This window comes from Pempheris klunzingeri, chromosome 14 (genome assembly GCF_042242105.1).
Source record: "Pempheris klunzingeri isolate RE-2024b chromosome 14, fPemKlu1.hap1, whole genome shotgun sequence".
NCBI classification, from domain to species: Eukaryota; Metazoa; Chordata; class Actinopteri; order Acropomatiformes; family Pempheridae; genus Pempheris; species Pempheris klunzingeri.
The window spans coordinates 17,314,216-17,369,184 of NC_092025.1; the positions used below are offsets into that span (position 1 = coordinate 17,314,216).

The following is a 54,969-nucleotide window of genomic DNA, read 5'->3' on the forward strand; positions in this document are numbered from 1 at the left end:
GTTATACAATAATTTATCCTGAGCTGCTCCATGTCCATGAAAGAAAAAAGAATCATACAGTAAAACAAGATTAATTTAGTCTTGGATGCAAAGTAATGTGTTCCCTTTCACACAATTTGCCATCAAAAGCCTTTTTTTTACATCTTTGCTTTTTTTTACATCTTAATTGACTTGTTTAATGAAATTAACAAAAGAGTTAAAGACACCCACATACAGTATGAAAGCAAGAAAACAGAAACAAACATGATTTATTGGCATTTAAGGACTATAAACTGAATCTGTCACCTTCAATGAAAGTTAAGTGACAGTTTGAATTAATAAAAATCAGATTATGTTGACACACACGCATCTGTTTAGACATTTGGTTGCCCAGAATATTTATGAAACACAATTTGCTTCGGTTACCTAATTGAATTTCAGTCAGAGGGAGCCTTTCCTCTCAGAACAAAACACAAACTAATGAAAAATTCAAATGTAAGAATTTTATGAGTTTGGCTTTGAGATATAATTTGCTACAGCAAAGGGAGCAGAGGGCTGGAGGCTTGTGCTAAAATAAGGAGAGAGAGAGCAACTTGTTAGCGGTCAGGCTTGGAATACAACGGTGATTTATTTAGTGCTAAAATTGAAAATCATATATGTGGCCAGTCTCAGAATGAGTAATAGCTGGCACACAAGACACATCACAACCTGGCTGTGTGAGTGTGTGCCTGAGCAACTCACATGATGAAGAGACTTCAACTCAAATAGCATAAGAAATAATCTGCCTCTTGTTTGTTGTGATTTTGACTTCATGACACAGAGAAAAGCAAGAATAACATCTGTTATTCATTAAATAATTAGCTACTGGTGCTGGAATGTGTGTTTCCTTACATGATTTGACATGTTTTGATGACAAGTTTGTTGTGTGTGTTGGTGGTTATTTGTCAAATTCATAGAAGCCACAATAGAAGCAAAAGTGAAGTCTGGAAAAAGAAACGGGGAACTGGAGCAGCATGGGTCAATCAGTGTGAGACATTTAGCCTCAGGGGGCTTTACAATCTGTACAGATTAAGACTCCCTTTATCCTTAGACCCTCAATTTGGATGAGAAAATACTTCCCAAATGCCATATATGTTGTGTGTAAAGAACAGACCAACAAAAATCAAAATATGCACAAATTATGAAGATAAAGCTACAGATGCATGTAGACTGTAAAACACGTGTAGAATATGGATCCAGGAGTAGTCACAGAGTGTGTTAGTGACAGAGGCAGACAGAAGTTGTGCAGAGGTAATCAGTCCATCTTCTTGCACTTTGTAATAGTTATAGAACAGGTACCCAAAAATGTATAAATTCAGGATAAATTCTCTCTAACTTCCTCAAAACCTCCAGATTATCATCCAGTAAGCCTTATATACCCTGTAATAACTGCACAGATACCCAGTAGTTTAAAATAACTACAGTGTAAGTTCTTTGTAAGGTCCTGAATAGTTACTCTCTTATTCCAACTTCATATCTTATTCCCCAGTACCTAAATATATGCATTAGTACGTATTGAACAGTATAGTACAAAAACTACACAGTAACTCCATAGTAATTACGCTGTACATTGCAGGACTGTCTTCTAAATTACTCTAAAGCTTTACCCAATAATTCTATGTGGCAGACTATGTGTCTGCCTCACTTCTAAACAATTTCACTGATTAATCTCTAAGATGGACAGTAGCTTTATATATATATATGCTCTCTCTCTCATGCTCTCGCCCTCTCACTCTCTTTCTAGCAGAACATCAGAACCTCCCAAGTGAGGGGAGACATTTCATAGTTTTGAACAGCTCCTTCACCACCTCGCTCCACATGTACGTTTATCCCAATCAAGTAAGTCGCACTTGAGCACAAAAAAGAGGGGAGAGGGAGAGAGGGAGAGAAAGAGAGAGAGAAAGAGAGAAACTGACAAAAAGACGCATCAACTGTCTATTTGATATCAAAGGACGCAGTTTTGTGTATCTCTGCCTGGAGAAAGCCTCTCAGGCGTGGAGAAAAAAGATGCATTGTAAGTCTGAATGTGTTTAGTGTGCATTTAGTTGGGAATTTGCAACATACCGCCAGCAACCAACCAAATATTGCAACACCTCCCCCTGCTGGATCTACTGCAGTGAGATTAGCAGATGAATAACAGAGGCTCTCCCTCTCTATCGCTCCTTATCTTATTCTTTTAATCTCTTGCTCTCTTACCCTCTTAAGCTTTCTGTCTCTTTCTCCTCACTATTCATTTTTCTTTCAAGGCTTTGACAGTTTGAGCATTTTAAACAACCTTGCAAGTAAATCTATCTATCTATCTATCCATCTATCACCCCCCCCCCCCCCCCCCCCCCCATCCCCCCTTCTCCCTGTTGTTGTTTACATGGTGGGCGGGTCAGAATGCCGGATGACACAATGTGAAACAATAAGCGGTGGATGTAGTGGGAAAATGCATTGCCTGAGGGTGGAACAAATGTCAACATTAACAAATTACATCAGCATTAGTTGTGAGTGTGTGTGTGTGCATGTGTGTATGTGTGGACACAAAAAAACAAGTGACTTCAATAAGTATTACTTAAAGAACACCAACCACATAATTATATACTAGATCAAATTATCATAAATATTAGATTTATTTGTCCTCAAGGTGACTGTATGTGTGTGTGCAGTATGCACAGCATGCACACACAGAGCACAGTGTATTATGGGTGCTTTCTTTCCAAAACATGACAGAGAAGGAACACAATCACATCCAGACCTGTTGTGTTTGAGAAGGAAATCTTCAGGGTTTTTTATGAGACAAAGCCTCAGGCACACCCTCATGTAATATGCAAATGTTGCCTAAAAACATCAGTAGTACATATGCATTTTATACGCCATGGCATGTTTTCTTCAATCTTTCCCTCTTATGACCCACCGTGTCTTGAAATCTCTGACTCTCTGGTTAACATCAAACAGAATTGCCCTGGAGAACTGATATAACCTGAAAAAACAAAAGAAAAAAAAAAAAGAAAAAGCAATGACATGGCACCATACTGCACAAGACCAAAGTCTTGTTGCTTCTTCTAAAGCCTGGTGCCTTGGCCAACACAGATACAGAACTGAGAATTGAATTACTGAAATATTCCACCTACACACTAAACTAAACTTAGCTAAAAAAAACAAAAAAAAAACAAGCTGAACTGCTAAAAGGAGATCTTCACCTCAATAGCTTAAACAAGTAAAGTAAAACACAGTAGTAATACAATATAATAACAATGTATTCAAGTGTATTCGAAATATGTGGATTCAGCTGTAATAAAATGAGGGCAAAGCTACATCAAGCATTTTCAAATGTATCATAAAATACAGCACAACACATGCATTTCCACTCACAACACTACACAGCTTTCAGTACAACCTTCACATGACTATGCAAATCGGACTGTGCAAGACTACTTAATACACGGCTGCAAGACCAGGTCAAACTGCACTGACTAACTGCCAACACGAATAAGCATTATTGCGTTAATGGTCAAAAAGAAAACAGGTAGTTGAGTCTCGAATAAGACAAGTCTCAAGTCTTCTGCTGTGCTGTGTACAGCTATAATAAACCCACTAATTATGGTTTTCATATTTAGACTTGTTCTGTTGCTGCTGACAAGCTGGAATTTTTTTTTACCCTGCACACATATTTGACTACACTTTGTATCAACTGCTAGTTTGTTTGTTTAGGAGCATACTGGAAGAGAGCACCATATGCTTTGATTTGCTTCTAGTCAGATCAGGATCCATTTGCCTTCCCCACCATTAGAATTTAACCTGCTAACAGTTGATGGATGCTTTAGCATCCCATGAATCCCTAGGGAGGTGATGTGAGATATGTGTCGATTCAGTGTACACAGTCCATAAAGGCTTGATTTATGGTTCAACTCACTATGTGCTTCCTACTATACACAGAGCAGCAGATGGAGAGCCAAATCATGCATCTAAAGATAAAAGGCTCTGAACAGGCCCAGGTTGGTGAAGAGGGATTCTGACATGACAACGGAAATGGAAGCAGAGAAGCATGCCCTCCCCAAATCTGGTTTTCTTGAGTCGATTCCCCTCATAATTTCATTGGAAAGCATGATGTATCTTAACTATACATCCAATTAATGTTTTACAATGTGCTTCATTGGTCAGACACCATGTTATCCTGTAAGTTCTTTATTGATTTAAGCTGTTGAGACTGAAAAAAGCACGGGCCTCGAGAGGAAATCCTATTTTGTACCTGTACAAGCCAATACATTTATTAAGGTTACAGTCGGCACTGTGTCATACTTTCAGGAATTCGTTTTGCAGTGTAATCCCCAGTGGAAAACAGGGCAAACCTCTCACTGAAAGTCTATGGTGCAATTATCTGGAATAAGAAAATGTGATAGGAAGGGGGAAAGAAAGGAACGAAGGAAAAATGTTACGCACTTGTGATTGAATTCAATACAACTTGTGCCCTTTGAGTGGCTATTTTTCCCCCCAGAATAGATGGTTTCAAAGGGGCATGTCATGGTAACAAGATATGATTGAATGGCAATGTGTGGCTGAGCAGAAGTGAGCTTCATAGCCTTTTCAACTGCAGAGCTTGTTAGCGATATGCATGGCAACTATTGGTTTTGACAAAGAACATCCAAAAGGCCTTGGAGAGAGTCGGAAAATTGGGAGGGATGGAGACTGATGGAGAGAAAGGAAAAGAAAGAAGAGGGGTAAAAGACTATTACAAGAGAAGAATGAACACAAGCGATCCCATCTGAATCCCTGAAGGGGGAAACGGTGCTCAGGTTGAACAGGGCACAAGACAAAGACGAACTATAACCAGGTGATGCTTGCGCCGACCGTGGTAAATGTGGGTTTACACTGTGATTTATAGGAGTGAAAAAGAGAAAAACACACCTCCAGGCAGGACACACACAAGCCCATGCACACACACACACACACATGCGCATGAAACACATATGAGGATAGCATGTACACATAGGCCCTCACACACAGAGACCACTCAACATAGATATAAAAATCACACCATGTAACTGGCCAAGGTGAGGTTATAAATCTATTATGTTTGTCAGCTTTATGCCTACCTATGGGCAAATGGGTGTTTTTGGCTCTCTGGCTGTGACAGGTGCAGTACTGTAGCTGCCTTGGGTCAATACTAAACATATTGGAGCTTACATTAATACGAGACAGCTGACAGCGCACACATTCTAATAATATCCTATAAAGAAAGTCATATCTGAACAAAAAAAAAAAAAAAACGTTCCACATAGCGGCGCACTGAACCACGCAAACATATTGTCCACGTTGAATCCAAGAGTATTCATGCTTTGACCTTCAAGAATTAGGCAGTGTTTACCGACTGTGAAGCCAACTAGCTTACTGCAGCAAAACTGAAGCCAGGGCCATTATTTGGAATAAAGGAATTCAAAACTGCAAATGGGGGGGTGGGGGGGATTCGTTCCGCATAAATCCAGTTGTATCACTACAAAGAGTGGATTGAATGCTGCAGATATGGTCACTGGATGTGCAAGCACCACCTTACTGCTGTACAGATGGAGACAGTTTACTGCAAATACAAGTTAAACATATACCTGTAATGAGTGAATCTATTTAGCCGGTGAAGCTCGAAAGATTCTGCATGACACCTTTATCAAATGTTATTATTAAAGCTCTATCATGCCATAAGAGCGCAACTAATTGTTTCTAGCTGTGGTCCAAAACCACCAAGGGGCTCCATATCCCACCACAATGTAGTATATCTGTGTCTCTTATTAACTGGTGGAGTTGAAGTGGTGTTTCTATAAGCAGTCAGAAAATTAGTTAATTCCACATGAAAGCCCTCACTTGCAATTTAATGGAACAGGATGCATTTGGTGATGTAAGCCAAATAAATTACCCCTCTGTTGTCTGGTATTAAATATAACCACGGATTGCAACAAGCTTAAGACCTCTCCTGATTCAGGATGCTTGGCTGGCAAGTGGAAAGCACACAAATGTAATCCAATGAGGGTAAAACAGCAACTTTTAATTACGTTACATAACCGCCATTATATAAGGCAACCCTACAGACAAATTGAATGTGTATCCCACGAAAGAGGGAAGCAATTTTATAGATGACAAAGCGGCTTTTGTCTTATTAAAGTCCAGCATACATATTTAGAGGTGGTGGAGGAGGATGTACTTTGTGATTTGGAGGAGACAGATGTGTTATTCCAACATCTAGAAAAAAGGACATAGGAGGACGGAAAGAGAGAGTTGAGGGAGGTCTATGGGGGAAGGAGAGATGAAAGGGAGAGAACAGTTAAATGGGCAAAGCTAGTCAGAGACCAGCACAGAATTTGATCAACAATTACGACATACTTTCATGTACCCTACAGCGGTATCATACTTACATCTACATCTCTATTCTCCAGCCTCTGCTCATTCCTGGGCTTTTTCTGTGTCCTTCTCTCAACTCATTGTCACCATTTTCACCTTTATGGACTATTTCTCCTCTTCGCTCCTCCCATATCGCAGCTGTTGGGCAGAAACGTTCGATGTCCTAAATTGTTACTTTTTAGGAAATGGAAAAAAAAAACCTCTGTTTTTAAAGTTGGTATTATGTCTTGATATGTGGTCAGATACTTAAACATGCCATGATATTATTAATATTTTACCCAAATCATGATAAAATGGAGAGTTTTTGTGGAGATAACATCTGAGACAGTAAGAGCATTGGATTACGTTATCATCAATTTACAGGTTACACAGTTTATATTGTAGCTGCTCATTTTTTCCCGTCGTTAAACACATTTAGCCAAAATCTCTTGTTGTAAAAGTTTAAGTGCCAACGTGAGCCGAAGAATGAGTGAGAGCTGCTTCTCAGCCAGAGTCTCACCGAGCCAAAGAACAGTGAGTTTTCCCCTGCGGGTTGCTTGGAGCTGATTTTAGCAATACTTCTGCCCCAGCAGAGGTCTCAGGGTTGTCAGTTATGTTTATAATCTTTATAATGACCATTTGGTTTTAGGCCGTGCGTTGCAGACACTTTTTAAATGTGTTTCATACAGCGCAACGATATCCTTAAACACTGTCAACTTCCTTCGTTGCGCAAACGAATTCATTTTCACAGCCTGCTCAGACCCCCAGATATTTACATTCCATTTTCCATTTTGCAAACCACAGTTATGGCTCCCGTTTGCTCATAAAACATCCCGACATTCCATTAATAGCGTAATATCGAGGATGTCCATGCGTAATATGCGCACCCAGCCCAATCTGTCTGCTCCAGTGTGTCTCCCTTCTTCAATGCAAACAGTGTGAGCAATGCAAACTGCTTAGTCCTTTTGGATTTTTCTTTTTTTTTTTTTTTACTTGCTATAGTGACTTCAGAAGTTCTAAATGAATTTGAAAACTTTTGGTAAACCACTGTTTAAGCCAAACTTCCAAACAATAAGCAACCTTGAATCCAAAGTAAAAAAAAAAAAAAAAGGAAGCCCATTATATTAACTAACTAAGATTTAGAGCAAGATATTCTTCAGTGACTTTCAAAAATCACAAAAACTTAATGAATAATTCTGTGGTACACTTGCTATAATTAGAGGTCTCACGCTCCTTTTCTCAAGTCCTTTTTCTCAGGTTGTACTTTATGAGTCTGTAGCTCAGAGGTGGAGCGGGTCAATCCATCAATGGGAGGACCAGACGTTCAATGCCCAACTCCTCAAGTCCACATATCAAAGCGTCCGTGGGTAACACGCTTAACGCTGACTTGCACGCATAGCTTCAGTTTGTGAATGTATGTTAGGAAATAGTCTCCTCCAAAGGGTGAATGTAATGTAGCTTTGAGTGATCGAACCAACTAGAACGGTGCTATTCAAGTACAGAACATTTACCATTGATAGACAATCTTTATGCAGTAGAGTTGACTCCTGTTGGCATGAAGAATAGAAATCATTCACCATTGGGCATACCATATTTGACATAGCGTGTCTGTATACCCCTTCATATAAATCATTTTAGTTCTATACATTTAACTAACCATTTCTCACAGTTTGTTATCACTCCGTTACGATAACTATGAGCTCACCTTTGTGATGGCTATCTTGCTTTTGTTTATATAATTGTGCCATTCAGCAGAAGTGTGCATTTGTTAGACCGACAAAAGTGAGAGACGTTGTCAGTCTGTGGTTCTGTAAGAACAAGAGGTCATGGCTGCTATGTCGGGTGGAGATATGAGGCTTTGACGACAGTTTGAATGTCCAATGGAATTAGATTTATTCACAATCTCTTTTTTTTTTAATACTTTTTGTTGGTAAAAAATGTAAAACCCAGACACAGATCTAAAGGGTGACCAGTGGCATTAATTTATGAAAAAAATGAAAATTATGATTATATGGAGACACAAGGTTTTCACCCAAAAATCAACAATATCTTTATAATCCTTTAGACACTCCTTAATTTACCCTTGGTTTTATTTTTTCCCCATTGCCCTCTATTCTGCCTTTCTTCTAAACCTCCTTTTCCTTATTCTTACATCGTTCTCTGCCTTTTGCTGCCTCTTGACCCTCACTCACCCTTGTTGATCACCCCCCCCCCTATCCCTTAATCTATCATCTAACATGGCCAAGGGCACTTTTTTCTTCTCCCATGCCTTTCCATCCAGCTCCCTACTTACTCTCTCATTTCATTTTAGTTACTTGTGCACTCTGTCTGCCGTGCCTCATTTCAATCTTGGCAGAAGTTGACTTCTCCTGGAGAGCAGAGCAACAAAACATCAACCGCAGTCATAATTGATGGGGTGGTTGAATGGGAAATCAATGGTTCAAAGGTCAGGCTGACCCTGAATGTCAACTTAGAAAAAATTAGAAAGAGCCACAAAAATAGAAACAAAACAACAAACAAAATACAAAATTGCGGAGATGAGGTATAAGCATCGCTCTATTCCTAGAAAATAAATTTGAATGTGAATGAAAGTGAACAAAGGAATACTCGTGTGTTCTAATGAGCTGCAGGAGGATGGACAATATGCTGATGATATCATGATGGCCTAGAGAATATGTTCCATTCTTATCCCTACCATCACCCAGTCTCTCCTCTGGACTGACGAGTCTTGCCTTTGGCTGCTTCCAACATCATTAGCTGATGCCCAGTGTTCTGCAGCATTCAAACAGGACTTAACGACTAGCTCATTTAGATAAACCTGTCACTGTGGTGGCTCTGCAAATGTCGTGTTATATGACTAACATTATCCTTATTGCAGAAGAACAGCTCGTGGGCTAAAGTCTGCATCTCTCCGCTTCCATGAGATCATCTGGCCAAGTTTAGCAAGTCATTTTCTGTGTTCTTTGCAACATTATGGCCGCAAATGGTAACATCCCCCGAGAGTAGTAGTATTTGCATCTAAGCACATCTGAGGTTAATACTGTTGTTATATGGGGCTGCTGTGTCTCTTGATAATTTGTGGAAATCTCATGCAGTGCGACAGAGCCCCTCAGGGAACCTGAGCTGTCGTCCAATTTGGTTGAAATGAACAACAGTTCTGGAGTTCATTTTGGGGTTGAACGCCATGGACGGAAAACACAGCACAGGAAGACAATTCAAAGATGTTTGATGGATGTGATGACTTCTCTTCAATGCTTCATTCTTCACTCTTGCAGTACCTCTCACGGTGTGTGGAACTGTTGCTTTTCCTTGGTGAGGAAGTTGGTTGTGTAGAAACACCAGTTAAAAGTTTTACATGGAATAGAGTCCGTGAGGGCAGTTTATTGTCACTGCAGAAATGCAGAAGTACATTTATTTGGTTAAAAAAAGCACAGAACATAAAGAAAGAATAATTATACATTTGTATGCTTCTTAAATATTCACTAAGCTATATTTCTGTATTAATCAAATGACTATGTGTAATGTTGAGGGAGTCACACATAGTGACAATCCCAAAGAGATCAACTCAGTGTTTTGCTTCTATGACCCATAGTTTTAGTGCTCTACTCATCAACCCAAAGTCCATCCTCAGCAGGCTGTTTACCGTGATAGGGATTTGGGATTTGGAAAAATCACTGCACACTACCTGCACATCACCCAACTGTTAACAGACAAAATAAGCAACAAGCTAGTAGTGAAGCATGTATTGTAGAACCTAATGAGCCAGATATTTTCCTTAATCGTTGGAGACTACAAGGAGGGTAGATATTAACTCAAAATTTCTGGCTGGACAGAAACACGAGTATCCATGAACTCTAATATTTGCCCTTTGCCACATCAACTTTACAAGGTGATAATTTGCAGATTTTGTTTTTAAAGCTTGTTTGGTTGGTGTTCAGGTTAAATATCACAGTGTAAAAAGTAACCCATTGCAAGTAAAAGTCCTGTATTCTAAGATGTTCTCATGTTAGAATAGAAGTATTATCAGCAAAGTGTACTTGATGTAGAAGAACCTGTAGCATAAAATGGAAAGACTTTTATATTTGCTCTAATTCCACGGAAGTACAGTACTTGAGTTCGTGTGCTTAATTATATTTGTCTCTTAATGTTACAGCACATAAAAGGACACACCAAAAAACTGCAATGGTTTCCTACTTGTTTCCTTCCTGCCTGTCTCATTGAGTCTCCATAAAATCACTGTCACTTTACTTGGCACATTGGCACATTACTGCCTAACATTTTCCTGTTATGGACAGGACATTTAAATTTGATCCTAGCTTCTATTCAGGAAGAGATTTTGACAATGGATGTAATTCACAATGGAAATAACAGCCAATAACAGCCAATCCAAAACTGACTCCATAAGCCCTGTTGAGGAAAATAAATTACTTTATTTTTTATAAAACAACCATCCTGGAGAGAAACATATTAGGGTGTTGGGAGTTTCTGTTGTACATAAACAGTTTGCAGCACATGTGCCGATGGAAAATATTGTTGAAAATAAAAACAATCCTGTCCTTAGGCACAAAACCTTTAGAACAGAAGCATTTACTTTCTGTGGGTGCAGAATGCAAAGTAATTATCTTTTGCTCCCATTCCGTTTTCATTGCCCTTTATGTATTCATTTATTCATTTCATTTGAAGAAGAAAAACAAATCACAGATCCTGATACCTGGCCAAGTAATCTATGGAGTCTCCCAAAGGATAATTGGGGAAAGACAGCAGGCGATGGAACAGGGTGAGATGCTGAAGCAAAGGGACAGAAAAATGAGCGAGCAAGGACAGAACTAATAGAAATCTCAGGAGATGTGAGTCGCTGTTGTGGAGGATTTAGAGCCTGGAGAAATTGGACGAAGGTACTTTGGATGTGTGTGAGAAAGACAGAGTCACTCCCTGTTCCCTTTTGGCTGATCTGGAGTCTCCATTATCCCCATCATGTAGAGAAGCTCCATCAGAAATAGAGGTTTATGTAAGAAATCTCACATTTATGGTTTAAGTTATAGGCTGAATGCAGTGCTATTTTTCCTCTCGGTATTTCTCAGTTGAGGAAGGTAACGTAATTGTTGGCCAATGTTTGAGAAATACCCTGCCCACAAGTTTTCCCTTTATGAGTGAATTCTCACTGAAAGGTGGTTCTGAAAAGTTTGAAGCTTGCTCCTTTGTCATTTACTTTAGTCACAATAGATGTCAGTGCCTACTGACAGACAAAGCAAAGTGATTCTGAGTTGGATTATTTTGTGATCACTGGTAAGCATTTTTCTGATTTGTCTTTTTTTTTGTGAAACTATTGCCATGTTTTGACAGAATCACAAGCTCTTATATATAAAGTAGGGCTTGACTGAATTTACATTAATTCCTACAAAAACAGAGTGTGACAGACTGAGTGTTCACTGTCCCTCTAAATGGAGATCCCGGGGAAACCAGGAGATGACGAGGAAAAGGACTGTGTTTTTTAAAAGGCAAAGGAAGAAGAGGTTTGTGCTTGTGACAATAGTCATCCACACAATGCTTTTGTGAATTTCAAATGCGTGTCTAAAAGCGCAGATCAACCGGAAATCAAAGTATCTGTGTTTCAGGCAGAAACAATTGCAGTACAATTCATCCTGTGCCGAAGACTGAGTGGGACATGTCCTCATGTCCCCTCCCCCCGAAATCTGTGCCTATGAGGGAAAAAGTGACAGACAGAGAGGGAGGAGGAGGAGGAGGAGAACCAGGCAGAGAGAGAGAGAGAGAGAGAGAGAGAGAGATAGAAAAAAAAAACTCTCTGTGCTCTTCTGCCAGAGAGAAGCAGCTTTATTACATAACAGTCTCAGGGTTTGGCAGCTCACATGCTTTTAAGGAAGAAGCACACGTTCCCCTGCACCTGAAATCTCATGGCAGGGTGGGAGAAGATTGGGATGAGGTGGAGGCTCGAGAGCAGAGGCGGCGAGAGAAGATGAAAAGCAATGAGGAACAAAATGCAGATGTCAGTTGACAGATCAACTGCCTTTTTTTTTGTGGCTAGAAGACAGACATCAGGCAATTACTATAAGTCACACTGATCACAGCTACTACCGCTGCTATAACGTCACTTTATATGTATATACGTGACATTATGGTGGTTAGAATATCAAAAGCAGAACTCCTTGCAGAGGCCTGGCAAATTAAAATCTCTGGAACTTCAAACTGGTTTCGGCCATTTAATTACGAAGGACAGCTCTATGTGTTTGTGTTTATGGATGTATGCAGGTAAGAGGTTATGCATGTATGCAGTTGTATTCTGACTCATCAGTTTACTCTCAGGTACTCATTTAGTTTCTGGTGGAATACAAGGCTTCAAGTCAGGGCTGAGGCTAATTTAGGTCCCTCTACGTATCTGTAAACCCCACTCCAGCTTGTTTTTAGAGTTAATCATTCCCAAACGGCAACACTTACTTGTTCAAATGCATGAATGCAATATTATCGACTTGCTCGTGTACAGTTAACAAAGTTCCTTTTTAACAAAGCCTGTTTATTTATCTGTATATATATATATATATATATATTTTATTTTATTTTTTTTCATTTTTATACAATAAAAAATTACACAATGGCATATTAAATACTGTGTGCTGTGTTAGTACACTAATGTGAAGCATTCTGAAAAGAGATGTTTTTGTCTTAGTCTTTGTCTGGTAATCCATAGCACAAGGACAGAGGTGTAGTCACGACTTTCATTTGTTTTCTTTTTATTTAAAGACTAATGCAGAGAATCAGATTCTACAGGGCCATATCATAACCAAAAGAAACAAAAGAAAACATTTACAGAAGGTTCACCATTTCATCTACATCCATCAGAACCCTTTGTCAATATCATTTAACTACCAACACATTCCTGTGTACTGTATGTGGGTATGCATGTTTGTGTGCGTTTTGAAAGTGTGTTTGTCAGCGTCCATTTACATACAGTCTCACTCTAATTTCTCTTACCCTAATCAACTTTTGTGCTTTAGAAAATTAGTTTTTTTTTACATTTCAGTGAAAATCAGAACATATTTTGCTTGATAAAAATACAAGAAAAAACTCCAGTAGGTATCTAGGAATAACCAAAGACTCAATGTTGAAAAGCAAGTGCTGCTGAGAACTGCAATGGACCTTGCATCAAACATAATGAAAGAAATGACAGATGTGCCTACAAATGTGATATTTACATGTATGCTCTGCATATGAGTGTGACGGTAAAAGTTGGAAGCTCATGATTGCACTGTGCCTCATATTTCACATTCTCTCTCTTGGAGCATTAAATGTAGCAAAACCAGTACTGGCTCAAAAATATTTGTTAATCTAGGTCTATGGCATTTGTTTGATCCTGCTTGGAGTACAAGATAGGGGCTTAGCAAAGATATTCCCAACAGAGACGCTTACAAAATTCGCTTTAACTCAAAGTCAAAACTCTCTGGCACTCCCTGTAATATCATTGAGCTTTGGAAACGCAAAGGATAAACAGAATGATCCATTTAGCAAAATTACATTTTCACCTGCCTCCATTTTTGTAATGACAAACAAGCTCAAGAAATGAACAGAAATATTATTAACAAGGTGATCTTGTTACAGTTTTGCTCCTGGTTTTTCAGTTCAATCACTTTATTGCATGTCTCTGGAGAAAAAGTGCAATCAACAGTGAAAGCCATTTTCCCTTCAACCACCAAATCCAAAGCGCAAACAAAAATGATAATCCACTGTTTTCTTTGATGTCACCCTGTATAGCCATGGTTGAAACAAAACAGAAAAAGCTAATGGGTGCGCAGCTGATATAAAAGCTAAGCTTTTTTTTTTGTTTCTTTTTTTTATAATAGCTTGTAAATCTGAAACACAATGGTCAGGGAGAGAAGGTCAATGATGTGGTTCAAAGCTGTCCTTGCATAGCACGAAGCTGACTACATAAATGTAATGTTATTGTTCTTCTAAATGTGCAAAATGCATAACAATAAGTTAATACAAACAATATTCATCATCATCTTAGCTAATATCTTCATTAATAGAATCAAATACTGTATGCATTATGTATTTTACATATGTATATATATTTTTTCTTCATGATAATAAACATACATACAATAGTTTAGAATTCAGATATCTTTATACAACTCTTTGCCCTGAACTTTGCAGTTCCTCGACCCTCTGCTTGTAGGTTAAGTGGCTGTTAACAGTAGACCGCTTGCATATGCTTGCAAAGATGTCTGCCATTAGAGGATAGGTTCAGTATTGGTTATAATGATAATGCAAATAATAACAATAGCAACAACCACCAATCTCCTCTCCATTTCCCTCTGGCGATAGTGTGATCTCTTCACCCCAGCGCACAAACACACAGGGAATTCTGCAGGGTTCTTACATGCCTTTTGGCCTGTTCAGTGCCCTGTAAAACATATTCAGAAAAGCACATCCAGAACCCATAATGCAATACAATGCACCCCCACTCTCAGGCAAGAAATGTGGAGACTTTATGAAACAAGGTTAGAGTGAGAGCCAAAGGCTTCAGAACGCAAGATGGACACAATGCAATGACTGTTACCTTTTGACGAAATCTAAATAGCTCCTAGACTTCCATGTACAGTATATATATATGTATATATAGATGAAACTACAAGTAGAGAGGGGTCAATATAAAGCTACAATGGATATTACCCCCAAACTGAGTGTCAGATTCAGGTCCTAAGAAAAGCCCTTGCTAAGTAATATTGCTACATCAACATAATTTAAAATGGACTGTTCTGAAACCTCAACGTGCCACATCAGAGAAGAAGCTTTTTTTTTTTTTTTTTTAAAGAATGTGTTTTTTATAAGTCGAAAGAAAAAAGAGCAAGCAATGTTTAAGACAAAAACGAAAGCATTCTTTTCACATTTGCGTTAGTTTCTGTTGGTTTTTCTCGGAAGAGGGATTGACATCATGCTACAAAAATATATTCATCTTCGCCACTATCATAGAACTACAAGACAAGTCCTCTGTGCGAAACACAGCGCCGGCTAAAGCAAGATTACAGTGCCACTTCAATTCAACGTCTCCTTTTCTCTCTTTGTCTCTTTCTGTCTCTGTCCCTGTCTCTCGCTGTTGCTCACCAACAAGCAGCAACAAATGAGTCCAAACGGGCATGTGATACTGAAGGCAGTGTAGCTGGTACTTTCTGAGTGTTATGTCTCAATTTTCAACTTAAAGGAGATGGGGACTATGGCAAACAGGGTCAGGGGACACAGTGGGATGGAAAATACGGACGCGCCATCAATCAACAAAGTAGCAGCCATCACGGCTTCAACTCTGAAAATGGAAAAGGCACTTCTCCCCTTTCTCAATGTGCCCCGCCTCTCTATAAGCAGTGCTAACTCTACTTTGCTATAAATGGCGTTTTGGCAAACAAGGCCCAACCATAAATCAACCAAAACAAACAAACAAACAAAAAAAAAAATGTAAATAATGAGTGTTTTAATTCTAAATGCAAAATGCACTCCAGGATTGATGATTTTTTACATTCTTACTCATAACTAGCCACTCTCAGTTTACACCATTGATGTTGTTGCTGTTGTTGCCGTCAGTGTTTACACAAACACACATTTTGAATAATATTTTACTTCAGTGTGAAAGCAGCTTTGAATGGAATGCTAACTTGGCGAGAAACAGTCACTTAAGCGTGAATTAGACCAGTATATACTCTTTTTGTGGAAAGTATCATAAACAGAAAACAAAAATAAATTAAATAAAAAGTTTACTCTTCCATGTATTTAATAAACATACCCTTTAGTTACACTTTGCAAAGCTTAAACATAATATTGACATCTCTAACACTTGATAATATTTACAACGCAGTGAAAGGAAATTAATATTTTCAATGCTGAGCACAGAGATGATTGAATTTTTGTTTTTTTAATCTCTAAATAAATGGTGTGTCCACTGAGACATGTTTTATTGCTATTGCAGAAACCCTAACATATTTTTTGAAGAATGACATAAATAATCTCATAAAACATCTACAGAGAATTGAAGATATTTTGACAGAGACTGAGCGTAGCATTTTGCTGTTGATGTCAAATAAACCAAGCTATCAGTCAATGTTGATCTGTATCTTGAATAAATAATTATAAATAATAAGATGCCCTGCCCATGCATATACACAAGTGCCTTTTACCGTGTCTGTGATTCCATGTTTGAATAAATTAGAAAAAAAATGAAAAAGAGAAAGAAAAAAACACAGAAACAAAAGCCCCTTAACAAGTTTGGGCTATGTGCAGTTGTAGAATAGCATTCTCTTGGCTATATGTATTTATAGTAGCATTTTCTTAGTAGCATCATCCGAGACCTGAACAACACCCTTTCAAAAGTCTGTATCATTATCATTCTTTTTTTCTCTATGTTGTTTTTTTCAAAATCTTCAAACTTTAGGTAAACATAGAAGCAATGCAACAACTGGGAATTCAAACCAGCATGGACACCATGTTTGTCTGAAAATAAACACCTGTTTTAGGAGGAACAAGAGAGAAAATGAAAAAAAAAAAAATAAATACAGTTAGAATTTAAAAGGAACGAAACATGGATTAGTGTGGATTCATCCCCTGCAGTTTGGGCTTCTTATTCAAGTAGGTCGCCCAGTAGACCAAGTTGAAGGTTCCAAATAGCAGAGGGAAGGCTATTCTGGCAATCCTGTCTATCTTGCTCACACTGTTAAAGGTCTTCTTGGCCTCTGGAGGCTTGGGCTTTGGCTCCTCCTTGGGCTCAGTTGGGGGCGGTGGGGCGCTTTTGGCAATAGTGGCCAATCCAGGGTCCCTGGCAATATTGGGGGCGAAGGCTGTAGCAGTAGCAGCTGGGTAAGCTGTAGTGTTGTTCTTCTTCAGGAGGGACTCCTTCTTCTTCTTTTGCTAGTTTTGTTTGTTGGGGAAAGCATTGGGAAAAGTGAGAGGGATATAGTTCAGATTCTTTGAAGATGCATTTTATGTCTTTTGCACAATTCCTGTGAAAAACATGAATGTTATTCCGAGGCCTGGTGAATATTTAGTAAAAATATGAATATATTATTATTATTTTATTTTATTTTATTTATTTATTAAAATAAAAAACAGCTGAGAGATGAGAGAAGAATTTGGGGCTGCTAACTGCAGCGTAGAGACAAGTGGAGCAGAAAGCACAAGACGGACACTAAACTATTAATGTTCATGTCATGTTACTGAAATTGCATTTTCTATGAGATGAGGTGGCAACAACAACTGAGTGTTCCCTGCCTGGCGAAGCTCCCTCAACAGTAAAGTGCTAACTGGATATATATATGTCCTACATGTGTGAATTTGCCCTCATTTTGAGTCTTGTTAGAGGTAAAGCACTGACACAGTAACTAAAGAAATGGGGTAATTAATGTACCACATGTCATGTACCACATCAAGCTTTTGTCTATTACCTCTATTTTTCTATGCAGCGTATAAATAATATAAGAAAAGGGCTTCAGATACCTTCTCTGGCACCACACTTTTTCCGTCCCAGGCGTAACCCCTCTTGGTGAAGTAGTTCACTGTGGCAAACTCAATGAGTGCTGAGAAGACAAAGGCATAGCAGACAGCAATGAACCAGTCCATGGCTGTGGCATAGGCCACTTTAGGGAGAGAGTTCCTGGCGCTGATACTGAGTGTGGTCATGGTCAGGACAGTGGTCACTCCTGTGGAGAGAGACACAAGGAGGATATGTGAAATCTGATCAAACCTCACATGATTGCACATTTGTGTACCATTAATAAACGAAAAGGAAATGTTTAGTGTGTTGATAGATTCTTCCAAATAAGAAGAATGTAATACAATAAAATAAGTTGCGGGCAATAACCACCTTCATTAATTTCTTAGACCCAAGTGTTTAGGCATGAATGTGACTGTTCATATAATCTAACATTGTGCAGGAACCAGTGAACTCTACATATTTGCTATATTTGGAGCAATCTAAAGATAACAGCATACAGGGACTTTTTTTTTTCTTAAATCAAACCCAGCAAGCAGTTCTTTAACATTAATCTACATGAGCAGCTGATACAGTCTTGCAGCTTGTGCTGTGAAGAGGCTTTGAAAAGTAGAAATTTACACAGATGCAGCTGGAAGATGCAGTTGGTCTCATAGATACTGCTGCTGACTAATAGCAGGCAAAATAGGCTTTCCCTCTAAATATGACCTGCGCACTGATGCACAAGCAGTTACAATAAAATGAAAAATGAAAAGGCATAAATTAATGCAGTTGATGCATATTTTTAACCAAAGTGACTCATATTAGGGAGTGCATATCAACCCTGGAAAAACCGAATCGCTAAGCTACGACATCAGCTACTGAACGCTGAGATGAGACACTGTACAGAGAGGGAGAGGGGAACTGGGTCAGAGCATATCTAACGATGCGGTGCTCATCACAGAACAGGCTACTGCAGATGTTTACACACCAAATAACATCAGCCCAAGCAGCAAACAATCCACCAATTCAGCCTCTGCTATCGTGAAGGGAGCTGAAGAACAGCTGGCTTGTACGGGAATGATAGAATATGCAGAGAGGACCCTCCCATACATGTGGTGGGAGATGTTTACGTAGAAACACACATGCACATGATGCTCAGCTGACACACTTCCGTGTTTAGATCCACAGATCATCCGTTTCCCCCAAAATCCCCATGCAAGCTTTATTTTAAACGTAAAAGTTAAAAGCTTAAACTTTAAAAGCTGCTAAATAATGTCCGTCCTTATCTCAGTATGACTCATTTCGTAGCTGGCTTTGCGATTTAAAGGCCATCACCTTTCAAAGTATTACGTACAAAACTACAAAGACAGTTACCTAAAAATGAGTCACGTCAAGGTTCATAATCACATATGTCAAAGAAAGGGGGCCTGCATTAGCAAGAAAGAAAGGTTGCCACGAAGTGACCTTATAATATTTGGTCCATAGCTTCAAATTACTGTTGAGATCCATCTTATTTGTCAAAAGAAAGAAAAGGTTTCACAGAGGTCGCTTTTTTTGATTACATTATATCGCTCAGCGTTACTTTTCTTGTGTCCACCAACTCAAAGCTGGAAAAACAGCCGGTACTGAGTTATTACATGCGTCCTGTAATGTTACCGTTTTCCCTCAGAATTATGAATAGTTCTTCTTCCTCAGCTCTGATGAAGTGCTAAGTGATGAATCACTGATTCCTCATCCTCCCACTCTCTTTTCACATGCTTTTGGCATTGCTGACTTGGTTCTGTGACATGAAGCATAAATGATAACTATTATGTTCTCATTAATCAGAGCCAAATAAATGATTGGTCATTAGCCCTAACTGAATGAGACACCTCTGATGGATTTACTGGATCTGCATAGTAGGTACATAGAGGGCGTAGTCATACATTTCAGTGTTCATTAGGATTCCAAAGGGAACAACAAATAAGTAGGTCGAAGTAATTTATTATAATGCATTTTGTTGTTGAAATTTGTTTTCTAAGCTTGTCATTGCATGTTCTTTTATCAAATGTCCCTGATAGATGATTTGTTTAATTACGTTGAAAAGGACATACAAGAATAATCAAAATCAACACCTGCCTCATCATCACACGTTGTATAATTGCACTTGGCTTGAGCACAACTTGCACAAATGCAAAAACAAATCATAGCTTCACATGAAAGTGGCAATTTTCAATTCCAATTTGATAACTCAGGCACCCTTACAAGTAATGTACACAGGCAGGGAGAAAATGAGGAATGTAGCCGCAGTTAAACACACTGAGATGTGAAGGATAAAAGGCATTTTTATGCCGCAGTAAGTGTATTAATACCGTTATGTGATGTTGTAAAATCCACACATGACCATGTTCTGCACTGCAGCCTCTGCTAAGTAGGACATTGAATGGTTTCCTGATATATTGACACTGGAATGCATGGCAGCAGGAGATATGAAAATATTAAGCGATGCTTAGTAACATATTATTACCAGATATTTCATACCGCTCCATCTCAATTTAGAATTATGCTCACATATAGAGCTAATTTGTATTAGCTAAATGACATTTTTGGGAATACATGCTGTATTTTCAAGAACATGTCACAAAACATTCACATTAAACTTAGCTGCAAATGTTCACAGCCCACATTTGCCATTTGCTTTCCCTCAAGGCGTTAAAAAGGCAACACGAAAAAACGCGCTCACACGAAAGCTAAACGAGATCTAATGCAGAAGAACTGTTCACATTTTGCTCCATTTGTTTTCCATATAGTTTCAGCTCGAGACAGATTAAGCATGATTAAGGTACAGTAAAGGTTATGTTAAGGGAACTATATACGCATGGTTAAGTCCAAAGCTTACTATTATTTATTTCACTGAGCTGTAACAACATCTTTCATTGGAACTAAATGCTGCCACCTTCATTTCTGCAGCCAGTTAGTTATATGCAACTATAACTTGTAGAATTAACACATACAGTGCATTATTCAAAGGTATAATTTGAGTGGAAGCACCAGATTTTATATTTTTATTTTATATTTGGGAACAGTGTCTTGAGATTCTCCAGTGGAGTGTAACTCTAACATCAAGGTGTCACTGCTTATGAGATGGCTGCCAGAACATTCTCCACTGGAGAACAGCCAGCGCAGAGTGATTTTGCCAGCAATCATGGGTGCTTATGGCCACAGCAGGTGCTGGAGCACAAAAGCACAGCAACTCAAATCCGCTGCGTCTATACTGAGATCTAGAGAGGTGAGATGGAGTGGAGGAAGCGTTCAAAGGGAACAACTAAATAACCCAGATACATATGTGGGAGGAGAATGAAGGCCTATCAGCATATTTTTTTTAGAGATATGTGGGGTACAGTAGAAGGAAGGGGATGTGGACAGGTAAGGGATGGTGGTTCAAAGCAACAGAGTGGTGCCAATCTGTCAGGTGTTTTCTTTGCCAGTAAATCACTTGATTTCATGGAGGCGTATGAAGGCAGAACCACTGGGTATTACACAAGTCCTCACAAAAGCGCCCCAATGCTTGGAATCATATATACTTTACTGTGTTTGACAAGCTCTGTTGTCATGGAAACAAGTCTTCCAACTCCTCCAACGTCTTAAAAGGAAAAAAAAAAAAAAGAAAAAGAAAAGAGAAAAAACATTTGGTGATAAAATTTGGAATGATGCAAGTGTTGGTTTGCTTTGTTGCTTGCACACACTGATGTTTTTAAGGGATGTGTGTGTGTGTGTGTGTGTGTTTACAATAGACTGCAAGTAAGTATTTATGTATGTAAAAGTGTGATAGCTATGCCTTTCCAGGAGCTATTCTCATTTGTGTCTGTTTAGCGATAGGCCTACTTGGTACTTAGGAATAATTTAGTACACTAGTAAGTTGATTCATTAGAACATGACTCCAGAGCTGGTTTTAAATGACTCCATTTGACATGTTGTAACTAATAGTCTTGAAACTTTGAAGGCTGTTAATGAACAAAGTCACCGATCTGGAAAGTTCTAACTGGATTAATAGTAGTGTAACTCAATTCTTGAGAGTTCCTTCCACTCAATTTAGTTTAGTGTGCACAAGCACTGACACTTGATTTATATGATACATATCTTCTAACAAGGTTTTTGCCTCTGTTTGCAGGCTCACTTTCAAATACACACACATACACACGTACTGGATGGTGGGGGTAAAAGAAAATGCCAAGATACAGAGAAAGACGGTGCGAGAAAGCAAATTTGGGGAAACTAAATTAGAGATTTAAGGTGATGAATGACAAGGTGAGACAGACTATTTCAAGGTGGGAAGGCTATCACTGCTTCCTCAGGCAAGGAAAAGTTTGATAAGACTACACACAGGCAAACATTCCAAGTGTGCATTTTTAGAGAATGTGGGGCAGATAATGTCCACATGGTTAATGGTTTTCTGACACACCAAGGTAAAGCTTTATAGAATTTTGATTTAATGTCTATCAAGGTAATCAGTCTGGCAGACTGCCTGTAAGAGGTGGCAGATTAGAAAAGAAATTGCTCCAGGTGTGGCTGAAAATGTGAACATGTGCTATTTTAGTATTTACCACAACTCTTCTTCTTCTTCTTATCATTATTATTATTAACATTATTATTGATAGCAATCTTTCTGACTGTGTGCTCTGTAGTTTTTACTTTCAGCACTTGATTGACAGCCCTTGAATGACAGGCTTCAACTAGTCTGACCAATCTCAAGCCAGTGAGTAAAATGTACTGCTCACCCATTGGATTACAGCCAAGCCACAGATCTCCAATCTCTGTGGGGGGAAAGTGAGCCTTCAGGAAAATGGATATGCTCTCTCTCTCTCTCTCTCTCTCTTTCTCATACCAGGCAGAAATGTGCCTCTGACAATGTTTTGACTGAGTAGGCAACCAATCAAACATGACAATCAAAATGTGGGACAAGGTCAATGGTACATTGTGAAGTGGGACACCAGCTCACTCTAAGAATATGTAGTCCTTTGTGTGTGACTTAAAGGCTGTATCCAGGCTGGGTGCTTAAGAAAGTCTCGCAGTAAAGTTGCAGTTAATGAAGTGTTTTACAAACCATTCATTGGCGTACACAACTGCACCTGAGCAAGGACAATGCAGACAATACTTGCAAAGATGCAACTACTGTTTGATGCTTTATCCTTGTAACAAAACCTATTAAAATACTCAGATCGTCAAAACAACTCTAGTTAACACTTTTTTTTTTTTTCCCTACAGCAAGAGTCTTGCATAATTTAAAATTCAGTCAATAAAAATTCAGTCCATCAATCAGTATACTATAACAAGTCTAAAATACTGTGCTTCTGCAAAGACTTTGTATGTAAACATTATTTATTACTTTTAGAAGGCACAGATCATTTTAGTCACAGTTGAGTATTTTTCCATTTAAAGGAACATGTAGATAATTGGCTGGATTTTATGCTAACAAACAAGTGAGGGGACCGTTGTTGTATAAATAGCAAAGACTGTTGATGAATGTACATGACTGTTGTGTAGGGAGATGTCAAACAAGTTTTTATATTCCCTCAGCCAGTCCCAGGAGTGTAGCTGTCTTTGTCGGATGTCTATCAGCATCACCATGCTGCAGCTACTCATTTATTCATACCTTATCAATAACTGAAGCCTCGGGGGGGCTTGACTCAGAAACACATTACCTTCACAGTCACTACGTCACCTCTGATTTACATAAAAGAAGAAATAAATTGACATGTTGATTGGCGGGTGAGTTAAATGAATGTGCCAGCACCACAGCTGTGGGAACTGTGCCGCGAATGCACACACACACACACACACACATAGTACATAGCAATACTGCCTACGATGTTATCAGCTAGTAATCATGAATTTATGAGCTCCCACAGGCACACAAACAGCATGTGCACATATAGAAAACAAACACTTGCATTGACACATACACACGCTTACTTGTGTACATACACAACCAAACTCCAAAACGTACAACCCACCCTCCCATACAAACACACAAACACACACACACACACACACACACACACACAAACTCACACATACATGGAGTTATTCCTTAATGAGCTGATACATTAAACAGCATCACGGGAGAACCAATAAATACCCAGCCAATCACTCTTAAAGAGCAAAGGAGGATGCGAGCTAATCCTCTGAGCACTGGTTTCCGTGACAGCTGAGAGAGAGAGAGAGAGAGAGAGAGAGAGAGCGAGAGAGAGAGAGCGAGCACCATATCAGTACCATCACTGGCTGTTTCCTTTTGGTTTTCATTTGGACAGCAAATAAATAAATTGCCAACAGTTTTCCACCACACCGAACTGGGTATAAACTAATCAGCCTCTTAATCGGCACAATGATAAATAAGATAACTCTACCCACTGCTGTGTTTTTAAATTGCCTATTCATCTACAGGGCAGGCTTCAGGGAAACGATTTAGTGCAGAGGCTGTGCTTCATAGACACAATGTAATTTAAACTGTTTTCAGTGCTGCATTTGTTCATATTAATGGAGTTTCTGTGTCAGCTTTGGACATCTGTGTCGGAAACATAATCCTGATCACATCTGTAGTGATAACACAAACACAATAGTATTACAGTAGTTGTTTGTTTATTCTTGGTATCGGTGCACCATTTGATACTCTGCGATTGTGCTCCGCAATGAAAGAAGAGAATGCAAGCAGTAAATAGGTGTCTATGTGAGAAATGACTAACGCTCATTTGTGCGGTTTAGTGATTACTCCCACAATAAATACTGCATGATGTTAAAAACACCATATTTTATGTCAGTGGGTGGGGGATTGTACTCCTAGAACCCTTCTCAGACATGGAATAAGAAGCATTGCTGGCTTCATCTACAGTGTCTGTCAAAATAGTTGCTTTTTGTCATTCAGACAAAGGTGTCTCGTACGCAAATGTCACGGTCTAAAAGTAGCTTTTATGTTAATGCGACAACATTCGGTTTGGAAGTGTGCTCGGTTGGAAATGTCATAAGGTCGGAACTATTAAGTTTGCCACCGTTTAGGTAAAAAATGAAATTATTTAGACATGTGACACGTTTTAACACTGAAATGAGATGTACATAATGAGATAGATAGATAGACTTTATTGTCTGCCCCAGACGGTGACAGAAATTCTCCTTTGACAAGGCTCTAACAATAAAAAGAACAACACATATCACACACAGGTGCATTTCTCCTTCAATATATCAAATGTTATTTATGTTTTCCTGTATTCTGATACTGTTCCTGTTTCACAGGAACACACATTTCACACATTTCCAACTGTACACAGAAAACACTACGAGCAGTGACACCATAGTAGACATGAACGTCTTTCTAATATGAACATTCAACACATTATTCCAGTGTTTACACTGAGTTTACACCGAATACTGCCAGGTAGCTTGTTATTTAGGTTGCATTTTGCAACATGATTCACCAAGGTAACAATGTACCGTATCCCAGCAACAAAAGAGCTTCTGTGTGAAGACAGCTCCGTGTACTCTTTCATCCTAATAGCACCAGACACATGTACAATGGTTTGATATACCACATAAATCCTTGACTTAGATGATAGCCAAAGGATTAAGATGGCAATGATTTTGATTGTCTTCTATGTCTTTTTAATGATTCATTTACAGCGATATTGACATTGTAACCTCTTTGAAGAACAGACTCATTCATCTGCTGTCTCAGTTGATGCATATTAATCACATGAATGACCTAGCCAGTATACTGGGACGATGTACTGCCCTGTGTCTTCATGACAGCATGCGCACACATTTGTGTGCACATGCTGCGTGCATGTAATCTCATGAAGCAGAACCAGCAACGATAGCATGAGGGACTCGCACATGCCCTATATAGTTGTTTGAATCTAATCTAGGCCATCCTCATTTCCCCTCAGCACGTGACATGCACCGCAGGTAGCTGGCTGTGGCACACACTCAGACACATGAACGCACCAAAACATTGCAGAAAGAGTAGGAAAAACCTGCAGGAGACTGCAGAGCAGCATGTGTAATGTTTCTATGAAAGCTCTTTAAGTGTTGGGCCAGGGGAGACACTGACATCCATGAGGAGAGAGAGAGAGAGAGAGAGACAGAGGGGGGGGGGGGGGGGGAAGGAAAAAGAAGAGGAAAGAGTATGGGGTGAGGTAACTCAAGGACATTCTGCTTGCTGCTGTGCTATGCTGCTACAGAGCATGCTGCAGACTAGCAAGAGCTTTCCTTTTGGGGCGGCATTATGTAAGACCTTAGTGTGACAGACAGACAGATACACACCAGAAACGCACACATACACAGACACAGACACATACAAACACTCATGTACACATGCACACACACACAAACACACACACACACACACACACACACACACACACACACACACACACACACACACACACTGACGAACACTTACATCACACTCAGGCAGGCACAAACACACACACACACACACACTTGTAGAAACATATTCAGAGCACGTAAATCTAAATTCACACTGAGCCTTGTGCTTGAAATTCTACTGCAGCCAGCCACAACTGATTAAAGCTCTTGTTCACCACATTGGTGCAGAGGCAGACTAGAATAGAAGTATCGTACAATGAAGTCTGGATTGAAGATGCAGTTGGTCAATCTGATTTTTTTTTAAACATTTAATATCCTTTTAAGGATTTTGGCGAACTTCACAGCTTGTTAGCGTTCATGTTCAGAATTAGATGAGAAAATTGATACCACTGTTAGGTTGCCAGGCAACCAGCAGAGAGACCAGGAAGTCAGTGCACCCGAGGAAATTCTCACAGTATTTTGACACTTTTCATTTCTGTTCGTGTTCTGACTAAATCCCTTCTCAGGCTTAAAACTATGATAGATATTAACCTCTGGTTGCAGCTCTCATCTAACTTTCATCAAAGAAACAAGCACACATTTCTCACAACGTTTAACTATTCTTTTAATGTTTTTCATCCATATCAGACAATATTTCTCCAGTGATGTCAAGTAAAGCCACCACACAACTGGCTTTGCTTTGATTGCCAATCAGTCATCAACAAAGTGTAGCACCATGTACCGTGAGGCAATTGATGGAGGACCCCGTGTTCAGCCTCCCCCATACCCTCACACTCACATCTTATCTTGTATTGTAAGTTAAGACGTGTCACTCTGTAGAATATCCTGACAGCAAAGACATTTTTTTTAACTAGGTGGAAAGAAATAAAGCTGCACTCCAGATTCATTGTCAGCTGTAGGGAAAAAGCTGTGTGTCTCACTTTTGCTCTATTTCGTCTAAAGCCACGTCTAATTTAATTTTAAGATTCAATCAGTTGGTATCAAAAATCAAAATACACTTATTTTTTTGACTGAAATGCCTGTCAAGCAATAAAGTCGATGCACTGTGTTGCACAGAAATCTACTGAGGTTGGCATGCTAACCAGTTAGCCTTAGCCTGTGCTATCTCTTTGTACCTAAGGAGCGAGAGTGAGTCACTGTTGGATGCAGTCTTTGCCCTCCTTTCAACATGAGAGGAAGAAGAGAAGTAGTCCTCAGTGAAACGTAAGACAACACAAAACGGACTGATAAACAGTCCATTTGCAGCGGCTGCAACTCCTTTATCCTTTGTTACATTTTTGTAGCAAAGGTCTAATCTGTTATTTTTTCAGTCTGGATTAAGAGTAGTAGACCTGAAGGCAATCACTGCCCACAACGTCCAGCTGGACCAAATGCCGTAGTGGATGGTGCGATCGCCCCAGAGGAGGGGGATAAGAGCTAAGTTAACCCAGCTCGGACCTAAGGCTGCTCTTGGTTAATGTCCGGTCGCGTTAACTTGGAGCGGATGAAATGGATCTCAAGATGGCCAAGCAGCAGGAAATCAAAGACCGTTTGCCCACATTTTCACAAAGACCTGACTTCATCTCAATGCCCCGGATCAAACTATTGTTCTATGTGTTGGGAGCATGAAGGGGCTTTAAATCTCATTTTGTGGGGCAGCCCTGTGTTGAAGTCAAGTAAATGAACCTTGAATGAGATGGGGCAATGAGTTAATCCCTACACGGTACATTTTTGAGGACATTGCAAGGTTTATTAGGGGAAGAGCAGGGTGGGAAGAGAAGGTGATATGCTGTGCCCTATTTTTTGGAGCAGGTGGCTAAAGCCTACAAATTGCATCTTTCGTAATGCAATGTATTACATTTTCTGTCAGTAGGCAAATATATTTGTGAGGTAAAATCCCTATACATAAAGTCGTATTGCGACATAAAAACATTAAGATGCTGCATTATGTATTTGTTCCATTCAGACTTTTTTTTTTTCTTTAATATTCTTTTAGCATCCCAGTTGGTTTAGTGCCTTGCTAAAGAGCGCTATAGTTTTCAGTGAGTGCCTGATGTCTCTGTCGTCATATTTTCCACATTGATTTTCAAAAAAACAGATTTGAAACCTTCTGGTGACGGGCTCATTTCTCAACCCACAGATGTTTAGAAAAGAGGAGAGCAGACGACTCACCAAAGACAGTCCTGGCAGGGACGGACTCTCTGTTGAGCCAGAAAGACACTTGGGAGAGGATGACTGTCATGATGCAGGGTAGATATGTCTGGATCACAAAGTAACCAATTTTCCTCTTCAGGTGGAAGTGGGTTGTCATCACAACATACTCTCCTATAGTCAGCAGACAAAAGACACAAAAGTCAGACAGAATGCACAAACAAAGGTAGTACTTTTTAAATACACACTCAGGACATCAATTGTACCTGTCCCTACAGTCAAGAGTGCTTTTTCCAAATGGTTTGTTGTGTTTTGGCCTTCAGTTTTATTGTAGCTGAGATTTATTGGCACAGTTATGGGTGTCATTTGTCACCAAACTCAATACCCAGGCATGATCCATTTCATCAGTGCATTCAGGCCCAGTCACGGGGAGAATGCCACGGGAACAGCACTGGGGTTTAATCTGCTTAGACCAATTCGTTAACTTGGAGGTTTTTTCAGAGACACAAATAAGTGGATCAAATTAAACAAAAAGAATCAATCACTCGAGTCAACCAATCAAGTTTGGCAGGTGTAGTCAGTTGGGAGCTTGTTGCTGATAAGGCAAAGCCTAACGTGAGGAGATAGGGCTGTCTTAAGCACTACTTTCTGCCTGCAGCTCACACCACTCCAAGCAGGTCACCCATTTTATGCTGTCACTAATTTTTGCCAGTATCAATGGAGAAGAGAGGAGGTGGAAAAAGATTTGATGGCCAGTAGGGAAATTATGAATCTGGGACATGACCTGTCAGAAGTAAAGTGACAATCTTGATGCCACTAAAGATGCAGATGAGCTGATGCAGAATTCACAGTTTCAGACCATTGTTTGTTTAGTGATATATATATATATATATATATATATATATATATATATATATATATATATTTTAAACTGACTAAATAACTCTTTATGCATTATCAACTCAAGGCAATGCAGTGTGAACATTAAATGTAGAAACATTAATTCAAAGTGCAAATTTCCCCTCAAAGCATTTAATTATTTCACAGTAAACCGTATAATTAAGCGCATCTTGAGACCTAACTTAAGCGTACCTGTGCTGGACTGCACAACACCAGAATCCACACTCTGCCCCATCAGATCGTACTGGTTTAATCTGGACCCATCCTCTGCCACCACCACAGACTGGGCAGCCCCTCTTGTCCACACATACACCACCTCTGCTCGAGTGTAGGCATCTGACAAGGAGGAACAGAGTGAAGAGTTATAAATTATTTTGCTGCTGGTCTTCCGTTGTCACGTGTTGTCTTGCAGGTTATATTTTTGGAGCTGTTAGGGATGCCAGGTGGAAAAAAAAAATCCAAATCCAAAATGAGGTCTCCCACTCACATCCTCTCGTTTTGTTTTACCTCATCTCACTTGGTCTCATCTTGTCTTCTCTCATCTTGTCTGGTCTGCTCTCATCTCAATTCTGCTTGTCTTGTCTCATTTGCTATTTAAGCATATTATCCTTTTCTTTCACCTTGTTAGAGTGTCTGCTAACCTCGTCTGCAGCATTTTATCTTTTCTTTTTTCTTTTTATAATCTAAGCTCACCCTGCCTATTTTCTTGCCTCTTGAATATTTTAGCATTTTAGCATGTGATGTGATGTCGAGTCACATCATGTCATGTCATGACACGTCATCCCTCAACTTATAGGAAAACAAACAAACAACATCCCAACAGGACAACATGACCTTAAAACAGCCAAGTCAGTCTTTTCTTCCCTCTGGCCACCCAACCTGTCAAAGCTGCAGTGTGGCTCGACCACTGCAGAGGAAAGGATGGCTCGACTGCAGACTGCAGCATAAGGAAGAGAGCTCATCACTGAAATATTTAGGGAGTGAGTTCAATTTAAAGGGGGTTGAAGCTTGGTCCTCTCACTCACGCTGTGCAGCTGTCTGAAGAATGGCACGGAGACAGTGTGATGCTCACTTCTCTATCTGTTTCACTTTTGCTGTATTTTTGCCTGCACCCACCCCTTACTTTTCTCCCCTCTAGTTTTTCTCTCATTCTCTATTCTCGTCTCCAACCTCCATCATTCTATCTCTTGTTATGTCTTCTCAAGGATGATGCAGGGTAGGGGTAGCTGACAGCGGTGAGCAGCTGGTGTGATGCTCTGGAAATATTACAGAGAGTGCTGCCTTGGATAAACACAGGTCTGTGCGCTGCACGCCTGCCAGGGTCTTGCAGGGTCTTGCAGGGCCTGGCAGGGTTGAATGGGGGGACCAGAAGGGCCTTGGCGGACAGTTCCTCTGGGAGAACAGCTGTTACCACACTGTCATCTCTTATCAGGGACGGGTGCCGGGGTCGTGCTTCCAGTTGGATGAGGTAGTGAGAGTGTGTCAGAGGGGCGTGTGTGTCTGTGTGGTGTGCTCATGTGTGTTTATGTGCACGTCTGTTAGGGTGTGTGTGAGTACAGAGGCCACTTACAGCTGCCAAACTTCAGTGGACAAGCATGGGCATCCATTGGGAAGTCTTCCAGGTGCATGGGACATTCTGCTCTTACTGTAAGCCTGGAGAGATTCATACAGACATGGATAGTGAGTTAGAAAAAAAAAAAAAAAAAGTACGGAAAATAGAGCATGTGGCAAAGCCAAGAAGAAAAAAGAATGATAGTGAAGAAATGGAATTGTGACAGTGCTGGTGGAGGTGTGAGAAAGACGACCGGCAGATTAAGGCACACGAATGACATTTCAGTACAGTCAGGCACCAGGAACATGTGGTGAGCTATTTTATTTCTAGTTTCTCAGCACCAAACGCTGTCAAACTGCAGATACTTTTCCCCAAACCAACAGAAACGCTCCACTTCCCTGAGCTGTGGGTTTCTATTTCCTGACAGCTTGGTGAAAAACAGCATGTCAGGCCACCCGTGACACACTAATCTCCCATCCATCCCTCATCTCGCTCATCTGTGACAGCAATATGGGCTCCGCCTCTGCCCCCTCCCCCCACTAGTAAACATGCTAAAACAAATGTTTTACGCTGCTTCCCTTGGACATTTCACATTAGCATCGCTCTGTGGTATGCATCAAGGTTTGCACCGTCTTTGAGGCTTTCATTTACCAGCCGTATGCCGAAGGCTGCCGAGGTGCCATGTGTGGCTCTAAACTCGGCTCAGTTGGTCATACACCTTATCTTCCTGCTCACAACTGTCAGGTTGCATCCTTACAGTGATAAATCATGACAGGGTAAAACTTTTATTTTTCCCGGTGAACACTGCAATGGAAAAATGACCAAATGTAATAAAATGTATGTGCTACACAGAACTTATTAATGGGCGACCATAATCTATAAAACAATACATAAATATTGTGTGTATTCACAGTGGAACATAGTCTCAGGACAAGATTGTTGATATTTAGCTAGTCGGCATATTTAGATCGTTATCATGTGTCAGATTTACGGTCCCTCTCGCTCCCACTGCCCCCTTTCTCTCCATTCCCCCCCCTCGAGTAGTGTTGTGTGGCTCCTTCCGAGTCACATTGTTTCCCAGTTATAGAGCCAGGGCCGTGTACAATCGCTGGATGTTTCTTCAGCGCACACAGAACAGGCAGCTAGCGGACCGTGAGGAAATATTCACTGAATCTGACAAAAAGTATACTGTATTAGAATTGCTTTTAATGGCTTAAAAGATAAACCTGCTAATTTTATACCAAATTATTTGACAACAAATTACCAAAAATCAAGGTCAAAACCAACTATGAATTACTATCAAAGCACTGTCTGTGTTGGTAATGCCTGACACCGTAGCTTAATCCTCTGCGCCACAGATCTCCATCATTGTCCAAAAACTATTAAACACACCAATAAACCGCACAGCTAGACTGGGACATATATTCCTTCACTGCCATGAACGTGGGCACTGTAATGTATTATGAGAATCCTATACACACCATTTGGGTGCTGTAAATACTTACTAGTGGACCAAATGTGTGTTTGCTGAAAGTGGTCTCCAGCAGATCCACTATTTACTTCAATTTGAGTAGCGTTTACTTAAAAGTAGCTGTTTGGGGAAATTACTGAGAAACTATTTGTGTTTCTAAATGGACTTAGGAATGGGAGCTACAGACAGCACAGGAGAGTGAGAAAGTATTTAGAGATTGGATTGGACTTGTTATAAAATATGGAACAAGGCCAGCCTCTTGAAATCACTGAAACCAGTCACTAGTCAGGTTTTAATGATTTCTTAATAGTTTGTTCATAAAGTTACATCAACCACCCTGCAATTCAGATGATATGAATACATTGTGCACTGATATTAAAATGTCATAAGGCCTCTACCGTTTCTCCGAGCTCAAAAACCTCTTTCTCTCTGGCTAGTTCTAAGCTTCTTGATTGCACCGGTGTTGTAAAACATGTCAGCCTACCTCATGGTATACAGCAGCGTGCCTTCCTCTGTAATTCGCAGAAGCTTGTTTGGCATGGTCATGTTGTGGGCCACCGACTTCTTGCCATTGTGGAAGAAGGTATCGGGGGTCCAGATCTTGCTGGCCATCAGGTTGTTGAGACGCAGCACAGCCATAGGGCCTTTAAACTTTAACCTTTCATCCTTCCAGCTCTGTCTGAAGAAGACATCAATGGTGTACTCCTGCAAACGGACGGCGAAAGGTAGAGAAAAACAGATGTCAACAAAGGAGACAAAACAGTAAAAAGTCGAAACTCCAACCTTGTAGCTGCTTTCTTTCTGTCTCTATCTAATAGAGCTGGCTTGGGGAAGAGGCTGAGTAATCCAGCCTTATTTACTTTTTTTTTTTTTTCTTTTTACCTTTTTTGTGTTCTCACTTTTTCCCTTTTCTCTTTCTCATGTCACTTCGATTTTCTTCTGGTAGTCTTGGCCTAGCCTTTCCCTGGTAACTGTCTCTTCACGTTATAGGCTTTGGCAAACATAAGGAGCATCTAGTAGATGATTTTCTGGCTGGTATCATTGAAAAGAATGCCTCCTTTGTTACAGTATAGTAATTGTTTTCTATTTCGCATAGTAATATTTATTGTTACTTTTCCATTTCTTTCATTTTATTATGTACATAATTATAGAGTCAGTTTAATGCACTTTATGCAGTTGGTATGTCTCACTTGGTATTTGGTTTTGCATTGTTAGGTAAGTGCCAAAAATGGTCATTGTTAGCATTTATCTTCAGGGAAACTTATTTTCTCAGTAATCTAAATTACACTGGACACAAAAAGGAAGCACTGGACACAAAATTAGGAGGACATTTCATTTTGAAGGCAGCTAATGACTATAGCTGAGAGCAGATTTTAATGGTTCCACATGAGTGCCCGGCAGAGTAAAGAGAGCCTGTAAAAATTACAGTTCAGGCTGTTTTTTGTTCTCTGTCCTCCCCCCCACCCCCTTTCCACTTGGCCCGCGTAAGATAATTAGTATGAACTGAAACAGAGCTTCAAGGTAATAGAGCAGGATAGGGAAAGGCTGGAGATGGAGAAACTGTTCAGCTTCCTTCTGGCCTTAACACAACAGCAAAATAGTCCTGGGCTGCATGTCAGCCAGTGCAATTAACTGGGATTATGTCAAATAGAGTACACATACTTCACGTGCATATAACAGGAATCTTTTTTTCTTTTTCTTTTACAAGTGATAAAGGAGAGGCAGTGAGACATTTGGAGGGAATTAATTGGTCTCCAGTATACAGGGCAAAGATCAGACGCTCATATTTGAACAGCTTGCAGCTTTCTTTGGGTAGCGTATTGAGGAACACTACAGAAATCAGGAAATTTCGTATTGCCACCCATTGTCACATAATCTCATCATACTGTAGATTTGATTTTTAAAAAATCTCAAAATGGGATGTTATACAGTTTGTCCTTCCAAATCACAGCAGCACACAACATAAAGTATGTTTGCTGCAATGTAATTGTTTTTCAGGAGTGAAAGATCATCACCTAAATCCGGTAGCGACAGCTATGATGTATCTGTCACAATAACACAAAACCGATGATTGTATTTATCTATTTATTAATTTAATTCATTTATTTAGTGATATTTAATTCCTTGAAGACTATCCAAGCGTTTCTTAGCTTTCAGTAAAGACAGATCAGCATAGGGGAGATCTCTGAGATATAAATACTCCTCCTACGAGCTAAACTAACAGAATATTTGGGGCTATTTTTAATACAGTCTGGGGTCAGAGCTCACAGCATATTTCCACATGCACATAAGTCACATTCAGTCACATGTCACATTTACAAGTAGGGGGTGGCATTTATGTAGAGAGAGATTACGAACCATGCACTTGAAAATACATTGCACACGTGTGACAGTTTTATTAACACATCAGCAGTTAATGGAATGAATCATCAAATTAATAATTATCTTACAGCTTGGAGAGCCCAGAGAGGTTAGAAGACGTGGGTGAGGGTGGAGGGACAGCGACGTGGGGAAACCACTGACATTTACAGAGGCGAAAAGACTCTTACCATGTCATGGTCCGAAACCGGCCCAATACTAGTCACGAAAATGTCAGTCTTGACTTCAGTTACACGCTCTGTTGAAGCAGGAAATTGCTAAAGTGAGTGACTATCAGTGGCATTCATTAGCCCCTAACTACCTGTTAATACAAGACCACCTGGCTATAGCCTATGATCCATTCAATCTATTCAGCATTATTTTTGACACACACACACACACACACACACATGCGCACACATTGAAAAACAAACACCACCATAAAAATGGCCATTTTGGATGTCGATAAACATTTCTGCTGGTATTGGTTTCAGTGTCAGCTCCATTACCCGGACAGTGGTTCAATCTCTTAATAAATTCGTGGATTGCTGTATTACTGAAAATATGCCACTCTGGTCCCATAATACTGATAGCCAAAATGGGTCCACTGGGGATTAAATTGGAGGGAGTGGCAGAGACGATGTGTGTGTGTGTGTGTGTGTGTGTGTGTGTGTGAGGGTTCGTTCCTTGTGATTCTGAAGCTGAAATATGACAGCATGATTTATGAATGATACCCATCATAATCCATAATTTCTTCCCCTCGGCTGCTGAACTTCTAGCAGGCCCACTTTTATTCGCTTGTCTGTTTGATGCCTGCTGCATCACACTATGTGATCCTCAGTGTCCTTCACACATCACTTCTCACATTATCTCTCCCTCTTTTCTCTTTTACCCTCTGTTTCTTTCTCTTTCTCTATTTCGTTCATTTTCTGTAGCTGGATTCGTCTCTCAGTCTTTCTGCCATTTTGTTTCTCTGTCTAACAATGGGCAGTTGACAATAGAGTGAAGGGAAGCCCACACGATAAACTGACGTTCACTGTGTTGTAATAGAAGTGGCTGGCTTTATGACAAGTCACAGTTTCACAAAAGCAGCAGGTGAAGAATGAGCGTTTTTTCAATTGTTACACATACAATCTGACACTGAAAGCAAACCCAACTCAATAAGATTTAGTCATATGGATATTTTAAGTGTAAAATAAGAGTGGAAAGTAAGCAATTCTTATAGATATCTTTAAAAAAAAAAAGAATTCATTCAAGAAAGCATTCAAAGAGCCATCATGTGGGACAAAATACATTCAACGACTTTGGTTTACTGACCTCCCAGTCCTGGCCTGAGGCGATTGTCATAGCCATCCAGAAGGCTGTCTAAGATCTTGGTGAACACTGTAGTGTTATCTTTCTGTTCATCTGTCATGCCATTCTGCCCAGAGCTGGCAAAGCAAAGAGGAAGATTTAAAGTCGTCACAGCTAGAGCGCAAAAAACTACAGTCAAAACTGCCAAAAAAGTAAGAACAAAGTCTGAATATGAATCATATATTAAAGACAAAAAAAAAAAAAAGATCTGCTCTGTAGTCAGCAATGTTGAAGTAGCACAAAATGCATTGTGAATGACACTGTGTGTGAAAAGTGGATAAGAAAACTGATGCATTTCACTGTCAAATTTACAATTCAGTCTGTGACCATGCAGTTTTAGATCATATTGATACAAGATTCAATGAGCAAGTGATTGTTCAAAGGTGGACAGGGAAGGAAAATAACCCGTGGGGCCAAACTCTCCTGTATTATCCTCGATATATAGTAATAAAGGCATGTTTGCAACTGTTAAGTTATTTTCATTAGTGGGATATAAAACCGGGGCGTGCAGAGCGCACATGTGCATGCGCGCACACAACCACATGTAGGCACAATCTCAGAGAAAGAAGGAGAGCGAGCGAGCGAGCGAGAGAGAGAGAGAATAGAGAAATCGTAATACATTATTTATACCTTAATATGGTCTTTTAGACCACAAAGGCCTTGCTGAATGTGCTCTTTGAACATGAAACAAAATGCTTAGAGCAATGCCGAAAAACAGTCACAATCAGTTTGCGGCATCTCCACGCATAAATATTTCAACACACTCATAATCAGGAATACAGCCCCTAATTACACTGTATCATACTGGAAAGATGCGACAGGAATGGTTAGAGAGTATGTGTCTGCATGTGTGTGTATGCACATCTGAATCAATGCATGTATGTACTGTAGGCTCAGGGTGTGTGCACATATGCAAGCTTGTGTCCACATTCACGCACATGTTTGCATGTGTGTTAGTGCTGATTATAATCAGATGGTCTCTAACAATGTATTGTATGCCGCTGAGCAATCATCCTCTCCCTCTTTTTATGCCAATAGCGTTTAGTTTGATTGCATGCTAAATAAACAGCAAGTGTTTGGAAACAAGCTCTGCTAGCTGAAAGGCTCCAAGGAGAGGGAGAGGTCATCAAGATTATTTAGCAGGGACCTGCAACGGGAAGGAAGGAAAAGTAGGAAGGATGGCAGGAGGGGAGAGTGGCTTCTGGCGAAACATGCAAGGAAAGCTCTAAGGAAAAGACAAAGAGGAGAAAAAAGATGGAGATAACGGAGATGGAAGAGGGGGAGATAAAAGGCGAAGAGAGCGAGGTTGGGAAAAGGTGAGGGTACAGTTAAGCGAAACTGGGGAGTGGCGTTTTTTCGAGAGGCACAGCCTCACATTCAAAGATGTGGGATTGAGGCAGATCCTACTGCTTTGAATGTGAGCTGCTAAACATTTTGCTTTCTAAATAAGGACACGCCATCCGCGTCACACATGGATTTGTATAAAAGGGTTAATGCGCATCTCTCTGCCACCAATTTCCCTTAATTCGCAAGCGTCCCTCTATGTGCCAAAAAAGAGAGAACTCTGTGAAAACCAAAGCCAGCATTAATACTGTAGAAAGTGTGATGAGCAATTTTGTTTTGCATCAGTCTTGGAGGTAACAGCTTTGGAATACTCAAATTCAAAACAATAATTAATCTGTTTTGCTCAGGTCTAGGAAGCCAATTACGTATAAATACAGGAAGCATAAATTGCATCCATAGGGATGTGAGCTGAGGCTGAAATAAAACACAACCTCCAAATCCTTCCCTTCTTAATATTCCTACTTTCTGCATGTATTTAGGCATTTCAAATTTGTCAAATCAGAGCAACTCACATTGAAACAATATTTGGCCTGCCCTAAAGGTTATAGTCCTCTTGTTATAGTCTCCACCAACAGAAAAAAAAACAAGCCAGGACGGCCCTTAGCTGTTTTAGTTCACCAATAATTAAAATACACTTAGTAGGAGGGAAAAAAGGGAAAAAAATCCATCCTTGCAAGTCATTAATAATCAGTGGAATTAATGGGGATTCTTGTTAAAATGAAAGAAAGAATCTATCAAAGAGCCCAAACTATGACCCTGCATTTCATGAATGACTTTTATTTCATCTTAATACGAGATAATGACAGGTCAAATTTGTTCGCTCAAACTGATAGAAAAGCTTTTTTCCTTTTTTACATATTAAGAAGGTGTGTAATGATATGGCACTCAGCTTTTTTTTTTTTTTTCATTTTAATATAAACATTGCTTCCCGGTGTATACTGGAGACATGGATGGTGGAGGGTTAGAGCTGTGTGTCAAGGAAAAGAAAAGGAATGGGGAAAAGGTGCTGTGGAAGAATACACATGTTTATCAGCCAGGGGCCACTTCCTCATAAAACATTGTACACCATCCCCATCTACAGGTCATCTGAACAGCAACAGTGCCGTTCACACTCACTCTGCCAGTGTCTCTCTTTCTCTCTCTCTCTCTCTCTCTCTCTCTCTGCTCTTCTCCATTTTACTGTACATCTCTCTCTCTCTCTATCTCTCTCTCACTCCCTCGTCACTTGGATATCTAATTATAAGGCAATTTCTTTCGTTGGCAACATACTGTAGCAGAGTGCTAGCTCTTCCTGATTACCGCATCTTGTTGAAATCCCCCAAGGTGTGTGTGTGTGCTTGTGTCTGTGTGTGTGTGTGTGTGTGTGTATGATTCTGTATTTGACTTCAAGAAGGGGACTGGATTATACAGTAAATCTTTGGGTGATAATTGCTTTGCAGTTTGCTGTGACAGTTCCTCGGTAAAGTAATCAGTACTTTTTACATTTTCTCTAAAGTGCTCAACATACAGCACATCAAACCCAGTAAATCAACTCCTCCACTGGCCAGGCAGTACATCCCAAACCTACGCTATGGATCAGATAAATCAGTGTGCAATCATGATTTATGGCAGGGCATCATATATTTGAAACAGGACACTTTCCAGCCGTGTTCTGCATGTGCTCGGGGCGTGTCAGCTGAAACATGCACTGTATGCTGCACAGATGTGTGTTTTTGTGGTGTAGCTAGTTGTCACTGAGGGAGAAGCAAGCTGGACCATCTCAAGACATCACCGTTCAAGTCAACTGCCAGAGACAGTTCTACTGAATTATTCAGCCGTGCAGAAAAGCCTGATCCCTTCAGTCTCTCCAGGATTCCCCTGAAGAACCACAATGGAATGAGAGCTGATGATCTGCATGTTTATTTACTGTAGTGTTCAATGCCAAAGTTATCCACATTAATCCAAGGAGTGGAGTCAGATTGTGGTGTTTTGAGGTATGCTACACATCAATTGCTGCCCAGCATTTGAACCATGTGGGAATTAATGCAGCTGCAGTCACATGGCAGTGGCTCTCATCGCTGTCATCTCTTATCCAATCATTCTTTCCCTTTTGCTCTCTGTTTGTTTGCTTCTGGTTAGGTGACATCCAACACCTCGGCGTTGACATTGAGAAGTGTGTCTGTACATCGACCCTACTATCTCTGCAGCCACTGTCAAAAGCATGTGCACGGATCTGTGCCAAATATCACGGTGCAGTGTAGATACTGTCCCACAAGGCTAGTGAACCAAAAAAAGTGTAACACTGGTAACATGGTTAGTGGCTATTCTGGCTCCTCATCTCCTCTCTCTCTCTGTGTTGCACTTCTTATTACCTCCATGCAATTATAAGCATGGAGGTGTCCTGTGGGGATGCCCCAGTTACAACCACAGTGAATATGCTCTGTAAGGGTGTAACCCAATAAACCAAGCAATAGGCAGGATGACAGAATATCAGCCCAGCAGGTGTGCCACCGGCTACCCCCTTGGCAGGCTGACTCCCTGACTTATATACTGACATATTCATTAGCCAGTTGAATATTGGGCAAGCACATACACCAGCATTAACAGGTGATTGTCCTTTTCAGCTGCATTCAATGTTTTTCCCAAGCCAATGTGGTCTTCACAGCTTGTCCGCCGAATGTCAAATGTCCCCGAATGTCCAATTACAGTGACATGATCATATATTTAGACCTATAATAATGAGCCCACTGAGCATGTGTTTGGCTGTGCCTAAGGCTTCAAATCTAAGTCCTATGCAGTGTGCATGATATGTAATGGTTATTTGTGGCTTTGAATTATCCAGTGATTCATTGCAATATACAATCACATGCATTTGCAAGTTGAAGTTTGCTCTTACCTTTTCCCACCGAACACGCTGTCGGAGACAAGCAAGCAAGCCCACAGACACAGAAAGGCCGTCCTGCTCCGTCCACACATAGTTGCAGTATGAGGACCTTTCAATGCTGGAGGTCAAAGAGAGAGAGGGAGAGAGAGAGAGAGAGAGAGAGAGAGAGAGAGAGAGAGAGAATGAACATCATTACCAAGTCAAAAGATCCAGTGGTCCACCATCAACCCCATCGTTTCATCACATCAAGTGTCAACAAACGTGTAAGATGTGCAAAAAAACAACAGCAGCCAACGTGGATGTGGGAAGCTGTGAGGGAAACCTTGTTCCTATAGAGAGGCTCTACGTGAGGGTTTTTGATCCTGGTTCTGAACATCTCTCACTGATTCACTGACAGCACATGAATCAAACCAAATGGCCCTGCCACATGCATTGGGCCATCACAAGCCACTTGACACACGCATGCCTCAAAGATTTTACATCATCATTTTGAATAATCTGTCACATTGACAGAGACATATTCTCCACCCTAACTATGTGGGAGACCGAATTTAAACAGCTGCCCAGAGCATTTAACGACCCGGTGTAAATACGACTTTCAAGACTGACACACAACGCACACGCACACGGTTTTGGCTGCATCTGTAGCGCATAATGATTAAGAAGAAATAACAAGGCAACACATCATCGAGCACATTACACCCAGTGTGAGCTTGTAGCACCTGTACACAGCCTCCTCTAATACCCTGCAATGTGAAACGCGTCGGTACCGCAATATCAAACCAAATCCCCCTAAAATAAGAGCATTTGCTTCCTCTTCAATCATTGAGCTATGATGTCAGCCGGGTCATAAAGTATGTAAGTAATTAGCCTGCGCTATTGCGCATGCAAAACACAATGCTCATATTCACGGTCCATTTTTGACGGCACAATCGATGAGTCCACGAGAGGACAGATTACTTACTTGGAGGAAAAAGCGCTAAACCAGTATTTCACAAGCGACCACGAAACCGTGCCACTGAAGCACAGCCCAAATAGGAGACAATACCCCTGCTACTTGCTTGTGATGTTCCAAGGTGCACCGTGATCAGATGGGAGTCGGTGGTGGTGGGGGGGTGGGGTGGGGGGGGGACACACGATGCTCTCTTAAAATGAAATAAAAATTAAAAAAAAATAAAATAAATCCTTTTGGTTGACAAGGATTTGACAAAGCGGGGATGATGCAGATTAACGAATGGAGAGGAGAAAATCCCGCACAAGCACACTTTCTAAGTTATTCAGAGGAAATGTCACCCTCTCTCCCCCGACAATATATCTCAACACATTTCATCTGGACGGAGAGAAAGACACATAGCATGGAACTGGGATCCCTGCGAGGCTGCTCTGAATACATGCATGGCAATCCACTTCGTGCGTGGCGGAGTAATTAAGCAAATGTGCGTTGATGCTGTTTTATTCTGAGCGCTGTCCGCGGTGCTGGAAGCAGGCTGCCTCCCGTTAAAAGCACCAAACGGCTCCTGTTTGCCATAAAATACCCCTTAAACGGTCCCAATTTCGACGGCAGACCCCCCCCTCTCTCTCTCCCTCTCCCTCCCTTCTCCCCAATAAAACTCGTCTTCGATTCTAGCAGCGTCCAGCAACACAAACCATCCCTCTCTAAATCCGAGCGTTACTCCCCTCTCCCCTTCTTCTGCCCGGCGAAAAAGGCGAGAAAATGGAGAAAAATCACTTACAGCAGACGAGTCGGGGTATATTCGGTGTCCGCTGGCTATATCCTCAAACTTTTTGAGAATATCTTTTTCTAGCCGGACTGAATGAGGAGAAAAAAAAAAAAATCCTCTGTGATCTCAGATCTGACGAATTTTAGCTTGAGGCTGGAGAAGCGGCTGCTGACGATATGCGCAGGTCTCTCTCACTGTTCATTGGCGGTGCTGTAGTGAGTTGAACTCTCTCAGTCTGTCAGCAACAAAAAAAAAAAAAAAAAAAGAAAAAAAAAAGAAAAAGATGTTCTACTAAACTAACAAATCTGCCCTGTGCACCGAGGTCTCTGTCCAAAATCACTGCTTTAGTTCATCAGTCGTGCCTGTAAATAAAGTGCATGGCAAACAGACTGTGTCCAAGCGCAGACCGTTTAATTTTAGAATAGGCTGTACCAACCTAATATAGAGAGCAGCCCGCCCATTTTATATGCAGCACAATTTAACTTCCACTGCTGTCGTCCTAATCTCTTTTCAATGGCTGCTAAATAAAAAAAAAATCCTCTTACATTTTCAACTGGGATCCATTGTTTTTTCCCCCCCGTACGCGCTCTCCCTGTCTCGCTCCCTGACTCCTACGTGATGATTTCCACAGGGATGAATTTGACATAAATCAAAAGACCGTCTATCGACCAAGACAGCTATGGCATCTTATGGACAGGAGCAGCAGTCATAAAACGGACAGTAAGTATTTACGATGAGGCGAAACAACAACAAAAAAAAAGAGAGAATGAAACACGACTCGGATTACACGGCTCGGGATACGCGCGCGCACAAGCAAAGGGGGAGAGAAAAAAAAAAGACACCTCCAAAATTTTTTAAGAAAATCGTGTTCCCTCACCAGCTTTGCACTGATGAGACGAGCCTCTCTCTGCAATAAAATCCTCCTCGAATCACTCACCGTCTCCTAAAAGCCTGCGTTTCGCATCGAGGCAACAGCGCTGTGTGTCTCTGTTTACAGCCAAATATTCTGCTGCTACAGCCGCGCCACTCAAGACTGAGCTCAGAACGACGAGGAGCGCTGAGCTGCGTGCATCTGCAAGGGAGGAAGAGAGAGGAGAGGAGAGGAGAGGAGAGGAGGAAAAAAAAAAAAAAAAAAAAAAAAAAAAAAAAAAAATTGGGCTGCTGATACCCAGCGTATATTTTTGTAGTCATCTGCGTATTTCAAGTTAAACTACAAATCAGAGGACATTTTCATCACCGCGGACTACAGTAGGAGGCATGAGGGGAGAACAAGGGCATTCTTATGGGCAGTTTATGTCATCTCAGTGTAATTCATGATTGCATAAGCCTCATGTAAATCCCAGCTGTTGATTTTGGAATGCTTTTGACAGAGGAGCAACTCATTTTTTCGCCTTCAGTTTTTTTTTTTTTTTTTTTTTTTGTTTGACTGGGGGTTTATTTTCATCAGAGCAGGCAGAGTGAGCTGGCAGTGTAGTCACGTCAGTCTGGTCTGCAGTGCAACGTTTCCTCTGTGAGAGCGTGCGTGTGTGTGTGAGTGTGTGTGTGTGTGTGTGTGTTGCCTCCTCACGCGTGGTTAAAGTAGTGCATGTGCGTGATTAGTTATGAGGGACGTCATGGGCTTATGTGCGCCTCTGTATCCCCTGTATTCAATAAGAGACCAACCTATTTATATACCTCAAATCAAATTGGTCGACGGTTTAGGACATGAATGTTACACGAACATCGTTCCAAACCTCCAAACTATTCAAACAATGACACCAATAACAAGAAAACAATCCAAACATTAGACTTCTCCCTCTCTTTTCTCCCTCTTCTTGCGCTCTGCTCATCCTTCGCCCTCATAACCTGATGCTGCAGGTGCACGCGCATATTTGAATACTAATAACAAGGGGGAGGGAAAAAAAAAAAGCCCCTCCACAACACCACCGAGCTCCTTCAGTGGAATTAATGCTATTGTAATGCAAGTGGAGTATCATTTCAAGCCGCTTCCCTTCTCTCAAAGCCAGACGCCACCGCTGCATGTGACTCGATTTGCCTCTGCGCGCGCGTGCACGTGCGAGCATGCATAACCAACACGTGCCGGCGTGCGTGTGTTGCTGGCGCGCACGCCCATACGGATAGTGGAGATGGGGAGGGGAGGGGAGGGGAAGGGGGGTGAGAAAGTACGACTCCCCGTCTCCCCGACCGCGCTCCTCACGTTTAATTAACCCTCCGTTTTCGGCCCAAAGAGGAGAATTTCTTCGCGGGCAACAATGGAGAGCTGCTCCAAAGCACTGCAAGTGATCAGTTGAGGCGAATTTACAGTGACGTCGCTCAAGCAAATAACGCCAAGGGAAGGCGACTTGCCTACTCACAGCTCCATCTCTGGGCAGGTGATGGGAACGGATAGTTAAGTGAGGTGCGTGCGCGCGCGTGTGTGTATGTGTGTGTATGTGTGTGTGTGCGCAGGGCTAAACGGAGAGAGATGGATGACGGTAATTTAGGTGAGAGATGTGCAGGTTATGGGGAAATAATCACTCGCTGTGAACAGTGCTTTTGAATTTTAAAAGAGGGGATATTGACGAACTACGCCCCCCCCCCCCTCCTCTATCTGTTTGTGCATCCATCACGGTGCTGCGGTGATAATTTGTGTCGTTTCACACAAACTTAAAGCACCTACAGTGGTAATTGATGCTCAGACAAAATATATGGCAGAGTCACATCACATTAACACAACCTGCAGTCACCTTTGTGTGTTCCCACTTGTGCATTTGTGTCACTATGTTTGTTGTGTGTGTGTGTGTGTGTGTGTGTTTGTGCAAGTGTGTATGTTCTGGTAAGGTTAGGGTACAAATCAGTCTTGCACATGTCAGTATGTTTTGGCGTTTATCCGTTTGACCTTTTAAGGTTAAGTCATTCGCACTGTAGTTTATCACAGTGTTTCCATGTGTGCGCGTGTGTGTGTGCACAACCATTTACTCCATTTGAGGTGTCCTATTTTGTCCTTTACTTAAAGCACCGGGATTGTCGCCTCTCGAGGGAGAAGCGGCCCTTTGAACACCCGTGACACTGAAAGGTTTTGTTGCCTGTTGTTGTTGCTGCCTTTTAATGACTGTCTCAGCACCCCCCTGACCCCCTCAGTCCTGATCCACAAGCACGCCGACAACAGCAGATGAAGTGTCAGTTTCAGTTTATTTGTAGGCAGTAAAGAGCATTTTAAAAGGGATAAAATGAGGAGAGGTGGGAGTGGGCCTTTCAGCTTCTTTTTTTTTTTTTTCTTTTTTTTTTTTGGAGAAGACTCTCTTCACCCGAGAGAAATGTCTTAATCAGGCGTGTGATGTCACTCTTTGGGCGATTCCTGTGGCTCTGCGAGTCTCTCTGCTCATGGATTTTTGTAGCCAGCGGCATGTTGTAACTCCGGTAAGGTCAGGACTGCTCCACGATGAAGAGGTCGCTTAAGACCACTCTCTGTCCAGTAGGCTACAGCAGGCAGGGCTCCCATCTGGCTGCAGCAGGAAAGAGAGATAAACCCAAGTGCACTACTTCAGTTCTATTACTGCAGTAAAGCTTGATTTGTGCTTGCCTTTCTTGCCCCTTGGGCTTGTGCATTTCATAGTGCAGCAGGTTGCAAGTCTGCTGCTGTTCTGACTCTTGAACCCTGGCTTAGTGTCTGCTGCTTAGCAGCATCTCATTTCCCTCCCACCCAGCTCCAAGTTTAGCATTTTATCCCTCATTCATCCAACCTGGATGGAACAGGCTAATTGAGACTTTCCACAGGTGTGTGTGTGAATCAGTGAGGTGACGTCCACATGTGGTACCAAGGAGAAACAGTCACAGCAAATCAAAATCAGTGTTACTGTAGAGATCCTCCAACAAACAAGAATGATGGGAGGATGGCTCCAGAGTGGACTAGAATGCATGTCAGAAGTTGATGGTGCCAAATTGCTGGGTACAGTTTTACTGGTGGACACGTTCTCGTTCGGCAGAGCATTAAGAGTGACTTGTCTCAATCAGTTGTCCTGCGGAGTAAATCAAGCTGTTACAGAACACAACAGAGTGCCTCCCCTCTGTGAGCTGCTCTCTGCAATCAGCCATAAGATGGCATCTCCTCTGATTCACTGTTTCACGCCAAGTCCCATGTGACACACACACAGTCACATACACACACACCTGCACAGGTGCACAACACAACTAGAACCTAGACACATTGGTATAGTCACAAAAACTAAAACAATATTGGCCAACTTCCCAGTGGAAGAACGCCATATGACTAGCCATGCTTTACCTGTACACAATTACAAAAGTGTAACCCTGAATCTTCATAGGTAGTGTTCTCCAGTCTCTTGGATATATCTTAAATAACCCTAAGATGAAAAGTCAGTAATCATTATTTAGCAAATCGTGCAGCTTAACTACACAGCATAAGTGAGTAAATTAAAGTCAAGTAAACCAGATGTGATCTCTACAGTAACTACAGTACTACTACAAAATCTAAAGCAAAGATACACTATGTATTTGCAAAAGCACACACATGCAATTTGTGTGTGTACAACAGGCACACATGCATATGAATACATAAGGGTTTTGCACAAATATATATTTTTATCCAACATTCTGTATGTGCTGTGATAAAGGCTTGTGAATTAGCTACAAACATGTACACATCCACATATGTCTACTCACACACACACACACACATGTACAACACAATACGGGACAAAATGAGATAAATCCAATGTTAAAGAGATAGTCTGTAAATCTCTGCAGGCAGTTGATCTTTTCACACTCAAATATTCATGGCTGCCAATGAAACGCCATGATGTATAAACATCATGTGAATGAATATCAAAAGAAGTACACTGCTCAGCTCCATGGTTGGAATACATATATGTGCTAACCTGAGATAAAGAATTCAAGGCTTCTCTGCTGCATCTTTGTACCACCGAGAAGATGGAGCGTACCGCTGATTTTCTGTACACTAAAAGAACCCACTTTGTCATGCTGAGAGCTGTGTGTGTGTGTGTGTGTGAGAGTGCATGCATACACTTTAAATGAGTGTGTGTGTGTGTAAAAGTTCTTTACATGCAATAAGCTTTTATTTTGTTTTTACATTGGCACATCTTTTGAATTCATTTAACAGCTACTGTATGTATACTTTGAAATGTCAAATGCTTGCTAAGAATCTGTTGTTGAAGAGGAGGAGCAGACATTAAAGCCCAAGGAGACTGGCAACCGCTTTGTAGAAGCTAACAGGGATCCAAATAAAGTTAAAACAACAAGAGAGAAGAAAAAAATAAATACTTTTGAATTATGCTTTTTAGCTGCTTTTTCAGCGTCTTGAGACAATTCAGCACCCTCTTATCTTCACAGAAACACTGTCAGTACTTTTCCAGCAAAGTTAAATGTTACACTGCCTCTTCATGTTATATAATTCAGCAGCTTTCTACTGACAGCAAGTAAATCCTACCACAGTGTCCTCTGATATTATTGATAGGTACAGTTACAAATCATCTCAGTGGAACTCAAGCCATAATCCCCTTAATTAGCTCTCATGCCAATATGACCATGGGTAAATGGGCTGCTTGTGGACATACAGTGTATGCATATGATCAAAAATTTAAAAAGGGAGCTGACTAGGCTTTATTTTGTGTGCCTGGGAACCAGACAAATCTGCAAGCTTATGTTTTATTTGCTGTGGCAGAAGTGTGTGTCTGGACCCCCCTCCTATAACATCTGTTCATCTAATAGGGCGTGTTTGATATGATGACTGACAGAGGAGCGTCGTTGAGGTATTAAACAATCAAAATGGCTGCAGCCGATGTAGAATGTTCTGTTGAATCAGTATTTTATTTTTTAAAAAAAACAAACAACTGCACTTAAAGCTTGTGTTGACAAGAAAGATATGGTTGCTGTATTTTCAACAGGATTTGGAAAGCATTTGATTTAAGCTCAGCACTACATCACACTTTTCACTGCCCTGATGGTTGGTTCTCTGCCTGTTGTTAAGGTCTCTTTAAAACTGACAACGATCTGAGAGGTTCCAGGGTAATTCACATTCACAGCTTATCATTCAATTGGTCTGGCAATGCCAGGCTAATATTTTGGTGCATCACACCAAAATCCAGCTCTAGACCTAGGGGCAGGGCCAGAGGGGTGTCCAGGGGCCAGTTGGCTTACTAAATGGGCCTACTGGGTACAGGCCCCGGGGGCACCTGGACTGAATGACAGTATGAAGTGTCTGACCGTTAACATTTCTTATTAAGGCAAGTCAATCAAACCACTCCAAAGAGACGCAAAAAGGACCACAAAGTAATGCAAAGCATCTATGACGAGATGCACAACGTGCTGAAAAGCGGCCACAAAGAGGTAGAAAACGACCTCAAAGACACACAGTCCGACCACAATGAGAAACAAAATGACTAGAAACAACACCGCTGCTTTGTATCTCTTCAGTCTGGACATCTTGGTCCTTTGTAGGAGCGGTAGGGGGCCTTCTGCATGTCTGCAACCAGGGGTCTGTTGTTTCATATTCTGCCCACGGCCGTAGGAGTTACAAGTATTTCATATTAAAATATTTAAATTAAGCATATTTAACATTCATGTATCAAACTGAATGAATTAATAATTTACCGTTCTCTATTGAGAGCCACGGGGACTTTAAATGTCATTCATAACATATTTTCTCTTATTTTAAAAATCTGTTAAACTGCACCTCAGTTTGACTCGTATACATTGAAAAGTTTTAGGCCCATCATCGTCCAGACCCACTTTTTTTTTTTTGTCATTGAATCCAAGAGCTGTTTGCTCATTTTTGATGCCTGCATGTTGTCCCTGTTTGACCAGCTCAAAGCACTCCTGTCCAATTGATTAGTATTTCTCTTGGATACGTTAGGGTTTTTCCTAGTTGCTTCAATATTGTTAGTATATAATACCAGTGGAGTCAGCCTCTAGTGGCAATTACAAGAAGTGCTTCCATGGACACTTCCAAACTGGCTTCAGCATTCAGCTATGGAAGTCGCTGCGTACTGGAATGAACTGCCATCTGCTTTAGACTCGTAGGTGTCACTGCTCTGCCTCTGCTATAGGAAAAGTATTTGAATTCCATCGAATGTGTAATTTGTGTGTGCCTCTTCTCGCTGACCTTCATCTTTCTCCTGGTTTCTTCATCTCATCCCTCTTGGTTCACGTCCACACTGGCTCTTCTCTCCCCTTCCCTCTCAAAAACCTTGACGTCTGCTCATGAATACAGTCTAAACATACACACACACACACACACACACACACAAACAGCGCTGTGGATGCAAGTGAGTAGGGCCGTGGAGCGGAGGCAGACCGCACAGCAGCAGCACAGATCTCACTCGTCAGTTTACATAACACTGATTATAACCCCGAGATTTAGCCAACCGACGTGCAACAGTTTAGTTTGGCCTGGGCATTAAAATCTCACTGACCATCTGTTCCACTGCTTAGTTGCTTTCCTTCAAATAGTTTTCCTGGACACTAATTCTACCTAGTGAAACTGTATACTACTGCCGCTCAAGCATCAGAGAGCAATGATGTGACTTCATTTATTTTTTGCTCAAATATTTTCTTTTTCTATTTGTTTTTCTTTTTTTTTTTTTTTTTGCAAAGGACTTGGAGCTTCTGTACATGCCTTGTATAACTAATGTTTATATTTTTTTAAATGAATATTTATGAAAATGATTAGAAAGACTACTACATGAAAATGACTTGGTCTCTAAAAGGTTTGTTATCTTATGTACTGTTGTAAAGACTCTTTTCTATTTGGATGTTGTCAATATTGGGATATCGAAGGTAAGGGAGGGACACTTTGACTTCCCCCATCTAAATGTCTCAATACAGACTGATTGCCTTATTGATTGATTGATAACAGATGCTGATTGAGGATCAATACTTGTCACTGTTCATCTCTTGAATTTTTGTTTATATTTGGCATATATTGATGGTGCTTTTATGATGCTCTGTATAACAATCTTACAATATGAGCCCTTAGTAGTTAACAATGTGTAAAATGTGATGTTGATTTCATTTCCTTTAACAGGATTCTGACATGTTGTGACTCCGCATATTCCTACACAAAGATTTCTTAGCAACACACCTTAAGATCAGTGAATGTTCTGCCAGCTGTGCTACAGCTGCAGGGTGTAACCAAACACAACTACAAAACCTGAAAAATGCTATTCCGACATGATGTCTTCCAATACTGATCTGTGGTAAGGTTGTGCTATGTAAATCACTCGATTGTTATGGTCGAAGAGTCCTCTCCATCTCTAAGTGTGACTCAACCTCCTCTGCAATGGACCTTGCTTCCATCCTGTCCTCCCATTGTCCGATATTTCCTCTGAGTGCAGTTAACAAGTTAGAGTACAGACATTAATGGATCATAAACTCTCTTCCCTCTCCAGATGCTAAGGAGAAATTTCAGTGTAGCCCCATTACTGTAGCAATGGCAATTATATGGAATGACAGTTCCTCTCAAACAACCCACTGATCCCAAAATAAGGACAGTTAGTGAGAGAGAGAGAGAGAGATGTTCTCTGATTGTTAGCACAAGGTAATGAAACACTGAAAAGGTGACATTATCAACATGTGGGCTGAGAGATTCAGTGAGACTGTTGCTGCCTCTATTTCTGGAGGTGTAGGAGTATTTGTGTGTGCGTGTGTGTGAGTGTGTGTGTGTGTGTGTGTGTGTGTGTGATTGAGAGAAAACCAATGGTGTTAGAGTGTGCATGCATGTGTGTGTCAAAGAGAGAAAGCGAAAGAATAAAAAAAAAAAACAGATAGAGGGAGGGAGTGGAGGGAAAAGGAAGATTTTTCACACCTCTCCTACCTCATTAGAGCTTATCATTCAGTCATTCAGCAAAACTGTGAATTTGTATGAGGGTGCTATTCTGAGTTGCAGCCACAAAAAGTTGCTCTTCACTTCCCACCGCGCCGGCAAGACTGAGAACACTTCTTTTTGACTCGTATCATTATGATTAGCGCCTTAAGAGTTGTTGTTAGCATATCTCAAGGTTAGATATGTCGAACAATAGTCTGCTGTACACAGTCCTAGATAAAATTTAAAAAGCATAAACTGCTTCCTTCTTCTTCTGTACTGCTGTTAATTGCTTTGAAATAAGCAGAGATGTCCTGCCCTATTGACTCTTTTGTGCATTGCAGAGCACTTTGAAGTTACCCTTACCATTAGATCTGTGTAAAAAAAAAAAGAGAAGAAAAACCTGCTTTCATGGGTTAACTCATGAGAGACACATTTTTATTCTTTTATGATTTATACTTTTTTAGTTGAGACTCTGTGTACAATCAAATTGGTTGTTTATACTGTATTTAGATATCAAAGCCAGTACAATAACTGTGTGTAATGTCATTAGAAAATTCAATAAAAACTGACATGTTCATGGGTAACCAGTAAGGTAGAGAAAGCCGGTGAAGGAATGATGTCATAACCATCGAACAAAACTTCAGATATCTTATTATGTGGCCTCTGTATTGTCATACTTCCATGTTCCATCTCTTGTTGCTGGCATGAGAAAACTGAACAGATACAGACCTACATTTACCCATTGTTGATTAGATTCTTACGGGAACAGAGGTGGAAAAACTTGACGGCTATTTGTGTTTTTTGCAAGCTGCTTCCACTCAGAATACATCAGAGGGAGTGAAAGAGAAATAAGATGAGAGAGGAGAGAGCGAGGGAGATTTGGAATAACAGCAAAATGAGCGTCTGCTTCAGTCCATCCTCATACCAAAAACCGAGGTAATTACGGATGACACAGTGAGTGACAGTTTGTGTAAGCATGAGGCGGAGGAGGGTCAAACACAAAGCATCCACTTAGGAGGCTGCTGTTTGTGTCCTGTGTTAAACCAAAAGTCACCACGGACTTATTACAACGACGTAAGTTACATTACATGCATAACATAAGTTCCATCTGCACTGTGTCTAATGTACTTATTTTAACCTAAACCATACTCTAGCATTTCTTCGTAGCAAGTTAGATGCATAAAGTAACTTATTTTCTTGCTTGTAGCAGGTCCTGATCCATTTCATAGAGAATGCTGCAAAATATTGATATACATAATTTTGGGAGTCATTGGGGATCGACCCATTCTGTCATTTTGGCATTAAGACTTGTTGGTCTGCTTATGTGTACAGCCCTGAGGTTGTCGCTGTCAAACACAGTGTACCATGTAAGGGGGAGGAATTATCACAACACAAAGAGCTGTAGGAATTTAAGATAAACCACAAAGAACAGGATCATTAGACTGATTTGCACCAGTGGTAAATACTAATAAATCTGAATCCAGCCCCATCAATAGCAATGTGAGCCATTAAGTGGAATTATGAAGCAATTCATGAGAGTTGACTGGACTTTCTGTCTTGTGATTTGGAAAGACTAAGTTGTAGATGTCTCATTGGATGGTCATCAAGCTTACCAGGGATTCTATTCGAGCTCGCGAGCCCTCAATAAAATGGATCTGGTGAGATGTTGTGATTTTAGGGTGAGTCTAACCCGTAAGCGCACTACCAGACTCAATTTATAAATCAGTAACAAAGAGCTCAGCCTGTGAATCCGGGCAAATGAAACCCACACTCAGACTTTTGATTTTGTCTGACTCTCCAAGTCCCTGTGCAAAAAAACCTCAGAGATTAGAATGAGCACCGTGGTCTCCTGGCAGAAAGAGCTGCCATTGTCCATCACCTTCAACCATGCAACTGTTCTGAAGAGCAGGAGAGGGAGGAGCGATGTAGCAGGGTTTCGAATAAACTGCTTGCGGGATGTTCTGTGTACTAGTGAGAAACACTACAGTTGCTCTAATTGTGGAAAGGTCAATAACTACTGACATAACATAGGTTTTGAGATGGTCATACGCCCGTATACAGTATGTACCAGCTTTTGCTCCCTTATTTGAATATATGAGAAAACCAGGGCTGAGGTATCATACATCCAGTCTCCTCATAAATGCCTTTGCTCATGCCAGTCATATGTAGGTATAAAAAATAAACTGAGACTATTAAATGAATAAAAACTCCTCCTCGCTGTAAATGATTTCCTGATTTAAGGCACATATTTGTATGATTACATGCATTAATCTTCTTAACAGGTTTTTTTTTTTGCTGTTCTGTAGGAAAGATGCAAGGAAATAAGTTCTGCTGCTGTGACACAAACATGCAGCACTGCACAGTAAACACTCGAGCTGTATATGAACACATCTGGGCATAAATGCACGTAGACACGTTCAGTATTCACACACCTCTACAATAACGCCCGCTAACATAAACACACCCTCATCAACACACACACACCCACAAGTGCACAATGGCCCTCTAGCTTTGTGCAAGGTGATATCAACTATGCTTCGCCGGTCACATCCAAGGTCAAGTCCTTAATGAAGATTGATGTTGGTGTGATGTGGACCTAAATCGACAGCTTTGACTCTGCGGCATTGTTGGTGTGTGCGTGCTGGTGTGTGTTTGCGTGTGAGAAAAATCTGAAAAAAATGTGTGACAAACGACAGTCCTAATGTGTTTTTAGACAGAAACTGTATCAGAAGTGTAAATGAAAGTCAGATCAGATGTACATATATCAGTAAACAGTGGTTTCAGGCCGTATACTTAGGCTACATCAGCTTGTCCCAAATGCTTTTCAACCCCCACCAAGCCTCCATTCAGCCTCTATAGCTAGTTGACTATGATTGATGAAAAGCAGTAGACCACATTGGTGAGGGAGAGGTGGCCACTGGAGCTTACAGAGGTAATAAGGTGTGATGGTGGTTGATATGGCTGCATGTGGATGTATTAGTGCCACATACAGTAGAGTGTAGGTTCACATTCTCTTAAGCATCAATCCCATTTTGGATAAAGTGCTCTGGCTGAAAAAGACCTTACAGGTTACGACAGTTTGAGAGTCAGTGCTGTGGCTTGAATATGCTCAGAGAGCTCGGCACTTTGATGACGTGCATGAAAGAGAGTTGCTCTTTAGGTTCTCGATGCACAAGAAACAATCGTTTTTTTCGAAATTATCGACATGTTTAAAGTACGTGATGGGATGCTTTTGAAGGTCTTCATTTCTGATCTGAAAATCTGTCTGCCCATGTAAATCCTCTAAAGCCATTTTCCTTCAAGATTCTGGATAACTGGACATATTAACATTTCCGTTTTGTATTTGTGCACTTCAGTGTGTCTGTGACCCTTTCTCTTCCCTTTTTCAATTTCAAACATGTGGCCAAGCTAAAAAAAAAGCTTGGCCACAGATATAGAAAGTTATGAAACAGACAAATGGGCCACGAAATCTCATTTTTGTAGCTGTTTTTTTTCTGGTATCAAGACCAAGAGTTTAAATTCACATTTGCTCAAGACACTTTGACATTATTCTAATTAACTGATATGACAGCATAAAGAAGTGTAACAAGTATAACAGTGTGCGGAAGATGAAGTAGCTAGATTACTGCATGGTGCAATGGTCACATGAAGGTACCCAGACATTCAATGGTGAATTGTGTGTGTGTGTGTGTGTGTGTGTGTGTGTGTGTGCGCGCATGCAGAATCTTCCAGGCCGATTTTCTGCCTTTGTGAAGATCAAATGTAGCATTTTACAGTGACATCAGGAAGAACCGCCAAAGGACATGGTTCAGGATTAGGTCAAGCACAGAAAGCATAGGTATCAGTTTAAGGATTAGGGTTAGGGAATGAGGTTCAAATAATTCTGTATTTACAATTGCAGTAAATTTATAGCAAAATAGCAGGTTTGTGTGTGTGTGTGTGTGCGTGTATGTACAAGTGCAATCCTCCACTATTGGAAACAGATTTTCTTTGTCAGGATAAGAGGAAGTCCATACAAGGCCATCGCTTGTTATGATGCTCTTTCGTCCGATGTTCTTTTGTCTCTCACCCCCATTCTGTTTCTAATGGTTTCAAATAGACACTTCTTAAGATATCACATTGCACAGTCGCTGCTACTTTGTCAGTTAGGACACTGTCCATACGAGGAACATTTGGACTCTGTATTCTCTTTTCAGAGGGTGATTGACTTACCATATATCACATCGGCCCTGAGGCCAACACTGTAATCCTTCTCAGTTTTG

The 54,969-nt window shown here is 40.7% G+C and overlaps 1 protein-coding gene across 1 annotated transcript; it reads right to left on the reverse strand.

Annotated features, from left to right (window-relative positions):
• Positions 1-16,953: 16,953 nt before the first annotated feature.
• On the reverse strand, positions 16,954-40,257 carry gabra1 (gamma-aminobutyric acid type A receptor subunit alpha1). The gene is made up of 9 exons (XM_070844234.1): positions 40,178-40,257; positions 35,923-36,035; positions 34,797-34,864; positions 32,732-32,952; positions 30,795-30,877; positions 29,417-29,560; positions 28,346-28,498; positions 17,860-18,062; positions 16,954-17,274 (listed from the first exon to the last, which is right to left on the reverse strand). Exons 1-9 carry the CDS (start codon positions 40,255-40,257, stop codon positions 16,954-16,956), a joined length of 1,386 nt encoding a protein of 461 aa, XP_070700335.1.
• Positions 40,258-54,969: the final 14,712 nt, after the last annotated feature.

Excerpts from the sequence above, each read along its gene's own strand:
- gabra1 (XM_070844234.1), bottom strand. The coding sequence starts at position 40,257 with ATGTGTGGACGGAGCAGGACGGCCTTTCTGTGTCTGTGGGCTTGCTTG. Across the intron at positions 30,878-32,731 it reads ACGCTGCTGTATACCATGAG|GCTTACAGTAAGAGCAGAAT; the intron begins GTAGGCTGACAT and ends GAATCTCTCCAG. Across the intron at positions 18,063-28,345 it reads CCCTGCCAGGACTGTCTTTG|GAGTGACCACTGTCCTGACC; the intron begins GTGAGTCGTCTG and ends CTCTCTCCACAG.